The following is a 72,089-nucleotide window of genomic DNA, read 5'->3' on the forward strand; positions in this document are numbered from 1 at the left end:
ATTGGTGTGTAGGCTAGAAGCATCTAAAGATAAAATCGCACACACTGTAGATCACTGGTTGGATCATATAATAGGAAGGTTTATCACTAAGTTCGCGATAGACACAACTGTGAGTTATAGTGAAGTATAAAGGTGCTTTCTCCAAGGACCATGTGGTAAGTACATCAAATCATTAAATACTTAGATTAAAATGTTGTTATGTGAAAAATGGATTATGCACATTTATTGATGTCTGGTGTAGCGAGGAGTAGAAGAAGCTATCAAGGGACCAAAGGGTTAGAAAATAGTCCTCTGATTTCACTTTCGCGAGAAAGCGAGGAGGAGTTCACAGGGTTCTCTCCGAGAAGTGCAGTCCTGTTGATTAAGTAGCACATTCCACTAATACCACCACCTACTTCACCTGCATCAAATCCATCTTCACCAACCCCTCCTCCGCCACCATCGAAGGTTGGGATGGTGAGTGCAGTCAAGTTGCCAGTATTTAGAGGCATAAGAAATGAGGAACCAGGTGAGTTCTGGTTTGTGGTAAAGGTTGTATGGGAAGCCGAAGGCATAACAGATGATAACATCGAAAAGGCTACTCTGGCTAGTGTGCGGCAGGACCGTGTGTTGACATGGTATATAAAGTACTCGAGCGATCACCTGAATGCGGGAATAGTAGCAATCTAGGATGCATTGAACAAAGAATTTAGTTGGCCAAAATCAAAGACACAGTCAATCATTGGGTTCAAGGAGATCATGATGTTGCCTGGTGAAACCCCGTGGGATCTAGATCAGAGATAGAAAAGTACAATCCGTGAGGCTAACATGCATTGATAGATGCATAGAACTGCGCATGGTTTGTGGCATCTTTGACACCACATATGAGGACGGCGCTATCATAGCAAAAGATCTCAACCCAAGCCGAAGCGTTAGAGACAACAATGAGGTTGCATGAAACTCTAATACAGGATCGGGGTTGGGAGTTCAGCAAATCCACACGCAACTACAAAACTTGTGCTTAGAAATGCAAGGTTTGAAACAATAAATAGCGCTGCGACTGGAGGCACATAAAGAGGTAGGGTGCATTAAATACAAAAGTCAAGGACATGACAAGGACCATTGTCCTGTCTATTAGAAAATTATATATTACAAAGCAATAGAACACATAAAATATTACAGAAATATAAACATAGAAAATGCATAAAACAAGAGAGACACAGATATACATGGTTCACCTAGTTTGGGCTACGTCCAGGGAGAAACAACTGGTCCTTCTTTTTATATTATCCAGCAAATTGAAGAGATACAACCTACACCAGATCCGTTGTAACACCCTCTTCGCTCTCAATCTCCTCTCTCTTCCTCACTCAAAATACAAAGATACATAGACGCAATACAATTCCCTCATATATAGTGAGGGGTTTCCTTCTAGGGAAACAAACGCTAAATTAAACATAACTTCCACCATTAGATCATCCGCCTAATGAACGGCCCGGATTCACTAGAAATTACTATACTTTTACAAGTCAAGTTTTCATCTATTTTTAGCTTTGGGGGTGCTGCCCCCGAACCCCCGCTGGTGCACCGGTGGCCCCCGGATCCCCATAGGGGGGAAAAATACCCCCCACGTGGAGGGGTGTACAATCTTCCTGGGGTATACATCTGGCTGAAACCTTTGAATACAGAAGATAATCAGGCTCGACACCCAACAATCTCCCACTTGGAGACTGATTATAGCAACTCCACCGCTGCTTCATTTGCTAGGCAATGACTCCACTTTGGACCTGGTTGTTTCTCATCTTCTTTATCATACTTGAAGACTTATTGAAACTAAACAGATTCTTAGTTTCTCCCTGGTTACAACTTTTGTTAACATATTTGCAGGATTCTGGCTAGTGTGCATCTTTTCCAGCTTCAACTATCCATCTTCCAATGTTGACCGTATGAAATGGTACTTGAGCTGTATATGTTCAGCCTTGGAATGAAATGCATAGTACTTTGCAAGATGTATGGCACTCTGGCTGTCACTGTATAACCTGCCCAACTCCTGCTTCTTACCCAATTAATTCAGAAACCTTTGTAAGCAAATCATTTCTTTACTAGCCTCTGTAGCAGCAACATACTCTGCTTCTGTTGTTGAAAGTGCAACAACATTTTGGATCTTTGAAACCCAATTGATAGCTGTTCTATCTACAGTAAATACATATCCTATAGTGCTCCTGTTGTTATCTCTGTCACCTACCATATCTGCATCAACATATCCCTGTAGAGCAATGTTTGAACCACCAAAGCATAATGCTTGATTTGTGGTACCTCTCAAATACCTGAGAATCCACTTCACCACCATCCAATGTTCTTTTCCTAGATTGTTCATGTACCTACTTACAACTCCCATTGCATGTGCAATATCAAGCCTTGTGCATACCATTTCATACATTAAGCTTCCAACTGCTGATGCATATGGAACTTTAGACATATGAGCCATTTCTTCCTGAGTCTTGGGACACGCCTCCTTACTTAATTTGAAATGGCCAGCCAAAGGTATACTAACTAGTTTTGCATTCTGCATATTAAACCTTTTCAACACCTTTTCTATCTACTCACTTTGAGACAATGTTAATTTGTGATTCTTCTTGTCTCTAGTTATTCTCATACCAATGATTTGTTTTGTAGCACCCAAATTGTTCATTGCAAATGAGTTTGCCACTTTCCTTTTGAGCGCATTTATTTCCTATATGTTAGAACCTGCAACAAGGATGTCATCTACATACAATAACAATATAATATAGCTGCCATCATTTTGCCTTTTGTGATAAACACAATGGTCACAGTGACATCTAGTATAACCTTTTTCAGACATAAACTTGTCAAATTTTAGATACCACTACCTTGGAGCCTGTTTTAAGCCATACAAGCTCTTCTTCAACCTGCACACTAGTTTATCCTTCCCTTTTACCTCATATCCTTGTGGCTGTTGCATATATATCTCGTCCTCCAAATCCCCATGGAGAAAGGTTGTCTTTACATTTAACTACTCAAGATGTAAATCTTCAGCATCTACTAGACTTAGAATAGTTCTGATTGAAGTCATTTTCACAACAGGAGAAAATATCTCATCAAAGTCTATACCCTTTTTCTGTGCAAACCCATTCAGCACAAGTCTAGCTTTATACCTTTTTCTACCTCCATCTTCTTCCTTCAACTTGTAAACCCATTTATTCTGCAATGTTGTTTTACCTACAGGCAACCTAGCTAAGTCACAAGTCTGGTTATGTGCTAAGGATTCCATCTCTTCTTTCATGGCTAGCTCCCACTTCTTCCTGGTTTCTACCTTCACTGCTTCTTCATAACATTCTGGTTAACCAGAATCATTCAAAAATACATAATATAATGAAGGAGAGTATCATTCAGGGGGTCTACTTATCTTGGTAGATCTTCTAAGACCACTTTCAGGTGTTTGAGGTGCTTGTTGTTGTTTTTCTAGCTGTTGATCATTATGATTTTCAGGCACCATCACTTTTCCTGTGATATCGTCAAGCACTGTGTATTCTCTGGTTTCTTTTTCCTGTTTCTTTTCCTGCAATTGATTCTTATACTAGACCTTTTCATTGAATATTACATCTCTGCTCCTAATGATTTTGTGATTTTCATAACTATATAAGTGATAACCAAAATCATTAACACCATATCCAATAAAGGTACATTTCTTTGATTTGGCCTCAAGCTTTGTTCTATTTTCTTTATTAATGTGGACAAAGGCTTCACAACCAAAAGTCTTTAAAAATGAGTAGTTTACCTTTTTACCTGTCCATGCCTCCTCTAGAATAAAACCATCCAAGGAACTTGAAGGCCCTGTATTTATTAGATAAACAACAGTGTCTACAACATCTACCCAAAATTTTAAAGGCAATCCTACATGCAATCTCATGCACCTTGCATGCTCCATGATTGTCCTGGTATCCTTTCTGACACACCATTTTCTTGTGGTGTTTATGGAATTGTCTTCTCTATGCAAATTCCATTCTCTGAAAAGTACCTATGAAACTCTTTGCTGCAAGATTCACCTCCATTTTCTGATCTGAGACACTTCAACCTTTTTCCTGTCTCATTTTCAACCAAATCTTTGCATTTATTGAAAGTATCAAATACATCAGATTTATTTTGAATACAATAAATCCAGGTTTTTCTGGTTGCATCATCAATAAAAGTAACATAATAACGAGAGCCACCAAGAGATGATACCTGAGTAGGTCCCAACTGGAATCTGACTCTCTTTTGTTTTCCAGAAACACAATTTTCACAGAATTTTAAGTTGACATGCTTCAAACCTAGCAACAAATTCCTTGAGTGAAGAATCTTCATCCCCTTATCACTCATGTGTCCAAGCCTATGATGCCATAATGCTGCATCTTCTCCTTTGGAAGTTAAAGCATTAACAGAGTTAGAAATACCATTTCTTAAACACAATGTACCAACCTTTACGCCTTTTGCTATTACCAAGGATCCTTAAGTGACCTTCCATGTTTTATCTGTGAAAGTAGTTACGCAACCTTCACCTCCCAACTGCCCTACTTAAATCAGATTTTTCTTCAGATCTGGAACATGCCTTACCTCCTTCAATAGCCATTGTTTTCCATTCTAATGTTTTATGAAAAATGTACCCATTCCAATGATTTTATAGGGTTTATCATCACCCAAACGAACCTGTCCAAAATCTCCTTGAACATAATCATGAAAATGTTTCCTATCAGGTGTGGCATGGAATGAGGCCCCTGAATCTACCACCCAGGCATCAATAATATTTTCTAATGAAAGAATCAAAGTATCTTGCAACACATCACCTGTTACATTCACTTCAGGATTGTTTTCTTGCTGCATGTCTCCTTCTTTTCCCTTCCGATACTTGCAATCTTTCTTCAGGTGTCCTTTCTTCCCACATTTCTAGCACACTATCCTCGATCTAGACCTAGATCTACCATTTCTTGACTTATTGCGATATCCTGGGCTCTTCCCTATTTCCATTTTCCTTCCCCTAGTCTCTACAATCAAAGCATTACCTGATGTCTCACCGAAGCTTTTCCGTTGCATTTCCTCACTAAGGATTGCACTGACAACATCATCAAAATTTAAAGTACTAGACCCAAAGAGAGAGTTACTTATGGCCATAACTAAGCCATTCCAACTTTCTTGCAATGAGCACACAAATAACAGAGCCCTAACTTCATCATAAAAATTTACCCCTACAGAACTTAACTGACTTGTAACTGTATTAAAATCATTTAAATGGTCTGCAACAGATCCACGTTCTGACATCTTCATATTAAATAAACGCTTCATAAGAAATACCTTATTTGAGGCCGAGGGATTTTCATATAGTTTGGCTAATGCCAACATTAAACCCTCTGTTTTCGTTTCCTTTGAAATATTAAATGCTACCGACGCCACTAGGCATAGCCGTATTGTTCCAAGTTCCTTTCTGTTGAGAATATTCCATTCTGTGTCTGTCATACTCATTGGCTTCTCTGTCTCTCTGCTCAATGGTAGGTATAGATCTCTCTGATACAGATAATCTTCCATCTGCATCTTCCACAGCTGGTAGTTTTGGCCGTTAAATTTTTCGACCCTAAACCTACCATCTTCCACCATTGCTCCCACTCGATCTAGGAACCCTTCTCTCCTACGAGTTTATCAGTGAAATAGACCATCGGCTCTAATACCAGTTGTTAGAAAATTATATATTACAGAGAAATGGAACACATAAAATATTGCAGAAATATAAACACAGAAAATGCATAAAACAAGAGAGAAAAATATATACATGGTTCACCTAGTTTGAGCTACGTCCACATAGAAACAACCAGTCCTTCTTTTTATATTATCTAGCAAATTGAAGAGATACAACCTACAACAGATCCACTGTAACACCATCTTCGCTCTCAATCTCCTCTCTCTTACTCACTCAGAATACAGAGATACATAGACACAATACAATTCCCTCATATATAGTGAGGGGTTGCCTTCTAGGGCAAAAAAACCCTAAATTAAGTATAACTTCCACCGTCAGATCATCCGCCTAATGAATGGCCCAGATTGACTGGAAATTACTATACTTTTACAAGGCAATTTCTCATCTATTTTTAGCTTCGGGGCCACTACCCTTGAATCCCCACTGGGGGACCGCTGGCCCTCAAACCCCCCAGCCAAGCGGGATTAGCCCCCCCAGACCCCCGCGGGGGGGATAAGTCCTCCCTAGCATGGAGGGGTGTATAGTCTTCCTAGGGTATACATTTGGCTGAAACCTTTGAATGCAAAAGATAATCAGGCTCCACACCCAACGCCATCTTCAAGAACTATCTGGCGGGAGCGGGCCCGATGCCAATAAGGGTGGAGGTACAAGTAGGGCTAGGTATGTTACCTACACTCTAGTGCGTGATTTCTCAAGTAGGGGAAAAGCACACAACAGACAACTGCCACTTGTTGCAGAAGTATATCCAGATCCCCCAATAGCTATATTGCAACTTTTGTAGATCAGTGGGTCATGACAAGTGGACATGTCAAAGTTACGATCTAATGATGGAAAGGACCCCAGCCTATCGAGTACAAACTAAAGTGCAAGGTTTCAACCCAGCTGTAGGGCCACGTGGGGGATTTCAAGAATGCGGACGAGGAAGAGGAATGGGGCTTAGGTGAGGCCTTGGACAACTCATCTGATATAACTGTGGAGGGCCAATGCACTACGCTCGTGATTGTACTAATCCAAGAAGGATAACTTGTCCATACTATGAACAGTTTGACCATGAAATGGTAGACTGTCCGACGCTTATTGCTTAGATACGTGAAAAAGGGGTATTGTAACCCAATCCGACTCAAAATGTCCAAATGATGAGGTTGGAACCACGTAAAGAGGACACCAATGTAAACATGGTACTAAGGAGAGGTGAAACCACTGGAGGAGATGCGAGGAGATAACCTAGAGATGATGGGAAGGGTCACAATGCTCCTACAAAGGAAATTGAATTAGAGATAGAACATGCAAAAGGGATGTCTAAAGAATCTCAGAAGAGCTTCACAGAAGTATTTAATCCAGGTAATAGGGATCCAATTGAGTCGAGAATGAATCCCTCCATGCTTACCACCTTTTTAGAGACATGTATGAAGTTTCTACGTGACAATAGAGTGGTTAAAGGACTGCAAGAGTTGATCACTAGGTGCGTGGGATCAAGGGAACCACGTGTAGTCTAGAAACTAGGAAACATGCCCTTTGCACTAGGTGGGAGAAGCGAATGATGACACAAATCGATGAATACGAGATGGACCAGCTCATTCTGGATCTAGGGTTGGATGCGAATTTGTTGCCTAAGAAAACATGGGAACGCATTGGTAGGCCCGCACTACAGTGGTCTCCTATTCGACTATGGATGGCCAACCAGAAAAAGATCTTATGAATGGGATGACTACAAGGGGTAACAATGGACATTGAAGTAGTAAGTACGGAGACCGAATTTGAGGTAATAGAAATTGTTGATGATAGTAATCCATACCCCACATTGCTAGGAATATATTAGGCCATGGACATGAATGGGGTCATCAACTTAAAAAGATGGAAAATGACGTTCAAGAAAAATTCACTCAGTGTCATAGTTCCACTGGACCTAGTTGAAGGAGTGCACTACATCGAGCCGATGCACGACGAGGACAATGACGATGAACTAGATTGCATCTACAAGATAACTGCACGAGACCAGGATTGGGTGAATCCCTCAGCGGACGGAAGACTCTCATGGGAGAGTGATAGTTCCTACACATCAAATTCAGATGAGGAGATTTAACGATGGCAGAACTGATTGCATGAAGTTACAAAACTCAACTATAATATGATGACTAGATCATTGCGATGTGTGACCACTGAAGTAAGACAATGGCCAGCAGATAATGGTGCAACAAACGAGGAGCAGTTCATCAACCCTGGCACTTCAATCGTAGAGCAGGAGCAGCATAGTGCAACAGAAGATGCATCACACGCACCAGTATGGCGTGCACATAAGAAGATGAGGTGGAGTGAGTAGGGAGGTAGAAGGCAGTTACGGGTTGGAGGACTTCCGTGCCGAACAGGGTAGCCATCATATGGTAGTTTGAGTACCCATCTACAACGGAGGCCACAACCGTATGTGGTGCAACCATCGACGCAATGACATCTGCGCGTAACAAGGGTTCAATGGGCTAAGAAAACCATAAACCAAGCAGGGTGTGTGTAGAGAACTCTACCTTTGAATAAACACACTGAAAGTAGGGGACCGAGGAGAATTTCCCCAGCTGCAGCCCCTGTAGTTTGACCTGAACAAGAAGACTTGGACGAAGGGATCTGGCAATTGTGGGAAGCCATTTGGTGCGGCAACATGAGACTTCATGAGCTAGAGGAAGCGAGGGCTAGGCTAAGGAGGAAAAGTGTGAGGCTAGATGAAGAGATTGACAAAAAATAATTAGGAGTCACACAAACAGAAGAGCCACTGAGGGGACGAAACCTAGCCAGCCCTCCTACACTACTAGAAGAAGCAGTGACCTTGCTATCATGGTTGCGACTGCACCCTAGGGCATAAGGGAGCATAGAACACAATGCGCTATCAGGCTCAAAGGAACGCGAAGGGTGCCTATATCCCGGGCTAGCAGCGAGGAGGAAGGCTCGCACTAGGGGTGTGACCACTTGACTATCTGTAGGAGGCCCAGTCTTAGCGCTCCATGTAGTTGGAAGAGGGCACGAGGTAGTAAAGCAGTCTGCAGACAGGTTGCATGTTTTGGACATGATGTGCGGGACCAGTAAAAAGCATAGGACGTGTCTGCGTACCAGGGACTGTGTTGCCGTGTGGGCAGACTGGACAATGACCGTTGCAGCTATTGTTCATGACAATACGTCCCATTTAAGACACTGAGGAGCAGGCGGGGGGCCATTAAGACACAGGACTAATTTAAGTTGCCACCAAAATTTCATTAATAAGCCACGAACAAGGGGAATCGCCGAATTTGAAATCGAACAAATATATAAATCACTGGTGGCTGATTACCCCACACTATTTGGCCCCTTGCATAGTAAATTGGTCAAGGTTCCAAAAGAGAAACATAGGATGGATGAAGTAGCCTTGAAAGGTAGTTCATGGTTTAAAGACTTGCTGAAGGTAATACAGGTGTCTCTACTTAAGTCGCTATCTACACCGGTGGATGATACCGTTGAAATCCCTAAATACCCCAGGAAGTCGTGGACTAAGAAGAACCCCCAGGTAGTAGTACTGGTCTAGACCTCTCCATGAAATCTATGATTTTGTAAATTATCAATGGAGGAAAAAGGCAAAATTGTTACAATTTTAGAGCGATGAAGAGGTCGAGGCTTTTCTGACCTATATCGAAGAAATAGAACCAAGCGAAGAAAGGGAAGAAGACCTCCAACCAGTAAGACACCCTAAGTATGTGCCTCCCAGGAAAGGGAAGGCCAAGGTACTGAAAGATCTGGATGCTGTGAAAAACATACTCATCACCTGGTCTCTCGCAAAAGGTGTTCCGCTCGAAGGCACGATGACGGGCCGCATCTCGACGATGAAATTTGAGGACTGGGACCTTGCAGATACAGAGAAGTTTCCCCACTTGGCGACTAGTGAACTGATGGAGAAAAGCGTGAAAGGGATGGTTACGACATGTCAGCCAAAGGAATGGCTGCGAAAGGTGGAGGAAGTTGGGTTACTTTGTCTCCTGTCCATTCCTCACTTTCTCCAGCCCCCATTATAATATTGGTCATCAGACAGCTGCTCTGTCTGGTACATGATGGATATTTATGGATACAAACACCTGCCCTTATCACGACAGAACTCATTCATAGGATCTCATAGCTTCCCTGTGAAGGAAGAGACCCTATGGAAATCATTGATAAGAGTGGTGATGTGATGATGACAGAAACCCTGAAAAGGAAATGCAAGCTGGAGAATTGGTAGCGAGGTTATGCTACTGAAAGTATTCCGGACAAAATGGTCTATGTTGCTACCCATTTGCTGGTAGGGAAAGTGATGCGGAGATGTCGCGGCAACGAGGTTCCAGCAATAGTCTTTGCGCTAACTGAGCAATGCGCAGCAGGGGAATGATTCAATTGGGCGTAGTTCCTCTGTGACAAATTACTAACCAAACGTAGAGAGGTCTAAGAGGAGGGCAAGACCTTCCACTATGTGTGGTTGTTGTTGTCCATCATGCTTGTTACTAGCAAATTACCCGAAGACAACCAGTTTCCCTCCTTGGACCAGGGTTGTCTAGAAGCTACTAAATATGCATCACTCTAGGCAACTAAGGACATTGCCAGAATTTGGGAGATCAAGATTTTCTGGATACTAATGGAAGAAAATGTCTACCATGGATCAACCAATGACCCCATTTGTCCACCGAGGTATATGACAATGTAAAGAACATAGCCGAGTTTAAGGCTGATAGGCACTTTGTCTACATCCCAGCGCGCAAGGACCCCGAGTGGACATGTACCACACTTCCTCTCATTGTTATTGACGAAGCTATTTATGCGTATTGGATACCTGGCCACTGAAGTGGCACGAACTAGATCTAGTGGGGCACGATGAGGTTGATATACAAAAATAGAAGGCTAATGCTAAGCATGCAACATAGAAAAAGTGGAACAAACAACATGTTGTGGAAGTACAGGAAACCTAGGAGGCAATACAGACTTCGACAGGCAAGGCGCTAGTAGGAGGGGCTGCGACGATAAAGGACGGAAGCAGTCTGAAGGTGGCCATAGAGCCAGCCACAAATATAGAAATGAAAGGAACAGTGCCAACGACCACGGGGTCGGCCTTAAAATGACCACGACCGACAGAACCAACGAAGCCGTAGAAGAAAGCCAAGGCATCTAAATGAGATGGGGAACTTATTACATTGACCAAGGGCGATCTCAATGACATAGGGGATACAGTTCGTGAAGTCACCCGAGAGGCGCTCGATGAAGCCATGTCGGAGCAACAGACTGTGTTGGGGGTGCTCCGCGCGCAATTGCAAGAACATGGGATACGGGCCTCGCAACCAGGAACCATTGCTACCTGTGGAGCTCTAGGTTTTTCAACCACTAAGAAATTGCTACATGCCAAATTGGCTAATACTACCTCACTCTCGGTAGGAGTAGTGACAATAGAAAATGCGGCAGACAGAGCTGTGGTGTGCTGGCTTGAGGGACTTGGATTAAATTTGATTGCCCTCCCTAGTGAAATCTTGTACCAGCTCCAGGATAGCGCAACGATGGAGCTCCATGCTAGGAAACGACGTGTGGTACATGTACTCAGCGAGTAGCAAATTAATATAGAAAAATTGAGCCTCTAACGAGACGAAGCCGTAGCACAAAATCGACAGTTGGCTATTGGGTTCTGCAGAGGAAAGGAAGTAGTCGCGTGGGTTCAGATGGCCCTCAACTTACAGATTGTAGAGCTGAAACTGCAAGTACAGCCTTCGACACCACCGAAGGTCATCGAGCAGTGCAGAGGTATCATTCAATCAAGGCGGGAAACGATCACACATGCCACAAAGGAGTGCACTGACTTGTTGGATCAGTCTCTTATTATGCTCACTTCACTGTAGGAAGATCAAACCTTACAGCGATTGGAAACAGAGGCAAGGGAGCTCCAACAAGCCTATGATAATGTCAAAGGGATCGTGCAGCCGGTTGCTATTACACAGTGCTTAGCCAAGATGAGGGACGCCCAAGCCCTGAAGATACAAGATGATGCTACCTGACAAAACGAAACAGTGATTAAAGAACGTCTCTAGCCATGGCTTGATGAGGCATTCGCAGTTCCACCACCATTGTGCACAAGATGGCCCACATGTAGGCAAAATATGTAACCGTCGAAGCAGCTAAAACATATACTAATGTGTCAGTGGCCCGCGTATTACAGGTACAGTGGATGGTGGAAGCGTTTGCTGCAAGTAAAAGCGAAGCATAGAACTTGCTAACCGACCTCCACACAAATATTGTCGCACTAGCCGAGTGACTTGGGATGAGTCACGACGATTGTGATGGGGGCTTGTTGGGAACGGAGGCCTTGCGTAATAGTCTTGAGGCTCAAAGCCCGCAATTTTGGGTAAAATTATGGTAAAGACTCTGCGAGATGCACGGAGCGTAAATTGTAATGAGTCAAGTCAAAGGGTTATCTGCCCAAAAATAATGTAAAATGAGTTGGCCTACCCATGGTCTACGGACCATGGAAGTGTATAAATAGAGCAAGGCTCTATGGTTAGAAGTTAGTTTTTGAGTATGTATTTTTGATCTCGAATGTAATGGGTTTATGAAGAATGAAGTCCTTGAGTGTCTGTAAGTTCGAGGCAAGGGTGTTGGTAGGTAGATATAGGCTTTGTAGCTGTGTGTGTAGAGGCTTGGTAGAGTCCACAGCTGTGTGCGTGGACCCTTGTAGCTGAGTGCGTAGGGCATATCTTGTTGTATTGAAGAGAAGATCAATAAAGATAAGAATTTTTGAATCATTGTGTGTTTTCTTCTCGATCTGTCTATTTCTTATGTTCTAAATTTATGCATTATCTATTATAATTGCAAGCACATGATTTTAAAGTTAAATGTTTGCTTAAATATTGTAACACAAAGATTAGATATGTAATACTTTTATTAATAAGAAAGTGCATCTGCGGATCTACGCGGAAGCCTGATAACAATACAGAGTGGTGCGACGCCGTATACGGTTCACAACCCCTCCATACCACATCCAAACATCTCAAGGGTGTGGAAACATAGTTCCAGCACCCTCCCATACTACCTCGAGTGAGACTTCAGTCTGCGCTCCGTAGGCTGTTGCCAAAAGGGCTGGTAGTGCGAGATTTGTTCAACTAATACACTTCTAAAACCTGGGTCAGGCCCCAACAAGCCAACAGGGTTATGTGAATAAATTGATGTTTGGGGCTACACAGAGTGGGAGGATGTACAAAAATGAAGGTAGCGCAAAACTAGAAACTAGCCCCTTGATTTCGCCTCCACGAGAAAGCGAGGAAGAGCTCGTGAAGGTTTCACCAAGAAGTATGATGAGTTTGATAAAGCAGCAAATTCTGCACATACCACTCCCACCTACACCACCACCAGTTTCACCATCTTCATCCCCTCTCCACCCACACCACCTTTGCCACCACCACAGTTCAATATGGCAAGTGTGATAAAGTTGTCGGTGTTCAAGGGAGTAGGGAATGAATATCCGGACCAATTTTGGTTCATGGTAAGGGCTCCATGGGAGGCATAGGGGGTCACAGATGACAACATAAACAAAGCAACGCTGGTCAGCGCTCTACAGGATCGCACACTGACATGGTACATTAAGCATTCCAATAGAAATCTGAACATAGGGATCACAATATTCAAGCTGTGCTGAACAAATAATTTAGCAGGCCAAAATCAAAGACACAGTCGATCATTGGGTTTAAGGAAATGGCGATGCTTCCAGGCAAGACCACCCAGGAGCTAGATCAAAGACTGAAGTGTACAATTCGTGAAGCCAATATGACCATGATGGATGGGCAACACTGTGCATGGTTTGTAGCATCTCTAACACCGCATCTAAGGAACGCGTTGTCACAAAAAAAGATAACCACTCATACCAAGGCCTTGAAGATCGCGATGAGACTGCACAAGACCCTGATACAAGATCCAAACCTTGGAGTTCAAATCCATGCACAGTTGAAAAACTTGTGCCTTGAAATGCAGAGTGTGAAACAAGACAAGATGGCTCGCCCAGAAGCGTGCAAGGGGGTATGGTGCGTAAAGTGCAAAGGCCAGGGACATGACAAGGACCATTGTCCAGTATTCACAAACTACATGGCGGGAGGAGGACAAATGCCATTGAGACCAAAGGCCCAAGCAAGACTGAGCATGACTCCTGCATTATGGTGCACGATTTGTCAGATAAGAGGGAAGCATGCTACAGATAACTGCCATCTATTACAGAAGTATATGCAGAATTCCCACCAGCTATTCTGTAATTTCCACAGATCAGTCAGCCATGATGAGTGCACCGGTAGAAGTTATGAACTGATGATAGATCAGAATCCTACCTACAAAGTTCAGACTAAAACATGGTCCCTCAATCAAAATGCAGGGATGGTGGACATTGGATTTCAAGGGCACGAATAAGGTCGAGGTGGAATGGGACTAGGAAGAGGTCGTGGACAATTGATATGTTATAATTGCGAAGGGACATGGCATTATGCCCATGATTGTACAAATCCAATGAGACCAAAATGCTTATATTGTACCCATTTTGATCATGAGAAGGAGGGAATATCCCACACTGATAGCGAGGTTGCGTGATAAAGGAGCACCCCGGCCTCCCCCGAATCAGAGCCTGCAAATGATGAGAACTAAACTACGCGAGGACGACCCAGATGTAAATATCATGCTCCAAAGTTGTATCACGACAGGAGATGACAAAGGCAAGTAGCCCAAAGAGAGTGCCTGGGTTTCTAAGGCTCCAACAAAGGAACTAGAATTTGATTTAGAGGATGCTAAGGAGACATTCATGGAAGCTAAGAAGAGCTTTGCAGATGCCTCCACTTCAGGAAGTAAAGACAAACTGGAACCTGAAATGGACCTATCAATGCTCACTACATTCTTGGAGACATGCATGAAGCTGTTACGCAATAGCAAGACCGTGAAAGGGCTACAAGAACTCATCACTAGATGTGCTGGTACCACACCAGGAGAACTACGTGTAGTTCGGAAGCTCGGGAAACACACAATGCGAACCGAAAGATAGATGAGATTGACCATGCAGATTGGGGAATATGAGATGGATCAAGTGATTTTGGACCTAGGATCAGACACGAACATCCTGCCAAAGCAGAGATGGGAGCGCATGGGCAGGCCTGCACTACAATGGTCTCCTATTCAATTGCAAATGGTGAACAAGAAAAAGATCCTACCTATGGGAAGATTTCATGGAATAATGGTAGATATCGAAGGTGCAAGCATGCTAGTAGATTTCGAAGTGATAGAGATTGTTGACTACAACAATCCCTATCCCACGCTACTAGGAATAGGTTGGTAACCTGACACAAATGGAGTGATAAATCTAAAGAAGCACAAGATGATTATTGAGAAAAAGTCACTGCGTGTAGTGGTACCTTTACACCCTGCAAAAGGATCATGCTACACAGAGCCAGTACGCGATTATGATAGTAATGACAATCTAGACTATATCTACAAGATAACCTCGTGGGAGTAGGATTGGGTAAATCCAACAACGGATGGCAAAATCTCGTGGGAGCGCGAAAGCTCCTACACCTCAGATTTGGACAAGGAAATATGACGATGGAAGAACCGATTACATGAGGTAACCATGCTTAATTGTAACATGATGACAAGGTCGCTACACTGCGTAGTAACATAGGTAAGAGATCTGCCTATGTATGACAGGTTGAGCGAGGTGGATGATTTCCTGAACAAATTTGAAAAAAAAAAGCCAAAACAGCAACGTTTTGACGCTCTGAAATGGGTACTGCACGCTACACCTGCAAGATTGTGGGGTATGCACCAAAGAAGTTTTGAGGACTGGCGCGAATGTGGAAGGATGATCTGCATGTAGTTTGGGACACCTCAGATGCAACTAATAGACAAGCATGACGAACTAGATGATCCACGTGCACACCTCCCAAAATGGATCAAGGTCTACGGGGAAGAGCCACAACCTGAGTGGGTGCACTTGTTCTGTCATACCCTGGATACCATACCCATGAATTGGTATACCGAGACAGAGCTCTGCCATGACACAAGCGAATGGGATATCTTGCGTGAAGGATTCTTGTTAACCTTCACGTTTGAGGATCGTTGGTGGGATATTGTTGATGATGAGCTATAAGCAATAAAAGCAGCTATCTTCAAAATACCCTAGGAGCCAATGAAAGTGCTTTAGCCAAAATGGGTGACCCAACTGAGCTGCGCGCTGGAATGTTACAACGTAAAGATCGAGGAGGACAATGAAGATACATGAAAAATTAATATTCCAAAAACTGAAGGCTATCGCGAGGTTTAAGGATCATTGATTGAAGATCTTGACATCACCATGCTAATGAAAATGAAGTAGGTAAACATTAGGACAGAGGCCAAACTGAAGTATGCAACACTCGGTGACTGTTGGGATGATGCCATGGTGGATAAGGTCACTGAGTTACTCCGTGAGTACCAAGACTTATTCCTGATCAGGATTACAGACTTAAAGGGGATCGTTGGCGATTTAGGGATGATGAATCTCACCCTAAAACCCGACGCGAAGTTGGTTAATCAGAGGCCTTATCGCTTAAATCTGAAGGACAAGGAAAAGGTTTGCATAGAACTAGACAAAATTCTCACAGCCTGAATTATTGAGTTGGTGGAAGAATCTGACTAGGTAAGCCCTATGGTAGTGTAAGAGAAAAAGAAGAATATGTGTGGACCTTAGGAAGTTGAAGGATGCCTACGTACACAACCCATTCCCAATCCCGTTCATGGATGAAGTATTAGAAAATGTTGGCGAGCAAGAAACATGTTCTTTCACCATTGGGTTCCTAGGGTACCTGTTATCACTGAAAATGCTGTGGAGCCAAAAAAAATTTAGCCTAGCTTAAAGACAGGGTGTTTTCGCAGCGCTACATGTTTAGGCGGTTTCGTAGCGCGCTACGAAATTGGGGATTGGCTTGAGCTTTCAGCAGAAGGTTCATATACCTAAATTGTGATGATAAGGTTCCTGCCCGAATGGTGCTTACTACTATTGACACTGCAGTGTTTAGAGCCACACCAGAGCCTTTTTGGTCCATCACAAACAGTTGTTCAGTTGGCAGCTCGTTGGGAGCAAAATATTAGCCTGCTCTAACTCTGCATTTGCTTTACAGATGACTGATATAGGTGAAAATGTCGTGAATCTTATTAAGCACGTTGGTTCATTATTAATGCACATATTGAAGACATGAAAGTGAATTGTAAGGGAATATCTGCGCTAGTATGAAGGGAATTTTAATTGGTGTTAGTTAGTAACATGGATTTTGGAACCAGAGAGTAGATGTCAGAGTGGTATGTGATGATCTATCATTGCAAAACCTGTGTACTAGTGTTTTCTGGTTCGATATCTGTGGCCTGGCGCAGTTATCATTTTCAGTGATTGCGGGAAAATGAGCTAGTTACAGGATGAGATCATGTATGATCCTCGGGAGCGAATTGAAATTGCCCAGAGTCATGTTTTCTACAGGCTTTCACTCCTAAGACAATTTCTGCAATGACAAAGGCATTGGATCCTGAATCTAAGGAAGTGCATACGTCATCTTCAGGTGTACATGATTGTGGGATCGCGTACGTGTCAGTCATGAGTTTTGACAAACGAAACGTTGAAGATGTGGCAAACGATATTAGTTGTTCGTTTATTAGCTCTGCCACTGACAAAAGACAGAGACACATGGTCGAAATTAGCTTATCATTGCCAGAAAGGTGTTCATATTATTTAAGGTAATTCCGCCTTGATCAGATTGTCGCAGCATGATCCAGAATTACTACTCCAAATACAAACTGGTAACTGTTAGTGTGTTTGAGACCTATTGTGCATATCTGGAACGAGAAGTTGCTTTGGGAGGAGGTTATAAAATTGAGAAAATGCAGATATCAGCAATGATAATGGCGATTCGTGGAGTGATCCCGTCAAAACTCAAGCATTCAGTGTTTGCATGTGTAGTGCTCTTGACATTATGCCATCTATGTCTGGCGGCACCGTCATCAGAATTGGTGCTCCTAAAGGTGGAACGCCGGATTGACTTGACATCACCCATTATACGGGTTGTTACATTCTTGAAGGTTGAAAATACTGGTTTGGGCAAACTTCAGAAGTTTTCTTGCCTTTCCTCCTGACCAGGTTGAAAATCTGGCGTATCTGAAAGCAGCTGCCCGTAAAGGAAAGGGTAAAAATAAGGTTTCTGTTTCACTTATAGTGAGCCCTTCTCAATCAGAGGACGCACCTGGTGGTATAGTTTTATTTTCAAGCTCTTTGGTGACGACATTAAAAAGGGTGACACTGTAACTATAGAAGTGCTTTCAGTCTTTACACATTCAGTGAAGAAGATCCCTTAGGCACAAATTCAGCTTGTTCTTTATCGTGACAGTGCCTACTTTCTTTCTCCTTATCTAGTTAAAGTGCAAACTACAGCCATCAAGACCAAATGCTAGAGGCGCATCATCTTTTAAGAGTCTAGTGGCAAGATTGCCACCTCAAGCACATTCGGTTTATTACCGAGATGAAATTGGGAATATTTCTACTTCACATCTGAACACCGACTTTAGAAAAAACAGAACTGGAAATTGAACCTCTACATCTTATCGTTGGAGGCTGTTGCAAGCATGATTGAAAAGGCTATAATGGCAAATCCTGCATATACAGAAGCTTATAATAATCTAGGGATTTTGCACCGGGAGTAGCAGAGATAGTTGTGAATATGTCGGGGTTTCTCATTCCCAGTTTACTGCATTTGGGTATCCATAGATTCATTTGGGTAATGTGGGTGTTGTTCATACCCGGTTTTCTGCATTTGGGTGCTCCTAGGTTCAGCGAGATAATAAGTGGGTATATGTACCTTGGCACAGCGTTCACAAGTAAGCCATTCTCTTAACGTTCTAGGATGGGTCCCTTGTGAATGAATTCAAAGAGGATATGGCACGGAGACTGGAATTTCTGTTGATTAGCAAACACTGGTTAATATGCTGAATGTCAGAAACAGAGGAGATACATTACAGATTGAATGTGTTGTTTTGCTAGCTAACACTAGTAATCATATGAAAAACAGTACTGCAGAGACAGTCATCTCCCATTTGAATGGACATCAAATTTATCTTCGTGATGCCTTTGGAACTTATCATCTGTTGAGCTGGAAGATTTTGCCATCTTCGAATAGGTCATGGTTCCAGCAAGCAACATGGTTTAGTGCTCTTTGGTGTTGCTGCAGGTGCAACAGTAATCGCCTCAGTTTTGTTAATATGTTGGTATTGTTAGAGATAAAAGCAAGAAGTACTTGGAAAATACACAGGGTGCAATGTTAGAAGGTTCTGTTTCTACTAATGAACTTCCTGTTGGTCCACTAGATTCTGGTAAAATTTTCACTACCTGCGGTAATGGTAAACTAACCAGTTCACAAGCAAAGGTTACAGCAAGGAATGCAGAGCTATTTGTTATTACAGCAGAAACTGAAGGATGGCAATGAACTTTGTTTTAACCTCTTATGTCAGGCAACTATTGAAACTAATCTCTCAAAGCAGTGAACACTTTAGTGGACCTTACGAGGAGGGTTTTGTTTTCATGGCCAATGATTGGCATACATTTCTTCTTTCAGATTTTGAAGTGGAACTGAAGAATAGCAAACAGTAGCTATTCAATTTTGTGAAGAGTTTAGAGGTAGACTGTGTTCTTTTTTAAATCACACAGCAGTTTCGTAGCGCGCTACGAAACTGCTGTAGGTGGTGATTTTAAACGCAGAGCAGCTATTGTGATACTGTGAGCGGGATTAGTGGAAAAGAGACACCTGTCTATCAATATCACCTACAGCACATCAGAAACATGGCAGCATTCCATACCTGGGGTTATTAAAAAAGCTGGGACAAGTTGCTGAACTTTCGAAGGATGGTAGGAGACAGGGACCTTAAAAATAGGTGTTTTGATCCTGATGATAAATGATCCATCAGCGCTAACAGGTATCCTAAGTCAGCGTTCCTTGCATCTTTAGCTCAGCCATCTCAGCCTAACGGAAGGAGGACAGCTGTCAAAGATCCAAGAAGAATCAAGCATACGCGGAGAATGGAATTAGTGTTTTAGTTTGATTAGGATTTTGTGTAATTACAGCTCAGCATGTTTGTAATTAATGAATTAGTTAAATAGCATGTAGGAGTAGTTAATAGGGCCTTCGAGCTCGCTCTAGAGAGGGAAGAAGGTATTCCTATAAAGGGATCAAATTAGGATGTAATAGGGGTTGGAGACTTATGAAAAACAGAGTTTTATTTTGGCTGATGTAAAAGACTTATTACAGTAATAGAAAAACAGCTGTTGTTTCTTCTCAAGATTCTCAATAGATCATATTGTTCAAATGTAATGGTGGTTTATTCTCTTAGTGTTCTTTTACAGCCTTGTTACAGCATAATCACTCAGAATTCATGTTTAATGCTCTGACTTCCTGTATGCTTGGCAAGCTGTGGTTTATTGTAAAGTATGTTTGAACATCTGATGTAAAGAGCCTTGACTTCCATGAAATGACTGTGCTTTTGTTTACTGAATGTGTGAGACTCCATAGCCCAATGAAGACTAATTTGATATTTGTCCAACCAGCTTGTTTTCATAAACTGTTTGAAGAGTTAGCCATCTTTTCTTGTTAATATTTCCTATCAAAAATCAGTGAGAGAGCCCTCTCTGACTAAGGAGGCTAATCCTTAGTCTAAAGTCTGGTTGAAATAGTTACATGAGATCTTGCTAGGTAGCAGCCCTTAGTACACGATTTTGTGATAACATTTTGGTGCGTCTGCCGGGAGCCTAAAGTCTATTCATTCCCGAAATCAATGGTTGAACTTCTGAAGGTAGCAGGAGCTCAAACATCTTTGAGGCTGCAAAACTACCTTGGCGACTCCACACATCAAATAAGAAATTAGAAGGTGACTCCACTGCTAGAAGATCAGTAGCTTGATGAAGTTTCAAGATGGATTCTACTGCAAGAAAGAATGCCAGGTATGCTCCTATGGATCGGTCTCATATCCCTGGTTTTCCAAATCCTATGCTAGAGGTTGATTGGTTAGATGATCTTCCAATATTCAAAGATGAAAAGAAGGATAATGCTGCTCTCCATTTGGTTAAATTCCATATGCATGTACGCAGTCTTAAGGTTCACTTTCCTGAGGATTGTCTCATGAGGATGTTGATGGCCACTTTAGAAGGAAAAGCATGGTCTTGGTATAAAAGTTTGGAAAATGGTTCATTATCTTCTCTTGCTGATTTTCATGATGTGTTCTGTGAAATGTATAAAGAATGTTATCCTTCTTTGTTGCTGCTCAAAGATTGCTGTAGGCATTCTTTAAATCTTATTCAGTACTTGGAGGATTGTTATGGTGATGATGAATTTATGGATGAAGAAATTTTAGAGGCTCTTCATAACAATGTTTTTCAGCACCAAGGAGAAGGTATAACATTCCATGAAGCACAGCATGAAGAGCAGCAAGGGTTTACCTGTGAAAACCATGTTTTATCCTTAGATATTGATGTAGAGATGCAGCAGATTTGTCAGGTTTCAGATCATGATGGAGATGAAATTGATTGCACTCAGCAAGAAGAAATATTGGAGGAAATTTTCTATGACCCTCAGGCAGAGGAAAAGCTTGCTCAATTTTGTAATTCCTTGCAGCAGCTTACTCCAAATAATAATCATAATAGTGAGGAAAATTCCATTGTTTGTTGGAATGATTCAGAAAAGCAGCTGGATAGCTTGTCAAATAGAAAAGTGGATAGCACATCAGAGGGGTCTTGTGTGGTTGAGAATCAGTGGCCTGAAAATGAAGAGTGTTATCATGATCATTATTTTCAGCAGCTTTCTATGACAGAACACAAGGAGAGAGTGCCACTTCCTTTCTCTTTCACGTTTAAGGAGCTATACATGGTTGTTGAAGATCAGTTTGCACAACCTGAAGGTTACAAGAAGAATCAAGCTGTTCATGTGTTCTGGGATCCTATAGCTGATTACATGGAAGAGTTTTACTCTCCAGTGTTTCAGTTTACTTATAAAGATCAGAGACAATTTCAGTGGCAGCGGTCATCACACTATCACATTGGCTCTGAACTCCGATGCAGTCAAAGAAATCAAATATCAGATAAGACAAATGATTGGCTACATTGGAAATTTCATATTGATTGAGCAGAAAAGAAGTTGAAATGGTTAGGGTAGGTAGGTAGAGGTAATTGCAAATAAGCTCAAGGTTAACTGAGCATTTCTTTTTTCAGTAGATGTAGCTTTCTTTCTCCTACAGGGATGATTGTCGAGCAAATTTCAGTTTGTCAAAATGGATAAGGCACTGGAACTGCAGGTTCTTAGTGTACCACAAGGGCACACTATCCCAAGTGGAGCCACTGTTATCACTGAAAATGCTGTGGAGCCAAAAAAAATTTAGCCTAGCTTAAAGACAGGGTGTTTTCGCAGCGCTACATGTTTAGGCGGTTTCGTAGCGCGCTACGAAATTGGGGATTGGCTTGAGCTTTCAGCAGAAGGTTCATATACCTAAATTGTGATGATAAGGTTCCTGCCCGAATGGTGCTTACTACTATTGACACTGCAGTGTTTAGAGCCACACCAGAGCCTTTTTGGTCCATCACAAATAGTTGTTCAGTTGGCAGCTCATTGGGAGCAAAATATTAGCCTGCTCTAACTCTGCATTTGCTTTACAGATGACTGATATAGGTGAAAATGTCGTGAATCTTATTAAGCACGTTGGTTCATTATTAATGCACATATTGAAGACATGAAAGTGAATTGTAAGGGAATATCTGCGCTAGTATGAAGGGAATTTTAATTGGTGTTAGTTAGTAACATGGATTTTGGAACCAGAGAGTAGATGTCAGAGTGGTATGTGATGATCTATCATTGCAAAACCTGTGTACTAGTGTTTTCTGGTTCGATATCTGTGGCCTGGCGCAGTTATCATTTTCAGTGATTGCGGGAAAATGAGCTAGTTACAGGATGCGATCATGTATGATCCTCGGGAGCAAATTGAAATTGCCCAGAGTCATGTTTTCTACAGGCTTTCACTCCTAAGACAATTTCTGCAACGACAAAGGCATTGGATCCTGAATCTAAGGAAGTGCATATGTCATCTTCAGGTGTACATGATTGTGGGATCGCGTACGTGTCAGTCATGAGTTTTGACAAACGAAACGTTGAAGATGTGGCAAACGATATTAGCTGTTCGTTTATTAGCTCTACCACCGACAAAAGACAGAGACACATGGTCGAAATTAGCTTATCGTTGCCAGAAAGGTGTTCATATTATTTAAGGTAATTCCGCCTTGATCAGATTGTCGCAGCATGATCCAGAATTACTACTCCAAATACAAACTGGTAACTATTAGTGTGTTTGAGACCTATTGTGCATATCTGGAACGAGAAGTTGCTTTGGGAGGAGGTTATAAAATTGAGAAAATGTAGATATCAGCAATGGTAATGGCGATTCGTGGAGTGATCCCGTCAAAACTCAAGCATTCAGTGTTTGCATGTGTAGTGCTCTTGACATTATGCCATCTATGTCTGGCGGCACCGTCATCAGAATTGGTGCACCTAAAGGTGGAACGTCGGATTGACTTGACATCACCCATTATACGGGTTGTTACATTCTTGAAGGTTGAAAATACTGGTTTGGGCACGACTTCAGAAGTTTTCTTGCCTTTCCTCCTGACCAGGTTGAAAATCTGGCGTATCTGAAAGCAGCTGCCCGTAAAGGAAAGGGTAAAAATAAGGTTTCTGTTTCACTTATAGTGAGCCCTTCTCAATCAGAGGACGCACCTGGTGGTATAGTTTTATTTTCAAGCTCTTTGGTGACGGCATTAAAAAGGGTGACACTGTAACTATAGAAGTGCTTTCAGTCTTTACACATTCAGTGAAGAAGATCCCTTAGGCACAAATTCAACTTGTTCTTTATCGTGACAATGCCTACTTTCTTTCTCCTTATCTAGTTAAAGTGCAAACTACAGCCATCAAGACCAAATGCTAGAGGCGCATCATCTTTTAAGAGTCTAGTGGCAAGACTGCCACCTCAAGCACATTCGGGTTATTACCGAGATGAAATTGGGAATATTTCTACTTCACATCTGAACACCGACTTTAGAAAAAACAGAACTGGAAATTGAACCTCTACATCTTATGGTTGGAGGCTGTTGCAAGCATGATTGAAAAGGCTATAATGGAAAATCCTGCATATACAGAAGCTTATAATAATCTAGGGATTTTGCACCGGGAGTAGCAGAGATAGTTGTGAATATGTCGGGGTTTCTCATTCCCGGTTTACTGCATTTGGGTATCCATAGATTCATTTGGGTAATGTGGGTGTTGTTCATACCCGGTTTTCTGCATTTGGGTGCTCCCAGGTTCAGCGAGATAATAAGTGGGTATATGTACCTTGGCACAGCGTTCACAAGTAAGCCATTGTCTTAACGTTCTAGGATGGGTCCCTTGTGAATGAATTCAAAGAGGATATGGCACGGAGACTGGAATTGCTGTTGATTAGCAAACACTGGTTAATATGCTGAATGTCAGAAACAGAGGAGATACATTACAGATTGAATGCGCTTTTTTGCTAGCTAACACTAGTAATCATATGACAAACAGTACTGCAGAGACAGTCATCTCCCATTTGAATGGACATCAAATTTATCTTCGTGATGCCTTTGGAACTTATCATCTGTTGAGCTGGAAGATTTTGCCATCTTCGAATAGGTCATGGTTCCAGCAAGCAACATGGTTTAGTGCTCTTTGGTGTTGCTGCAGGTGCAACAGTAATCGCCTCAGTTTTGTTAATATGTTGGTATTGTTAGAGATAAAAGCAACAAGTACTTGGAAAATACACAGGGTGCAATGTTAGAAGGTTCTGTTTCTACTAATGAACTTCCTGTTGGTCCACTAGATTCTGGTAAAATTGTCACTACCTGCGGTAATGGTAAACCAACCAGTACACAAGCAAAGGTTACAGCAAGGAATGCAGAGCTATTTGTTATTACAGCAGAAACTGAAGGATGGCAATGAACTTTGTTTTAACCTCTTATGTCAGGCAACTATTGAAACTAATCTCTCAAAGCAGTGAACACTTTAGTGGACCTTACGAGGAGGGTTTTGTTTTCATGGCCAATGATTGGCATACATTTCTTCTTTCAGATTTTGAAGTGGAACTGAAGAATAGCAAACAGTAGCTATTCAATTTTTTGAAGAGTTTAGAGGTAGACTGTGTTTTTTTTTAAATCACACAGCAGTTTCGTAGCGCGCTACGAAACTGCTGTAGGTGGTGATTTTAAACGCAGAGCAGCTATTGTGATACTGTGAGCGGGATTAGTGGAAAAGAGACACCTGTCTATCAATATCACCTACAGCACATCAGAAACATGGCAGCATTCCATACCTGGGGTTATTAAAAGAGCTGGGACAAGTTGCTGAACTTTCGAAGGATGGTAGGAGACAGGGACCTTAAAAATAGGTGTTTTGATCCTGATGATAAATGATCCATCAGCGCTAACAGGTATCCTAAGTCAGCGTTCCTTGCATCTTTAGCTCAGCCATCTCAGCCTAACGGAAGGAGGATAGCTGTCAAAGATCCAAGAAGAATCAAGCATACGAGGAGAATGGAATTAGTGTTTTAGTTTGATTAGGATTTTGTGTAATTACAGCTCAGCATGTTTGTAATTAATGAATTAGTTAAATAGCATGTAGGAGTAGTTAATAGGGCCTTCGAGCTCGCTTTAGAGAGGGAAGAAGGTATTCCTATAAAGGGATCAAATTAGGATGTAATAGGGGTTGGAGACTTATGAAAAACAGAGTTTTATTTTGGCTGATGTAAAAGACTTATTACAGTAATAGAAAAACAGTTGTTGTTTCTTCTCAAGATTCTCAATAGATCATATTGTTCAAATGTAATGGTGGTTTATTATCTTAGTGTTCTTTTACAGCCTTGTTACAGCATAATCACTCAGAATTCATGTTTAATGCTCTGACTTCCTGTATGCTTGGCAAGCTGTGGTTTATTGTAAAGTATGTTTGAACATCTGATGTAAAGAGCCTTGACTTCCATGAAATGACTGTGCTTTTGTTTACTGAATGTGTGAGACTCCATAGCCCAATGAAGACTAATTTGATATTTGTCCAACTAGCTTGTTTTCATAAACTGTTTGAAGAGTTAGCCATCTTTTCTTGTTAATATTTCCTATCAAAAATCAGTGAGAGAGCCCTCTCTGACTAAGGAGGCTAATCCTTAGTCTAAAGTCTGGTTGAAATAGTTACATGAGATCTTGCTAGGTAGCAGCCCTTAGTACACGATTTTGTGATAACAGTACCACCAGATCAAAATCGTGCCAAAAGACAAAAGCAAGACCACCTTCGCCACTAAGTGGGGTTGCTTTCAATACACCATCATGCCGTTTGGGTTAAAAAATGTGCCAGCCATCTTTTCGCGCATAGTTTTTGCTGCCTTCAAAGAATATATTAACAAATTCATGGAGGTCTATCTAGATGATTGGACTGTATTTGGATTGGTTAAGCACCACGTAGCAAGCTTACGGTTGATGTTGGATACTTTTCGACAAACCAAATTGCGCTGAACCTTAAGAAGTGTACATTCCTTGTTCCCTTTTGGAACCTACTAGGACATGTGGTCTACAAACAGGGATTATTGGTAGACCTTGCGAAGATCGCAATAATTTTGAATTTCGAAGCACCATGAAGTGTTAAATAGTTGCGCGCTACCTTGGGACACACAGGGTACTACATGAAGTTCATCAAAAGCTATGCCTAGATCACAACGCTGAAGGAAAAACTATTGAAAAAGGATGTCATGTTCTACTGAAATGATGATTGCATGAGGAGCCTGGATGTCCTAAAGGAGAAATTGGCCTCCGCCCCAATCCTGGTGTTCACAAAATTGGATGTGGAGTTTCATCTCCATGTTGATGTGTCATGTATAGCGCTAGGAGCAATGCTCACACAAGAGGTCGGAGAGGGCTTAGATCACCCTATCACGTTTGCAAGTCGTAGATTGTCCAAAGTTGAAAAGATCTATTCCACCACCGAGCGCAAGGGATTGGCTATGGTGTACGTGCTCCAAAACTAGCACTACTTACTAGGAGGACATTTCAAGATGTATACAGACCATTCTGCGCTAAAGTACTTTGTCAATAAGCCTGTGTTGGGGGGGCACATATGTAGGTGGCTCTTATTGCTCCAAGAATATGACTTTGAGGTCATGGTAAAACCTAGACACCTGAATGCAAGACCACATCACTTGTCGCGTATTGAGACGGGCGAGGAACCTACTAGTTTGGAGGAAGGATTACCTAATGCACAACTCTTTCCTGTGCATGTTGCGGATGCACACTTCAAAGATATAATCCACCTTCTGACAATAGGGATTGTGCCGAAGGAATATTCCGTCCAACAGAGGAAGGAATTGGTGGTGCACATCGTGAATTTTTTTGTCATCATAGGGCACCTATACAAAATGGGAAACGATGAGATACTACGAAGGTACATACCTGAATTTGAATGAAGTCATATCCTAATGGAAGCACATGGGGGTGTTGCAGGAGGACACTATGCAGGGTTGTGGTGGCCAACCCTTCATCAGGATTCAAAAGCACACTGTAAGGCCTGCGATATATGTCAAAGGACTGGTAAACCATCACGAAGGAAGGAGATGCCTTTGAATCCAAAAATGACATTGTAGCCCTTCGAAAAGTGGGAAATCGACGTTGTGGGACCTATCAAACCTCAGGGAAAAATAGGTGCACAATACATGATCATCGCGACTGAGTACCAGACTCGCTAGGTAGAAGTGCAGCCGGTCAAAGACTGCACGACCGCTACAACTGTGAAGTTTTTGTTTGAACATGTGTTGACCTGATTTGACTATCCAAAAATCTTATAGAGCGATCGTGGTACACATTTCCTGAATGAAACCATCAATGCGATCACAAAAGAATCCCCCCAATGCATGTTTTAGGACTCAAAGCCCAAGTTTTAACTGAATCTTGTTGTAAAAACTGCGAATTGCGGGCGTGGGGTGTGAAAGTATGATAGAGTCACAGGGTTGTCTGCCCTAGTTTTGTAATGTCATGTTGGCTGGATAGACGTACCCATGGTCCGTGGACCATGGGATTGTATAAATAGAGTGAGGCTCTAAGTGTAAAAGAGATAGTGAAGAAGTAGGAAAGAGTCTAAACGATTGAGTGACAATTTGAAGTGTGTCTTTGGGTCATAGAGTAGGAGAAGACTCTTCAGCTAAGTGCACAATGGCCTAATAGCCCGCAACTGAGTGTGCAGACCCCTGCAACTGAGTGTGTAGGGCAGAGTTGAGTTTGTAACCGAGGAATGAATTAATAAAGAGAAGTTTTGTTATAACTCTATGTGTCTATTCTCGGGCTAATGAATGATTGATATAATTTGCAAATATACTATTTATTTACTGCACCCACATGTATGAATGGTTTATTTTGTTATGTATCACTTAAAGCACTCAAGAAAGAAAAACAAATTAATTAAAATTGCATACCATTAAGGTCTTGGGTAATAACGCAGAGTGCGATGTTCAGCCCGAGAGTAGGGATGCACGAAGGGAGTATATCAAGTTGCGAAGTGTGGGAAAGTGCATGAAGCAACCTGCATGCAAGGTTAAACCGCGAACTAGTTGAACTCATTAGACATTTCCATGGTGCAGAAACCTTGTTCTAGCACCCTCCTATACTACTTCGGGTGAGGCCTCTATCTGCGCTCCGTGGAATGTTGCCGAAAGGGCTAGTAGTACCAGGATTTGTTTGGCTAAATTAACTCTGAACTTGGGTCAGGCCCCAACCAACCAACAATGATAAAGCACACACACATTTGATATAAACTCCATATATATATATATATATATATATATATATATATATATATATATATGATATATATATATATATATATATATATATATATATATATATATATATATATATATATATATATATATATATATATATATATATATATATATATATATATATATATATGGAGTTGATATGGAATGTGTGCACCATTTCTATATGGTGTAGTCTAACTTATAGATGGCGTATTCTTTTTCACCAGAATCTAGCGATACAATTTCAAGTAAGATTCTGGTTTTTTGTTTTTTAAAATACGTTTTTGAATGCATAGATAGATTCAACACCATGGAAAACCTCTGAGGCACTAAAATTGTATATATTAAACAACTTAGACTGATGTTTTTATAAATATCACCTAGATTTGGGTTAAAATTAACCAGAAAAAAATGCTCTCAAAAGGAAGTTTCATCAATAGGTTAGACTATGAATTTGTACCTTCTAACTTATTTAGATAGATAACTCATTATGGTAGTTAAATATTCAAATGAATTTAGGTGAAAGGACACCTTATGTGACATATCCACTTTTATCCTATATCTACTAGCACTCATTAAATGTGGTCCTATCCAAAATTCTTTTAAGTGGGGATGCTTGTCACTATTTTTTCATGAGAGATTATGAGAAATGAACAAGTAGTTAAAGTAATAAAGTTATAATGTTGCCTAATGTTGTCTTCCATGCAGGATTGGAACATTAACATTGTTATGTTGTTTGAGTAATACAAAGGTTACTTTGTCCTAAATTTATTTTTCCCTACATTATTTATGTCTAGGTTCATATATGATTGTAACTCTTTCACTAGATGACATAAAATATATGATCCTAGACTCCATTTTGATCCTAAATATCCATTATGGGGATTGATTGTATGATACTACAACCCATTGTGAACGTTATATTAAATTCTAGTTGTGTATGTGGTACTTGTCAAATCTCCTTCAAAGTCTAAAATCTGACCACTCCTTCTCCTTACATCCATGTTTGATAGTTCATGAAGCTTGCTTAAAATTTGTGAGTCAATGCAACTTTATTCTTAGAACTAATTGATTAGACCTTTTTTATTATCAAGGGAAAAAAGGTTGTAGTGTACCTAATTATCCATTTCACTATATAAGGAAGACAAAGTTGCTAGATAAACAATTGTTGAATTTATCTCCTTCTAAAGAGACTAATGAAATTCAAAGGTTTTTCATTGAATTTATCTAAGTATTCATTGTGATTCCTACAAAGATCCTTGGTACAACCCATGCAAAGGGGATCAATCTATATAAAACTTTATCCATCTTGCAAGGTTATATGAATCTTGATTTTGTCACTTGTTGATAGTATCTAGAATAAAAAAATGTTTGTGCTACATATTGTAGTTTATATATTTCATTATTAGAACCAAATCAATTATTCTAAATTTAAATGATGCAATTCTTACATGTAGTAGAATGATGTAAAGGATCTCTTCAATAGTAATGTGAAGAGTATATTTTTTAGCACTAAAACCTTGATATAACTAAGTAACTTATTTTGGGTATGTAATTATGAAGGCCAAAGAAATTTTAATAACTAAAATATCAAAGGCAATGGAAGAAAGAAGGAACATTTACTAGTAGTCCATCCTGATATGTTGGCACAATTCCTTGAAAAAGAGCTGCACACAAAAAATTACTTTGTTTCCCATTACAAATGGTAAATTTTATGCATTTTTCAACACAATCTTGCTTTGTGTGATTAGTGCCCTCCTCAATATTTTACATTCCATATATATATGTCTTGTTTGTTATGGTTTTGGTTATTTCATGCATTTTCTAAAATGTTTCAAGTTGTTTTAGGATTCACACACTATTTCTGTATCATGTCATGCCTTATTATAACAAGCTAAAACTTGGTGTTGCCTGAGTTTTTTTGTATATGTTATAGGTTAAGTAGCATAGTAATTTCCCACAGAAGAAAGCAATATTTCGAGAGTAGAGATATTATTAGGAAAATATTGATGTGAAAGACGATGATTTTTCATTCTATATTTCAAATTTATCATTTATACATAGAGAGGAAGAAAATCATTTTCCCAAAGTAATGAAAATTGAAGTAGATAGGTTCATTCTAGCCCACAAATGTCTATTATGTGAGCTAGGAGGTGACATCAACTTCACATGGTAGACCTATATGGAAACAACGTAAACATCGCATATATGGTAAACACAAGTATTCATTTATGTTCATGACAATGTATCATCACTAACTATTTATTCTTAATCCAATAACCCATTGCTCTATCTCCTTGAACTACTAAAATGTAGAATAATTAAATGGACTTGGTGAAGGCCATTTTTTTTTAATTCATCCTACATTGTCAAGTAATCCAATGGCAATAATGGAACAATTATTCTCTTAGAATTTTTCTTTTCATAAAATGATCAAGATTGTAATATTCTTTATGGTCATACGTGCATTTAAAATACCCACACTAAGTTCTTAACCATATTCTCAAACAAAAACAACAAGGCTATTATAAATATTTAACATTTAGTTAATTTTACTTGCAAATGAAAACATGGTTTTTCCTAGTGTACATTCAACTATGACAACCCAACAACCATCGAACACACTCTTCTCATCTTTAGAAATTCACTTATGGGTCCCCTACTTGAAATATATGATAGTTATTATTAATTTTCCGTGAAAATGGTAAGTAAAACGGTAAAACACATTTTATTTGATTTAACACAACAAAAATAAATTTACTCAAATCTTTACCATTTTCAAGTCGCACATATATTGAATCGGATGTCAAACAACTACCCAATTAAGTTTTGGTGGGAGCAGATGTCAAACATATATTAAATTAAATTTTTTACACCCCTTATTAATATGTATTTTTCCAGTGAAACCCATGAGCCAGACTGAAAATGGTGATGGGCGGGAGAATTTTCATGTTTCAGATTACCGTCAGATTTCTGAAATTGGCGTCAAAATCACTGTATCTTCTTACAGTCAGTACTTTAAAACATAGATCGTTGAGAATTAATTTTAAACTGGATCTTAGCTAGTTATCCTTTCAATTTGTAGTAAAATTCTCCTAGATCTTGCCGAGCTCCACGTCCAGGAGTAGTTGTACCTTTTTTCTTTGGGAATTTTCTGTTATTGCACTAGCAAAAGGATGCTTATTTTTCCAAGTATCAAATCTCCGGACTTCGAAATAAAATTTCTACAATGGGTTCTTCAGGGGTTTAATTTTCTCCTATATTCAATTATAACATCGTAGTGTGCTGAATTAAATCTCGACAATAGCCTATAGAAAAATACACAGTGCTATAGTTTAGTGAAATTGAGCATGAGATGAATATCTTTGGTAGTTTTGTTATTAGGTTATCCTAGTTTTGTTTTGGCTCTTGTTATAGACATTTTTGTGCCTTACAACATTAAGCATGAAATGTCCATAATCTAAGGGATCCAAAGTCCCTAAACATTTTGTTCCTACCCCTAGAGGAACAAGGCTAACAAACCACAGCAATTCACAAAAGTTCTCCACCAGAAACTGCTCAAAAACAAGTCAATTCAGGATCATTTCAGTGGCTACACTAGTTGTTTACGCTGAATGTCAAAGCCAACACTGGCTACCTGCGCTGAATGTCAAAGGCAACACTGGCTACCTACGCTGAGCGAGAGTGGACATGTGGCAAGTTCATTTCTCAAGGTGTCAGAACCCAGGAAGCTTCCAAAATGACACTTGCCTCAGGGAATTCGACTGGTGATGAGTAAGAGGTTCCAAATCTCCAAGTGGAAGCAAGAACCTCCAAGTGGGATCAAGAACTGATAGAGGGAGAGGACACTAGTCATATCTCAAGCTGACTCATCCTCTCTCCAAACATCTATATATGGATCTCTCCTCCATGAGATCTGGAGGCTGGAATTTTGTTATTGCAAAGAATTGCTGTTGGTTTGAGATTGGGATCATTGGGTGCTTAATGCTTTGAAGGGGGTGAAGATAGGAATTCCATTTGCTGGGAAGGAGATGCTGGATTGGAGCCCTCTGGGTTGTATCTCTTCCTGAACCTTGTTATTCATCAATAAAGCTATCTTGGTTTCTCCTATATACTGATGTATCTTTGATGTATGATTGCATTGGTATGTTTAGTTTATTTCTAATCCTGAACTAGTTATGGACATGAATCTATGTCTTGTGTAGTGTTCTCTTCTTGTGATCTTGCAGAAACCTCTTGAAGCTGGGCGAGCGAGAAGGCAAGTAGCTGGGAACACTCAAAGAGAAGAGAGACCGGATCGAGGGACAAACGGAAGACACCAGTTAGTCCATCTATCTCTCTTCATTCTTAATTCATAAAGGAAGAATACTAGAATAGCTGTCTCTGTTTGTTGCTAAGGCATTGTCACACCTTAGGTGGATAGGATCGTCCCGCATAGGCATTTTTCCCCACAACAAATTGGTGACTCCGATGGGGAGATCTGTTTAGTCATTTTATTTGTGTTTCTGTCATTGTTTGTTTCATAGACTTGACAACAACAATCGAACTGCATCTGCTATTCCCGGATGCAAAGTAGACAGTTGCTACTTTGATCCAATCACTGGACTTGTCTATGATCTAAACAATGGACTCACAAATGATTTGATGATCCTTTTTGATAGATCTTAGTACTCCCTCAAAGCATCCCTTTGATTGCACCTTGCTTGTTGCTTTTATTTGGCCTAAAACAGTGGATTAAATAGCAATCTGTGACCCAGAACCAGTGAGAAACGAGAGTTTCTCCTTCAGCGCAGACCCAGTGAAGGGATTTTGCATTTCAACGCAGGTCCCGTGAAGGCTACCTGCGCTGAATGTCAAAACCCCTGTGTTGAGGTTGTGCTGAACCAGTTTGCCCTTGTGCAGCTGGGGTTCTCTGCTCTGTTTTGCCCTGTTTTGATCTCTGATTTTTGCAGCCTGTAACTAGCATAGGTACCAGTCTAATAACTCCTTTTCTCTGCTTAAATTCCGCCTCCTTTTGTACAAAAAGACTGTGAGTGTTTTTATGTGTTTGTGGCATCATTTGCAGTTTTCCTTTGCATGAGTGAAATAATCATCCTGTAGCCCTTGATTCAGATCTGTTGATTGTGATCTTAGGAGAGAGTTCATTGGTTGTTTGCAGTTGATTATACATTTACTCTTGCTTATTGGTTTGAATTGGTCTCTTTTAAGTGTCAAAACAAGTATTCATTTCGAAAATCGTTAAGTGTTGTAATCTCTTCTACCCTCTCTGATTTCGGAAAAGTAAACTTGTTTGTATTTGTCATTTGAAAGCAAATTCAAAGTTGTACAAAAAGCTTTCTTTGTAGGCATCAATACTAAGAAAGTGGAAAACAAACACTTGCATTGTGCATTTGCATCTTGATAGTTTGCATGTTGGATTTAGGAAAAGTGCATTAGAGTGTGCTGATTGCTCTTTGAGAAAAGATGGTGTCTTTCTTTTCCCTTAGTAGCTAGGATTTTCAAAGTTGAAAAGATATAAAGCTTTCTTATCATCTTTAGACTGCATTTAGGAATTGTATCATACATCTCGTGGTGAAACTTGAAAGGCAAACTTCTAAAAAGATCAACCTAAAATAAATTGAATGAACTTAACAACGCTTTGCAACATAACGCACAACATAGAGGTCTAGGCTAGAGACGTGTTCCGGCGTCGTAAAGCCTGGTGACTGTCGATCTCGTGGATGGTGGGTGATTCCTCCTGAGGGACGATAGCGCCAGTACGGATTGTGCTCCCACGTACCATCGCGTATATATTGGGAGACCCCTATAGGCATAAAACCTTTATCCTTAGGAAGCCGTGTCGGCCGCCCTACTGATCGCAATGCACTGAACACAACATTCAGGAAGATCGACCGCCCATACCCTAAAAAGTATTCTGCGGTTTTGCGAAAGGTTTGGCACACCCTCTGCCTAGAACTCCAGAGCAGTTTCTTTTGGCCTTTTTCAGACTCTATAACATAAAAAGTCCATCCGAGCATTTGTCACTTCGGGCTCGTTAAAACATCGAAGGAGACTAGAGTCATCTTTAGCTTTTTCTTGACTCTTCAAAAGTGAAAAAGCAGGTTGTGTCTAAAAGTGTCTAAAAAATTCATTTAATTTGGAAACACACTTTCCCCTTTTTGTATTTTGGTTGATCAAGTAATCCGCAATCGTGGAAGAAAGTCAATTGAAACCCCGTCATTTGCGGAGGCTTACGAGTCAACCGTCTTTGTCTCCGGAATCGAAAACAGTACGGACAAAGCGAACTCGTTTAACCGGTTCAAAATCTCCTATCAAAGTTAGAACAAGTGTTCCAACGACATCTGAGATTCCGGTTACTCCAAACATTTCTGGAAACCCTGCCTCTATAGAATAAGTTCAACAGCCACATAGGGACAGTAACATTGATCCTAGTCTTGGAGCAAATACTTGCGTTACTGAACCAGTTCCATCTGTAACCGGTTCGGAGAGTCTTGCTCCTCAAACAACTGTTGCTGTCGATTCAACCCCTTATTCGGCACCAGAAATATTTTATGGACCTGACAGTCTTCCTCTTCCACCTGGTTTGATTGCGATAGAGGAAATTGTAGAGGATCGGCAAGCAGGTACTCCAACACATTTTGGAGTAGGGGTCACTCTATTTCCTTCTACGTCAGTAGTTAGTCTACCACAAGTGGAAGTTCCTGTAGAATCGCTAGGTAATCTCTTGGATAGACTCAAAATGTCTGAACAACCGTCAACATCTAGGACTGTGTCGAACGACACGACGACAACAGAACCCCCTGCCGTCACTCCGACAATGTTTGCCGGCATACCATCTGTCCCAACTAGCTCACAACTGCTAGAAGGAGTCCACCCAGGGACTATTTCGACAGTGTGGTCTGTTCTAGTCTGTTCTTCCGGAATAATATCTGGCAACTCTTATGTTGAAACTCGCCAGATTGATCCATTTGGGGGTCAATTTGGGCAGTCCAGTCCCCAAGGACAAACAATCCCCTTGAGTTCCGGATTGCTACCGTATGGGGGGCAGTATGCCCTTTCATTACCCCCTCCGGGAGGGTATCCATACGGGAGTTCACAACAGTATTCAGGTTATACTGGAGTTACATCAAGTGGTTAGGTACCTATGCTACCTCAACAACCAAGGGTTGTATATTCTATGCAACAGTGTGTACCTATGTCGAACATCCCGACCACACCAGCTATTGTGACAGTGTCGCGAGTTCAAACGTTGCCTGTGGTATGTCAACCTCAGATTTCTCAGGTAGTAATGCAACAGCCCCTTGACCCTGTGACACAACCACAATCACCAACTGGTGGGGCGACACAGGTCCAAACGGGTACAATAACCCCACACCTTGGTCCAACGGTTAGTATAGCGCAACAGAACATGGCTTCACAACTGTGGCTGGTGCAATATCAACAACCACAATTCCAGCAAGTGTACCAAGGTTCTGAGCAGCAGATCTTTGCAAACAATGGACAACCGTATATTCAAAACGGTCAAAACCAACCGCTTTACAGTGGTCAAGTCCACCAACCGTATCAGTCATACCAACATCAGTTGCATTATGCTGGTATGTAAAGACCCACTGCTCAGGCGATTCCATCGTACCCTGGGTATGCTTCACCTAACCTGAATCAACAGTTATCCTTCGTGGCAACTTTAGAGCTACCCGATTTACACCGGTTAACAAACGATCCGATTGCTTACGCCCCTTGGTGGCCAGCGATTCCTCACAAGCTTCCTTCGGACATTCCTAAATTTAATGGAAATCCAGGTGAAGACCCATCGAATCATGTGATGACTTTTCATCTATGGTGTTCTTCAAACACCCTAAACGATGATTCGATAAGACTTCACCTTTTCCAGAGGACGTTAACGGGTCCAGCGGAAAAATGGTATATTGAATTACCTAGAGCCTCGTTCGACAATTTCAGCTCCCTAGCCACGACTTTCTTAACCCATTTTCAATTACCGATAAGGTATGAAACGGGAACAGAAATCTTAACCAACTTCAAACAGACAACAGCCACTCATATATCCGATCATATACATGAGTGGCGTTGTCGTCGTAGGATGGTGAAAACGTACATTCCCGATCAGCTATTAGCTGAATGGTTTATCAAGTCGTTACTTCCTTCCACAACGGAAGATGTGGCCAAGGGGGGGGTCGTAACGGAGGAGCAAGTTATTGCTCGTGCACAATATCTAGACTTAGTCTATACTCAGTCTGGCACGCTCTATGACAAAATACCTGACGCCCCTAGACCGGAATTCTCAATTCCTCCTCCTCCTAAATCAAATAGTGACTCTCATGCCGGTGATGGTGTGATTGGCACGAAAAACGCGAAATCGACAAGGGCTTCGTCTAAGAAAGCCCGTAAGAATTCAGATCAAAATGCACAAGAAGAAATTCTTGCTTCGGAAGTAAATGCCGTATCAGCAGATGAGGGCAAAGAAACGAAACAACCAGGGAGCAAGAAGAAGCAAAACAAAGGGAAGAAGAAGAAACAGAGTGATTCATCTCCTGGAAAAACTTCTTCAAACCCTCCTGGAAATAGGAAATATCCATGTCAGATATGCGATGAGGATCACTGGACAAAGGATTGTCCATACAAAGCTGAGCTGAAAAGGTTCTTCAAAAGTTCGCAAACCTCAGCTGTGTTAACTGATCCATTTCCCAATCCAGGACAAAATCTGGTTGATAATGGAAATGCTTCCCCGTCGCAAGTGCTCATGTTGTCGGTTTCAAAACAGCAGAATGATGCTTTGATTTTGACAAGGAACAAAGATTCTGGGAATCCGCAGCTGTCGAACGACAAAGGTAAAGATCAACCAAGTAGTTCGACAACAACTTCAACAGAAGTTGTACCGCCCATCATTCCTGAATTAACAATAAAACCGCCAAAAGGAGTAGTACACAAGTCGACATTTAATCCTCGCGCCAGAGCGGTGCAGCATTATAACATAGTGGAAGATTTGGCCCAATCACCATCCGCTATGTCGACTCTTGAAGTACTACAGAATTGCCCATCCCAAAGGCAGGCTTTGTTATCGGCTATTGGTGGGGTTGATCCTAAGGATTCCCATCTTGTATCCTTCGACCACAAAGGATACGATCCTCAGTTACCAGCTCAACTAGCTTTCCTTATTCAAGTGAAAGCCCTCAACAAAACTGTTCACCGAACAATTATTGATGAGGGGGCATCTACATGTATTATGTCGATGAGTTGCTGGAAAACTTTAGGGTCTCCGACCTTGTCGCGATCTTCGACGACACTGAAAGCATTCGAGGGAAGGACCTATACCCCGTGCGGTATCCTTAATAACTTGAAGGTTGAACTGGGGGGAAAAACAGTAGAAATAGATGTTGAAGTCATCGATGGGAATCTTGACTACAACATCCTACTAGGAAGACCTTGGATCTATGCCATGGCAGCTGTTGTGTCGACTTATTTTAGGAAGATCGCATTCCCTTTTCAAGGAGGGATTACGATCGTCGACCAACAAGAATTCCTCCCTAATGGTTCACAAGTTACAGGAAGCATTCCCATGATCCATGGAAGCAAACATTCGCTTCAAGATATTGGAGTAGGCCTACTGAAAGACCCCACATTAATGGGAACTTTCGCACTTCCACCTCCAATCTATATAGGAGAAGTAGCATTGGTAGGAGCCTGCAACATGATATCTTCCACGAAGATCTCAGAAGATGATATCAACATGGATCATGAAATGGTTTTGCCCCTAAGCCCTATAGAAATATTGTAGCAATCAATGTTTCGGGCATGGGAGGCGAACCCAAGTCAACGCTCATCAAGCGTTTGGGTAGATAGGTATAGAGAATATGGTACCCCATTAGATCCTTGGTCGAAAGTACATGGGACTGATGAAGGAATCCTACAATCAATGTTGATTGAGGGGGCACCATGGAATGATTGCCACCATCGTTCCCTTCTTCCAGAATATGAAGAAGATACTCAACATGACCTTTATCACCCTTCAGTTTTTGAATTCCTATCAAATACTGTAAATACGGTGGATTCCGAGCGAAACTTATCCAATATTGAAGAGACTGTAGCCATAAATATCTCGACTAAAACAAATGTTGTAGAGAATATTTATGTCGGCAAGGGATGTTCTCCTTCAGAACTGGAAATATATAACGCTCTTTTTCGCGAATTCAGAGATGTCTTTGCTTGGTCATATGATGAAATGCCAGGCATTGACTCCAGTATCGTTGAACATGAAATTAAGATGTATCCTGATGTCAAACCAGTAAGACAACGGCTTCGGTAGGTGCACCCCAAGAAAGCCGCTGCCATTAAAGCAGAAGTTGAAAAGCTCCTCCATGCTGGTTTCATCTACCCAGTTCCTCTAACCGATTGGGTATCGAATATTGTCCCTGTTATGAAGAAACAAGGGACAATTAGAGTGTGTGTCGATTATAGGGATGTAAACCAAGCTTGTCTGAAGGACAACTACCCTACACCCTTCATCGACCAGATAATTGATGAATGCGCCAGATGTGAAATCTTTTCATTCATGGATGGATTTTCCGGGTATAATCAAATAAATATCCGCCCACAGGACCAGTCAAAGACTGCATTCATTTGTTCGTGGGGCACATTCGCTTATCGAAAATTACCCTTTGGTTTAAAGAACGCAGGGGCGACGTTCCAGAGGGCAATGAATTATGCCTTCCATGACATCAAGAACATCGTTCAACCTTATCTCGACGACCTTCCGGCTCATTCTCAAAAGTGGACTGATCATCCGCAGCATTTAAGAGCGATACTTCTACGTTGTCGACACTACAAGATAAGACTCAGTCCGCAAAAATGTGTATTTTGCGTCGGTTCTAGTCGTTTACTTGGCTTTGTAGTCTCTAAGGATGGGATTCGTCTCGACCCTTGCAAGGTTTAGGAAATCATTAATTTTCCTCCACCTTCCAATTTGCTTCAGATTCAGAAACTCTAAGGGAAAGCAAACTTTCTGAGGAGGTTCATTCCAAATTACGCAGAACTTGCTAAAGGTTATACTCGTCTTTTGAAAAAGGATGTACCTTTTGTCTGGGATCAGGTGGCGCAAGCTTCTTTTGATGCTCTGAAAGATTCTCTAGTAAAAGCATCATTAATGTATGCCCCGGACTATCAAAGAGATTTTAACCTGTATCTGGCTGCAGCAGATACGACCATTGCAATGGTTTTAGTTCAAGAAGTCCATGGAATTGAACATCCAATATATTATTTAAGTAAAAACTTGAATGATACAAAAAGAAAATATTCTTACGTTGAAAAGCTAGCACTCGCTGCTGTTCAAGCGATACAAAGATTTCGACATTACGTCCTCTTTCGGAAAACTACCATTCTATCAGATTGCAACCCCATGACTTATATATTGTCGCGACAGTTGCTGGGGGGAAAATATTCAAAATGGATAGCGATCCTTCAAGAGTTTGATCTGGAATTTGTAAAATCCAAATCAAAGAAAGCTTTAGTCTTCGCAGAATTATTGTGCGATCTCCCATCGTCATCCAACGATGAAACATCCGAAGAATCAATCGTGGACGAAAGTTTGTTTCTGATATCTGCAAGCAATGAGTGGTATGGAGATATAATAATTTATCTCCAAACCCAAAAATTCAGGCCTGACACCTCTCACTCAGAACAGAAACGTATACGATACCAAGCAAAAGACTACATGATCGTCGGTGATACGCTTTACCGTCGTGGTATCAATACAGTTCTGAGGAGGTGCCTAACCCATGAAGAGGCCAAAAAAGCCCTAAATGAGTGTCATTCAGGCGCGTGGGCGGGGCATCAATCTAGATATGCTACAGCACAGAAAATCTTACGAGCAGGATACTTCTAGCCAACCATGTTCAAAGATTGCATAACCGCAGTCAGAAGTTGCCATGCTTGTCAAATTTTTGATAGCAAAACTAGAAGACCACCCGCACCTTTACAGCCAATAGTTGTTGTTGGGCCTTTCGCCAAATGGGGCATCGATTTCATGACATGTAACCCGACCTCGATCGGGGGGCATGGGTATATTATAGTCGTCCTTGACTATTTTACCAAATGGGCCGAGGCGATGCCTACATTAGATAACACTGGTGAAACAACTGCCCTTTTCTTTTTCAATCATGTAGTCGCCAGGTTCGGCGTACCACAGGCTATAGTTACAGATCATGGATTGCATTTTCGCAATCACATGATGGTTGAATTAGCTGCCAAGCTAGGGCTATCTCACGAAATCTCTACCCCGTATTATCCGCAAGCCAATGGTCAAGTTGAAGCAATCAACAAGGTCCTGAAGCATATGTTGCAAAGGATGATCGGAGTTCACAAAAGAAGGTGGCACCTAATCCTGTACTCAGCCTTGTGGGCTTACCGAACATCGGTAAGGAATGCGACCGGGTTCACACCTTTCCAACTGGTGTATGGCCTAGAAGTAGTCTTGCCAATCCAGTGTGAAATCTCGTATCTTAAACTCGCAATTGATCTCCTCCCCGGAACTTCGGAAGAAGAGGCTCGTTTCTTGGAATTAATCCAATTGGATGAAACCCGTCGTGATGCCGCTTTGGCTAACGAAGCCCATAAGAAATGAGTCAAGGCGCAGTTCGACAAAAATGTCAAACCCCGTGTCTTCTCAGAAGGTGACTTGGTCTTACTTTATGACCAAGAATCCGATAAATTGGGAGCAGGTAAATTTAATTCTTTATGGATGGGCCCCTATATTGTTAAACGAGTGTTAGCAAAAGGAGCCTACGAGTTAATGGATTATGACGGAATTCCACTGGCGCAACCCCGTAATGGGTTGTACCTCAAGCGTTACTATGCTTAAATAGTAACCTGTATGCTTTTGTTGTATTTTGTTTTCGCTAAAGTGTTTGTTTTGGTCGAGTAATCCACCTTTTTACATTTATTGCAGATGTCAAACCTTCCGGAGACATGTGTTGGATATGCCGACGGAGCGAGTCGTAGTTTGCGGCACCTGTCCTCCGCAGCCTGGGCCATTTTTGATCCAAGCGGCGAGTTAGTAAGTTTCAGAGGTGTGTGTATTGGGCAATCAACGAATAACATCGCTGAGTATAGCGCGTTAATAGAACTACTCTCTGATGCCATCACCCATGGTATACGCCGACTAATCGTCACGCTAGACTCACAACTCGTAATACTACAACTCAATGGTATATATTCCGTCTGCAACCCAGCTATTTATCGCATGTTCCTAAGGGTTAAGATTTTGGAAAGACAATTTGATTTAATTCAATACCAGCATATTTCCAGGAACTTAAACACATTAACCGACTCATTAGCAAACTATGTGTTAGATAGACATTTGCGACATTTATAAAAAGAGACACATCATCAATGTTGTACATATGGATCATATAACTCAACCAAAATAAACCCCGAAAATCAAAATATATATATATATATATATATATATATATATATATATATATATATATATATATATATATAAGTTGTTTATCGTTTATACATAATGTTCTATAACCAAGACAAAAATCGGTCGTATGACCCAAAAACTCAAAAATGCTAGGGGGCACCCTAGCCTAGTGATGCTCATGATAGCACGTCACGGCCTGTGCAATCATGCGCAAGAGACGAGTCCATCGTCTAGGCACACCAGTAGTATGCCGCTGCAACTGTAAAGGTAACTCATCAATCCTCACATCAGGAATGCCAAGAGTAAGGCTCTCAACCTGCTCCTGCACAGCCGTAAGGGTCTCGGCCACGTCAAGGTCGCGGAGAATAACGCTCCCAGCAGTCTCCCCTGCTGGGGCAGAGACTGGCGCTCTCGGGCGAACTGCCGGACGAACAGGACCAACATCTGCATGCACACATGAGTTTTATTAAAGTCTTGATAGAATAAAGCACAAGGACATTATAAATAAGAACAGTAAACAGTAATATGGTCAAAGAGTTTACCAATAGCAGCCCACTGTTCACCATCCGGCAGTACCAAGTCCGGATCGCCTCGGAAATCCATACCAACATATGGATACTCGGAATAGACCATCTCCTGAAACTCGAACCACCTGAAGAAGGTATCAGTGAAAGAAATCTGACATTGACCAGCATGCCTAGACATGTGATCAACCCATCTCTGCATGCGTGGCTCGGTAGGAGAAGGCAAGTGGAGTGCGATATACTGAGGCTGCATCAGTGGTATATTCTCCAAGGCAAAGGCAGTCAGAATAGAACCAAATCCAAAGTTCTTCAGCTTCCCGTCCTTTACCTTGTTCAACTGACTTTTCATCTGAAGAAGTACTGCATCACACCAGTTGAATATTTTCGGTTGGAGGCACTCCAAGGCGTGCTGCACATAAGATCTGTTGGCAACATGAAGAGATGCGCTACCGGCCATCCTACCGATAGTATACAGAATGGACCTGAGAGACCTGTCAGTAATCTCACGGATAACAACCTTGCCGTCTCTACTCGGCTGGGATCCTTCCCTGCAATACTGGAGGACATAATCTCTCACAGAGTCATTCCCTCGGGCCAAACCTGACAAAGAAATGGGGGCACCCTACCTCGACAAACCAGTTAAGAAGTAAATGTCTACCACGGTCAAAGGGATGGATTTGCTCCTGATCTGAAATACTTGGTTAATACGATCCCAAGCATCAAGCATATACTGCAGTAAGTAGATCTGTGCTCTCATACTAAAGATACAGAAGAACTTCAGCAAGCCACAGTTCCGCAGCGCGTTCACCGTGACAGGGTCATGGAGGGCAATCATGTCCTCTTCTTCATGTTCTCGTTCTCACCATGCAAGGGTCATTTTGCTCAAAAGTCCCTGCAAAACAAACAAGAGAAAGAGTAAGATCCTGGATTTGATGAGAAACTGGCAAAAGTTTCATCAAAAACTGTGCAACAGAACTGTTTTTCTATGCCCAACGCAGCTGGCTAGTGTTCCACCTGCGTTGAAGGTCAAACTGCCTTCATGCAGCTTGACATTCAACGCAGGTTTCGAGTGAACTACCTGTGTTGATGGCAGAGCGCCCTAACAAAACCCCAGGGGCTCAGGGGAACAGGAAAACAGGCACAGAATGGAAAAAGGAAACCATGAAAAGAAAGAGCTAGGGTTTAGCTCCTACCTGGTCCAGACGGCGCCGAAAATCGTCCGCAGAATCTCCCGGAATCAGCTGATGAAAATCAAGGGGGAAGAGGCACCTCCAAAGCTCCAACAAACCAAGTTCAAATGAAATGGTAAAATGAGAGGTAAAAACACCTTTTAATTTCTTTTTACATAGTTCAAAGTGAAATATTAGGGTTCTAATCTCATTTTCAAGCAAATGTTATTCATTTCTAACTAGTTTGATGCAGCAATTGAGGATACAGTACTATCTTTGAAAAGGGCAAAGCTAGTTATGGTAAAAATCAAAATTTGACCATATAATATCGAGCAGTTTTAGCACACAGTTCATGCTCGTTAAAAAATAAATGCAAGATTCGAGCAGTTTTAGCACACAGTTCATGCTCGTTAAAAAATAAACGCAAGATCTGAGCAGTTTTAACGCGGACTTCATGCTCGTTAAAAAATAAACATAAGCAATCAGAAAGTGTTTCCACCAGCGTTTAAGCTCATTTTAAAATAAAAAATGAACCTATCCGGTAAATAACCACTGTGAATGTAACCTTATCAGCCATTAAAGCCTTGGTCGTGTTTGCACCGTCACCTCCACTTTTCATTTGGTCGATCGTTCACCTCCATATGATTGTTTACCCATTTTGAGGAGCAGCTGCGAAGAGTGATTTCACCTAGCCATCCTTGTAACACTGCCGTGATTGGAAAATTCCAACATGTATTTGGAATCAGCTGCTAACCCTGTTTATCACTCGTTCCTCAAAAGACGAGTCTTCTTTAAGCTCTTTTCAACTGACTCGTAAAATATGAAAAGATTGTTGAGTCCTTGGCCTTCCTGCTCGTTAAAGGGACAGGAAGTGCTATCCCTCCTCTAGATTTTAATCTTTTTGGACCTGAGGGATTATTGCACAAAACGATCGAGTGCTTGTTTTATTCGGCTCGTTAAAACTATCGAAAACTCATCCCTTCTGTATTGTTTTATACTTTTTCAGACTTAAGGGATTAGATGACGAAAAAGGATTTTTGGAGTTAACTTTATGTACCTTTTCAGACTCTCTAAAAATGAAAAGGACCGAGTTATCCTTGTCGTTAGACTCGTTAAAATCATTAAATAGTGACAAACTTGTCTTTAGACGAGAACGAGTTTCACTATCACTAGGCTCGTTAAAACATAGCGATGGGCTTTCCCGAAGGGCAGGTTATAGAACAAGCATATGTTATCCTCCTCAAGCTTGACAAAAATAAAGAGGTACTGGTCAGCAATGACCGGGGAAAAATTGGGAGAAACTCAAGAAAACTTTGATGGTAGCAAGTCGCTCTTGAACATGACACTTTTCCTCCGTACCACAATTGGGTTGGGTTGTTTCATTCACCGGTCACATCCATGGTCTCGCCATACCATCCATATTTGGGGTAATGCTACCGATCCATCGCATCAGTGTCGCCATATGTTCAAGAGAAGTCGTTTAGAAAAGTCAACCGTGTCCCATCCACTGCCATACATTATCCTTCATCCTTTCATGACTGCCACCCTGAATCATATGTCTCAGATCGTTTTCACCTCCATCAAAATCATTAGCTCCGTTCCATGTCACTGATGTGGGATTCATTAAGGCCCTCCTTTGACGGATCGCTTCTTGTCGACATCAGCTCATTATCCAAGAAGTTGATCTAGGAACAACCCCTTCAGTACTTTGAAGCTTGCATGTCTCAATGGCAAGTTTCTCACTTCCGGTGGCAGGTATACATCAATGACCTTCGACCGAAAGATTTTGCGTGGTGTTCGACGCCAAGTCCTTTATTCACACCACGTGAATTGTACTGCAGTACCTTGAGGGTCATTATCATTATCGGTGATTCCTCTCGCGCTTGTTAACGGTTTACCTCATTGACCGGTAATCAAGCGATGTCTTTCCATGTTCGACTTCAGAACATTTCTCACATGGATCGACTTGTACTTAGAGTGAAGATCGAATGAGTTTGAAGACCCCGGATCTAGTTTCATCCATCTGGGCTGCGATATATATTTAGGAAAGATAAAGACATTGACATGTACATCATTGCAGCAGATAATCATCCTACTCAAAGGATGATAATTTCATCAAAATTATTAGTCTACCATCAGACGATTGTCTATTCTATGTACAGAGAAATGAATTTATAAAGCTGAGCATGGGAATGCCCGCCTCAGCTAGATCATGAAAGCAATATGAAAAATAATGTATTGTATTGTATCTTATTACAGGTCTCCTCCCAGCATTGGATGAACTTCGGATCCCCCTGATAAAGCATTTCACCTGATAAACAGCCTCATACTTTAGGTGGCAACTGTTATAGACATTTTTGTGCCTTACAGCATTAAGCATGAAATGTCCATAATCTAAGGGATCCAAAGTCCCTAAACATGTTGTTCCTACCCCTAGAGGAACAAGGCTAACAAACCACAGCAATTCACAAAAGTTCTCCACCAGAAACTGCTCAAAAACAAGTCAATTCAGGATCATTTCAGTGGCTACACTAGCTGTTTGCGCTGAATGTCAAAGCCAACACTGGCTACCTGTGCTGAATGTCAAAGGCAACACTGGCTACCTGCGCTGAGCGAGAGTGGACATGTGGCAAGTTCATTTCTCAAGGTGTCAGAACCCAGGAAGCTTCCAAAATGACAATTGCCTCAGGGAATTCGACTGGTGATGAGTAAGAGGTTCCAAATCTCCAAGTGGAAGCAAGAACCTCCAAGTGGGATCAAGAACTGATAGATGGAGAGGACACTAGTCAGATCTCAAGCTGACTCATCCTCTCTCCAAACATCTATATATGGATCTCTCCTCCATGAGATCTGGAGGCTGGAATTTTGTTATTGCAAAGAATTGTTGTTGGTTTGAGATTGGGATCATTGGGTGCTTAATGCTTTGAAGGGGGTGAAGATAGGAATTCCATTTGCTGGGAAGGAGATGCTGGATTGGAGCCCTCTGGGTTGTATCTCTTCCTGAACCTTGTTATTCATCAATAAAGCTATCTTGGTTTCTCCTATATACTGATGTATCTTTGATGTATGATTGCATTGGTATGTTTAGTTTATTTCTAATCCTGAACTAGTTATGAACACGAATCTATGTCTTGTGTAGTGTTCTCTTCTTGTGATCTTGCAGAAACCTCTTGAAGCTGGGCGAGTGAGAAGGCAAGTAGCTGGGAACACTCAAAGAGAAGAGAGACCGGATCGGGGGACAAACGGAAGACACCGGTTAGTCCATCTATCTCTCTTCATTCTTAATTCATAAAGGAAGAATTCTAGAATAACTGTCTCTATTTGTTGCTAAGGCACTGTCACACCTTAGGTGGATAGGATCGTCCTGCATAGGCATTTTTCCCCACAACAGCTCTTGCATTTTTTCTAAAACTTGTGAGTAAAGAATGGACCATCTTTTTGTCAATGACCTTTTTACTAGATCCGTTTGGATTTATGTTTTGCATATCTCCAATGGAATGAATATATATGATCAACAATATTTGGTTTGTTGCTTATATTGAACAATAAGAGATAGATCTGAAAAAAACTAGAAGGATTTGCCGAACTTTTTATATATGGGATTTAGCTCTCAACAAACCAAATGATCTTCCAAAAAATGTGAGGCAGGAGCGACGCTTTTCCTTGAGACATCACATTACTTGTTATTAAAATAAGCTACAAGAGAAGATTCCAATAAACATGCATTTTTCAATTTGCATTTTTCTAGGTTTATTCTAGCTGATTTTTCTTACACAGTAAATAAATGAGACTATCGATATTAACATGCAGATATCGCATTGGTTGTGGTGAATGAATTTTTACAATAAGGAATTTCGGTAGAGTGGATCATTTTAAGCTGACCCTAGCAGGACTTCCACCAACATAATTCCCCTCCACAAGCTCTCAATCACCAGGCCCTCATTTGGATGGTTGGATAACAGGTAATTGATACCTGAAAGTAACCCAACTGAAGGCAAAATTGAGGAGCCTCATCTTATCAGATCGAGCATTCCTTCAACCTCAATTGGGAAAGAGAGATAGGTAAATCTTCTGAAATCGGTACCTCCTCTACCATCCATTCCTGGGAATAAATCCTCCATTTTCTATCTCATCCCTCGATTGGAAGTTAGCCCAACTAAAGCTAGTATTCCCATTTCAATAGAAATTTATCTTCATATCTATTTCTCCTATCCTATGCCTATCTTCGTGGGTGAGAAATATGAATCTATCACTTATACTGTCAATCACAGGAATTGAATGAAAGTGGAGAAGTGGGGAGTTTCGATCTGGTAGAAGAATCAATAAATATGAATCGATCACTTATACTGTCAATCAAAGGAATTGAATGAAAGTGGAGAAGTGGGGAGTCTCGATCTGGTAGAAGAATCAATAGCTATAGCTATAGGGAGTGATATCTGAATGTTCGTAAGCATGATTTTGACCTTAGTGCATGGGTGCCCTGTAACACCCCTTGATAGCGTACCTCCTTCGACATCTTCTTTACATGGAACTTAGACCTGGCGACCTTCATCTCAACAGCCTAATTATCCAGAAAACTATGCAACTATGCAAATGTAAGTACATGTAACATAGGAACCTTTTTGAGAAAATTTGAAGAGAACAAAATGTTGGAGTAGAGGACTTGTTCTTAGTATTATAAATCATGTAATCTTTTAAACTCAACTTAAACTCGACTAACTTAAACTGAACTGGACACTTGGAGGGACCGTTTTGACACCTAATAGTTGGTTGGGATTAGATTCTTCAACACTCCCCCCTAATTACAACCACATAAAAAATTAATTAAGATACATGCTAGTCTATGTCTCAGCTAGGCTTTACAATTTAAAAACAAATTTATTTTCTTCTTCTCTTCTTTCCTATTCTTTAGCCTCTAAATTGTTTCAACTTTTTCTTCTTGTGGTAGGCTTCAAATTTCAGATTCTTCATTTGTTGGTGTAGGTCTTCCATTCTTCCAAGTTGTGTAAGCATATCTTGGACTTCTTCAAAAAATGACTTGTATGTGGGCTACTCCCACATAGTATCTTTTGTAGTGCACTTTTCATCTTCAATCTGCTGCAACATAAGACCATAATATAATTTCATCTCTTTGGGACTCCAATCCCTAAAAATTACATTGATGTTCTCATCATCCAAGATGTCTTCAACATGCATTTATGCATCTTCTATGCAGAGTTTATGAAGAGATGGTGTTGCAAGCCATGCTTCAAGAAAATTTAATTGTTCTTCAAAATCATTCTATGTACCTGCACATTGGAAATCAATGGTATGTTTAAAAACATTTACAGAACCACATTGGTTCTATTCTTTTTGCTCTACAATGAGAGATTTTTCTTGTTGTACTTCCAACTATTGCAGTTCCATCTCTAATTCTGCATTTGTCTCTATTTTCTCTTTCTGAGCTTCCTTATTTTCCTCTTCCTTTGTTTCTGTCTCTCTCTCTTCAATTTCTTTACTAACCTGTACAGCTGCAAACATGTTGTCTTGCACTCACTCAATTAGAATTTTCTCACTAAATAATATCACGTCTACATGATGTTTTTGCTGCATCACCTGAAACCATTCATCATTAGCCAATAATTCTTCATCAAATATTACATCAACAGTATTATTTGTTGGATTCACCATAGTACCAACTGCTCCAATGCCATTGTCATTGTCATCAACGAGCTTTGTTTCTTGATTCACCAAACTTTCATCAGCAAGCTCTCTCATTGGTTTTACCAAATCATCGTTAGTAAGCTTTGTTGCTAGAATCTTCAAATTTTTTTCCGCTTGTGCTTGTGCACAATGGGGTTCACGAGAATCTATGTGCTCCTTCTCTCTTGATTTTGCAACTTCTTCACAGACATTATCCACTGAAGGATTTGTGAAATCCTTTGAGAAAGTATTGCATTTGTAAGCAATTTGTAGACCCATCTATTTTGTTGAAGTTAAGAAGAAAATAAGTCACCGTAGAGGCATAATCGCTATGTTTAAAGTTTGATTTTTTTTGTTGAAAATAGTGGGATTCAACAAATTTTTCATCTCGTTGTAGATCTGTTGCTATAGATCCACTTTCATCTTCAACTTCAGTAATCCCCCTTACACCAAAACTCCTCTCAAGGGTGTCCCTGGCCTCCTTGGCTGTCTTGGATCCTAAAAAGAGGCGAAGAATGTTGTCATGAGTAGATTATATTATACATTTCAATGCAAAGACATCCTTTTGCCTCTTCACTTCCAGATCTAAAAATATCTCATACATCTCTTGTTGTCGCTTTGACCTTTTTAGCCTCTTGGCTTTTCCCATTTGTTAAGCGCCGACAAAATGTGGTTCAAAAAACAAATTGACCTGCAGACTTAGTGGTTGCATGCAACAAAAATATATTTGTGACTACAACTTCTCTATTCATCTTTTAAAATTCCAAAGAGAAATACTTTTTTTACTATTAAGAAAGATTTTTTTTGGAAAAAAAAAAAAAACAAAAAAATACAAAATCATTTAGAAAAACTCTCTTTAAAGAAATTGAATGTAAGACCTTTTTAAATTACATGAGCATTCTTAAAGTAATGATCTCGAAGTCCTCCTTAAAAAATATAACACTAATGAAGCCTTTATAAATACACACATGCCCCTTTTTTAATACAACATATATTTTGGATTTATACGAATGGTATAAAAGAGGTGATATGAATAAACGACTACCTTTGTCAAACTCGTTTGAATTTTCGAAAAAACTAGGCTCGTGCTTTTTTATTTTGCTAACGCGGCGAGAAAGATGTGAGATTGTGTGCTAACTCTTCTCTTGACCATTAAGGCTAGTGTTAGTTCTCTAATGCACAGTGCATCGCTACGATGGAGCGTTAAACTGGAATATGTGTAACACATTGCATGTCTTGTTGTACAATGTTAGTATGCTCTAGTTTGACTCCTGGACAATGTTAGTTTTGCAAAGAAAAATACATGTTTTCTTTCCCCAGCAACCTTTCAATGACGGTTTCACTTCGCTACGATCTCAGCTCTTTTTTGTGAATACACACATATGAAATGCTGCTCTCAACGAGTCTTATGCAACCTTACTCTAACTTTGCTACTCACTCAAAGAGTTTTACGCTCTTCAAACTTCCGCTGCTATACTTGCCTTCGTGCAGTTTGATTAGCCCTCTGTTCCACCTTTGAGTACCTTCACTAAAGGGTACAATTGGATTTCGTGAAGCCCTAACCAAGGGATGATATACTTTCGTGCTGCTAGGGCAACGAGTTGTGATATTTCCCAAACTACGTTAAGTATCTTACTTGTCTTATTAACAAATATTAGATAGGTTGCATTCCTTTAACCAACACAATTACATATATTCACGCATCATATAAGAATTATAAGTGAAATTCATACCCAACATATTCAAATGCATAAACTAGAAATAAAGATGCAAAAATTGTAGAATATTTCTCTTTATTGATAATTCCAAACAATTATAGACTCGACCCACCCTGCGCACTGAGCTGTAGAGCCTCTACCTATGTTACGCCTCAAGACTTAGACTTCTACTTCAGAGCTATCTCTCATACATGTTCGATCTTGATTATTCATTTATTCTTCGAACTACTTAGAGCTTAGATCTATTTATACAATCCCATGGTCCATGGACCATGGGTAGATCTTCTACAGCTGAAATTACATTTCCAAAATAAGGGTAGACAACTCTATGACTCTTTAACATCTACGTACTCCACTACCACAAATTGTGGAGTCTTTACACTTGGATTACAAAATGATGACAAAAATATGGGCTTTTAGCCCCAAAACTGCCCTTGGGGGATCCCGCGCCGAACAGGTCCCCAACATAAACATCGCGACTCACCCTCGAGTCACTCTGTAAATGCAGAGATCTTAGTGCGAAGACCTCCCAACTCCATTTGGATCACCGCAACTTTGGCAACGTAGTGAGCAGCTCCCTACTGGACTTCTTCCATGCACTGCATTGTAACATTTTTTGGTTTTAATAATTTAAAGTAAATTAGACAAAAATGAAAATATATTTACAAAATGTTAAGATAGGATGTGTACAAAAAGAATATTGAATAAAAGATGTTAGGAAAATATTTTGATAAATATGTCCATATCAAAGAAAATGTTAGGGTAGATGCCCTTAAAAAATGAAGGCAAAAATAAAATGTTAGGTTAGAAAGAAAAGAAGAAGAAATCAACTCTGAAGGTGTTGCAAATCTAAATGTCACTACTTTGTTCTAAATTCAGTTTGAAAAATAATAGTTGTGTGCAATTTCTTTAGATGCTAGACTAGGTTATTTTATCCAATTATACAGTTACATCATAATTGGATTTGTTTTAAATTGATTGATTCTCATAGGTAGAAATAAATTGGCTCAATAGTTTAATCTGAGCCAAAGGAGGGAATAAGGTATACAGATAGATTGTTCATAAAAAAGAAAATATTGGGTTACTAGTTTAAATGCACTCTGAAAGGATAACTAAAAATGTTGGGAGTAGAAGGTTAGGTAGAAATGTGAAAGTTTGAGATGTTGAAGTGGTTATTTCCTAAAGATCGAAATATTAGGAAACATATCGATGATGGGAGTTTGAATAACCAAAGTTTTTACCTTGTGTTATTTCATTCATATGCTATCACTCCATTCATTAAATCACCTGGACCCAGAGCTGTTGCGTTCGCCTATCATATCGCGACCCCATCGTTCATTCCTCACTCACATGTTAAACTTCCTCCACCTCACCTCTCATCCCGCACACTCCTCCTCAATCATATGGCCCACACTCCCTTTCGGCCCTCATTTTCCTTTCGAAGTTTATCTGAGGGGGCCCAAAATGGGTAGTCTTTAATACCACCTACATAAACCACAAAAGCTACCATTTAGTCTTTCAGGACTAGAGATCCCAAAACCACAAACCACTTCGTCTTACCCCAAAACCCAATATCCTTAATAGCCATTTACTGCCGCCCCACATCACCTCCACGTCACGTTTCACTTCATATCTCCCATCCAATCATCTACTGCCTATCCGTTGTCCATTCATTTCCGCTCCTGCTCATTTATAACCAAATGTCCGTTAGTTAACCCGTTGGATAATTAATGAATTTTGAAACGTTTGGCACCACCCTCCCACTCCATTTTTCTCTTTATAAACATTGTGTCATGCATTTCAAAGGTTACACAGTTAACTTGTGCAACCAAGATTATTCTTCAAGCCCACCTGCTTAACAGCTCAACCATTGTCCGACATTCTAGAAGCCAAGTGTCATGTTCGCAAGCACATCTTCTAGGTCCACTTGTCAGTTGCCTGTCTCTACTTCGGTAACTCCTTTTATCATTTTGTCATTTACATTCCACAGTTTCGTTTGACAAAATTCCTCCCAAGGGAAAAAAATGTAGAAGTTTCAAATCCTCTAATTCACCCACAGTTTGATTTCCTCCATACTCCATTAGTTGAGAAGGATTGAAAAATCAATGAGAATTATTATTAATTTGATTTATTTCAAATTTATTGCTGATGGGAAGATCAACGAATTGACCAGAGTGATGAAATTGGGCTTTGGGAATCCCAATTACCCCACTATATTTTTCCACAAATACACGAAGCTCCAGATTTTGTGAGAAAATGCTATGAATCCTATGATCCCATTCAGAGAGAAATTATCTCACCTAACGGAGAAATCCTCTGTCCCATTCATGCTGATTCAATTAAGAAAATGTTGCAGGCCCCTGCCACTATACCAACTCTTCCTTTTTCCCATGAAATCCTGATAGAAGCTTATAACAAACTGGACTTTACCAAGAGATCCCAGACCCTGGAACTATTTTTAGCAATTGGTAGTCCTCTACCAAAGAGAAATGCCCCTTATGATTCATCTATGTTTCCTGATAGAACTAGGCATATTACCACTATCCTATCCCATTTTCTTGGTTATCACTTTGATTAGTCTGTCAATGATGCCATCCTTGGTTTCCTATCCATGTTTTCTTCTGATTCTAAGCCTACTGTTATTTATGATTTTAGTCATTTCATAGCTGAAACCATACATGAGTAGTTTGTCAAATTTAACACTGAAGAAGTATTCAAGTATGCTTCAGTACTTGTGTATCTTTTTATATATTTTCAAGGAGACAAATTTGCATTTCCTTTGCAAAAAATTGATGAAAAAGGACAACAATAGTCAATTATTTTCTGGACTTCAATGGGGATGAAGGAGAAAGAAGAGTTCACATATAAGTAGTTCATAGAACTATTTATTCATCTAGCCCTTAGCCTTATGAACAACACTCCATTACCAAGGATTAGTGAGGAGATTGTTAAAGAAATTCAGTTCATAGATCAAGCTGCAACAAGAGATTGGTATTGATACCAAAACTACATAGAAATCATGGTTTTTGGCTGTCTGCTTCCACCCTACAAACTGTCAAAATACCTCCCTATTAGAATCTTTGCACTGGAGTACTTGAGGCAAAGATTGAATGCAGATGAAGTACATTTTGTAGCTGCCAAAAATAAATCACAATTTAAGCTCAAAGCTCAAGTTAGTCCCTTCATTTGTAATACCAGCGCAGTAGGGGAGGAAGTAGATAAGTTGTTAAAATAAATGAAATTTTCTCTGAGTTTCTCTTGGTCATATGACCCATTGGGAGTCATCTCCAGACTCAAGGTGGAAAATAAGTTCACACCATATCATCATACAACTAGGTCTGAGATAGAACAGTTCAAGAATCAGTTGGAATGGATAGAGAATACCCTCCAAGAGGATGAGGAGTAGGCAGTCTCTACATCAAATATGCAAACTCCAATTGCATAGGAAAAGACAGCCAAGAGGAGGAGAAAAGAAAAATCTTCACCTGCAACAGAGGCAACAAGTCAAGGCCTCAAGGTTTTTCACATGAAAAAGAAACAAAGGGTCTCTATGAATATTGATTCACAATCTAGTGGATAGTCTATACAATCTCCAACTCATTCTACCACTTATCATGAAAAACAGATAGTTCAAACTGTTGGAGGCCTTCCAAAGAATAAAGAAGAGGACATTTTCCATGTCTTTAGTGAAATAAAAAGAAAGAATGAAAAATTGAAGTTGAACACTTACACCCAGTTCTGGAAGCATTCTTCCAGCTCTCAAGCTAGGCTTCTTTCAGTCTTTGACTCTGAGAAGGGAAAGATGCAAATGGATTTCTTGCAGGCCCAAGTTCCTTAGCCCAGGACTGCAGCACAATACCAGAAACACACTTCTTTTTATTTTAATGTCAAGGATGTGCATCCAATTGATCAAATTGAGATGCACAAACAAACTAGACAGATGATTGCTTCAACCTTGACAAATACTGCTATGAGTTTGTCAAAAATGCAGGTTACATTAGCCAACATTCAGTCACAACTAAATTTGGAGAAGGTCTCCTCATTAGCAAAGGATACCAATATTCAATCCTTGGAAAATCTAGTGCTAAGGATGGGATATGATCCCTCAAACATAAATGCTACAGAGGAGCTCATTAAGAAAAAGAACACTGAGGTTGCAGCATTAAAGAAATGGCTGAAACTACCAACATCTGAGGATCCATTGGCCAAAAAAATTGAAGAGACAGAGACTCAAAAGTCAGATATGATGAAGCTCATCATAGAACAGAATATGCAAATAAAACAAATGGAGGAGCAGATGGAGAAATTGGTTAAGGAGAAGGAGAAAGCTGTAAAGAACATTCAAACTTCAATAGATGTGGTCTCTCTTGCAACAGTTTCCATCACCAGAGTTTCTACTTCAACCACTACATCAACAACAAGTACAATAGAAGGAGATGAACAACTTACTAAAGTTGTTCAGAACCTATCTATCCAGACATGATAAATTAATAAACTAAAGGATGAACTCAAATAATTACTGCTTATGAAGTCTATATCAAACAATTCACATACAACTGAAAAAAACAGACTCAAAGGACAAGTGGAAATGTTGCAGAGAGAACTCATAGATTCCTTCATAGGAAATGAATTGGGCTTAGCAAAATAAATTCTATAGGAAGAAATCACAGAAGCAATCAAGGATATTTGGCCCTCCGTTAAGATAATATTCAATCAAAAACATCTCTTGGAAAAAGCTCATGAAGAAGTGCAAACCATAACTAAGCAGCTGGAGGATATGCCAGAGATTGCCTCTGATATAATCAAATTTCTAAATTCCAAGGATGACTATGAGCTTGAGGAATTAAGAATAAACGATAGAACTGCAATGATATTAGAGGTAAAGAAGATTATCAGTGAGAAAAATCTCACCCTTCAGCTACAAGAAAAGTGAAACAATGTTAACACCAAGTTCAGAGATTTTTCAATGGGATTGAACCTTTGGTCAGCAAGGGTTTGCCTTCTATGATGGTTATTAATGGTAAATTGATGCCAATTGAGGATTATGTCAAGAAGTTAATAGAGGTAGGAACCCATGCAGCTTTAGTTTCCAATATCAAAGGATCAACAACACCGATGCTCATAGTAAAAACACTAAGGGATTCTTTCTTCATCCTGGATGAATTCAAACATATATTTTTGGTAAAAGCCACTTTTACTAAATATACCGAGATGGATGAAATCTATAGGAGGGTAACAAAGATTTATGTCCCAGATAAGAAATGTTGGGAAGAATTAACAAATTTACTTGATTAAGTATAATTGAACAACATTCAGTTTTTGAGGGAACAGTGAGCTAGCTTCAACCATTTTTCAACTTTTTCAGTAATAGTCATCAAACAACGCAACACCAAAATAGTGCCAGATCATCAGGCAATTTTATTTCTGATTGTGTAATAATCTATTTTTGTAAAATTAGTTCAGGATATTTTTTTTCCTACTATTGTATAAATAAATCTCTTCACGAGTTATTAAAGGGTTTCACCCTTGAAGAAGAATTTCGAGACATTTTATGTAATTAAACTTTCTAGATCATTAATATGAGGCAAAGGATTCTGAATTACATTTTACATAGTTTGTGTTTCCTGTAAGTTTTTCCAGTGTTATTCATTATGTTTTTATTCATATACTTGTGCCTTGTAAAGATAAATAGGTAGGAATAATTGTATTCAATCTCTTCTTATAAGCTTCTCAAGTGATAATCTATAAAGAGAATTAATTAATAGACTATTTGTAAGCTCATGTGTTTTTTCTCATAGTTTAAAGGTTTTCATACTTTTGATTATTTATTTTCAATTTGAGAATTGTGGTAATCATATTACTTTTCTGTTTCTGCTTATCATCATAAAAGCTATTTCACTGTGTAAATATTTATAGCAACCCTCTGTTGAGATATTGATATTATTCAAGAGGTTAGGCATATCAGTTCTATATCTGTTTCATCCATTGGTCTCCCAAATTAAAATAGAACCCCCAAAACAATTATCTTAGATGCTCTGGCATAATAGCTGACCATTATTATCTCAGAGATACAACACGCTTCTCGGTGACTGCGGTTGAACTGCTGCCTTGAATCGTCTACTGAGCTGCCTATAGCTGCGCAAGCTTTCCTTCAATGGAGGTTGTGATCGCATAAGCTTTGTCTATCCATGGCTATAGGCGTGCTTTTAAGAATACTTCTTTATGACGAGTGACATCGACCTATTCCTTTAGCGCCTTTACCTCCTGCATCAATGCAAGCCTCTATGTAAGGACAACAGTCTGTGTGGTCCCTTTGACCTCATCATATTTTTGTCATAGCTCACGTACCTCTGTCTCTAGGCGTTTTACATTCACATCCTCCTATAAGGTGGTGAGGACCTCGAATGACTGCACAAAAAGCTACATGCAGTCTGTTACTGAACTGGCGACTGCCACTATTGCTGTTGTAATAGCGGTGCTACGTTGTTCCTTGATTTCCAGTGGAGTTGAAGGTTGAGCCCGTAACTGCAATTATGCGATCTGGAGGTTCAGCTTCAACTAAACCAAAGCCATCTCTGCACAAGCATTGCGCACCCCTTTGGCCAACTTGCGGACACGCGCCGCTGCCAGTTCTTCTGCTTGAATGGCCAACTCCGGGACCATTCAACAGGCTTACTCCACTACTTGCATTATTTTCTTGTTCTACTCCACTGCCACATTGCACTGCAAGCCCAACTGCTCGATGTTGATGCGCTTCTCGCTAATCACCTGTAGAGCGTGACTCTCCCTAGCCTTGAGTTCCATGGTGACTCCATCTTGAAAGAGGTAGAGTGCCTCCTGAGGGAGCGAGGTGATATTCACTCCTACCCTCTTCAAACTACTAACCATGGGCCTGTCAGCCTCATTTTCTATAGTGAGTGCCCCATTTGGTAGCACTATCATGTTGGTCACCCTTCTATGCAACATCTCCTTGGCAGCTGAAGTGCGGATCACGAGGCTGTTAGACACAGTGCCAGCTTGTGGAGTGTGAACTAGCATCTCTTGTAGCTCTATCTAGAGAGCCCCCAATACCAACTGTTGTTGCTCTTCAAATTGTTGGAGGGCCTCCAAGATGTCATCCCTCACCATTTCTCCAAGGTCGTGCAAATCCCCCTCAGTGAGGGTGATTGGGTCCAAGGATGTCTTTGAAGCCATGGTTTTCTTCTGCGAGGCTGCCTTCTCTTGTGGACGTGGACACTTTAGTTGGGTGGATGTTCACCTTTTTCTATCTCTTTTTCGGCCTCAACTCCGGGTGAAGGTGACTTCTATTCTTTGTGGTCTTCTCCTCCTCTTTGTTGTTGTTCCACCAATTTCGTGGCATTGCATGATTCCTGGGCCTTAGCCTCTACTTCTTCCTTTCTATGCTTCTCTGCTAGCTACGCTATTTGGAGTTTGGTTTCTTCCTTTTTACGTTACATGACAAACTTGTCCATTTCCACTGTAGAGCCTATTGGAACGCAGCACTAAGGTAGCCAAGACTCGAGGACTGTGAAAATTACATCATCAGTTGCCAAATATGGTTGATTATGCCATGTCTTTGTAGGGTCCTTCCGCGCCTTCATAAAGACATGGTGGAAATCGGCTTCGAACTCTGCAAATATCTGCAAACTAGCGTACACTATGGGCGACAGGGACAACTGTGGCTTGTGATTGATCCCCATCCAGATATTCATCTCCATCAAGATCCAAAAGATCTTTCTCTATTTTATACACTGCACATCCTTGGTCACCCATAGCGAAGCATATTTCGCTACCTCTGGAAGGTCCAGAGCGACCAAAGGGAATTGGCTATCTTCGGGCAGTTCCCACGCCACCAGTACGATCGACAGCAGGAGCCATGTGTAGTGAAATGTCTTGTCTTGGTCCTATACCTCGTGACAGTTTGCAAGGAATTCGTCGCATAGATAATTCACCCAGTTGAATTGGACTCATTCAGTACATTGGGCCGCTAGTGCAATCACAATCACAGGCACCTCATTTGCGCGACACGTTTGCATCACTTTCCCTACTAAAATTTGTGTTACAACTTTGATAGCAAAGTTGTTAATGTTGGACATGGCATATCCTCACTTCTTCTTCTCCAACTTGAAATTCTTCTTCATCACTTCTGTGAGGGCCATCTGACCACCTTTTCCCTCTAATATATTGGCTAGATCCTCCCTTGAGTAAGGTAGCTGTTTGATCCAATGAATCGAGCAATCTGTGATGGGAATGGGCTCCTCCAGCCACAAACACCCATCATGCACCAATAAGAGCAGTTTCCTGATGACGAAGACGATCACTGGGGCATGGTGGTAATGCGACACCTAGAACAGCTTAAGCACCCCGACTTTTGCTACACTCTTGAGTCATGTGCGCGGCTCCAATTCAATTGTTCTAGCTGTCGTGTCAATCCTTTGGCACATTAGTTGCTCAGTCACTAAATGTGGGAATTTCTCATGATCTGTGGGGTCCTAATCTTCAAACTTTAGGATAGGAACCCGCCCTAAGCGCAGTCCCTCAAAACCATTATCATCTGGGAGAAATGGAGTTTGCAGGGAGATCTTACTCTCATCTATGTCCTTTGGCACCTTGGCTTTACCCTTGTGAGGAGGAACATATTCAGGTAACCGGGTAATAGGGTCCATACCCTGGGTTTCAACTTCCATTTCCACGTCCTCCTCATCCACCAAGATTTCTTCTGATTCCTCCTCATTGGCCTCCAAATTAATGGCCTTCCCAATTTCCTGGAAGGTGAGCTTCATCCTCTGTGGATTTCATGGTGAGACACGCACCGAGATCATAGCCTGCTTACCCTTCTTAGGTCTCAGTGTTCTAGGTAATTTAGGGACTTCAACTATTGCTCCAACACTCTTTGGGGCTTCTACTACCACAATTTCCTCCATGGCTATCTCGGGTTTCAACATCATTATAGTCAGGAGGTCCTGCGTCTCCGTTGGTAATGTTGCAAACACTGAACTTGCTCTCAAAGCCTCAAAATTCGTAAGATCCATACACACTTGATAGTGCAACAAATAAATTTTCAAAATGCCAAGCATTTTTCGTTGGGCAGCCACTTGTAATTTATAGGTCCTTATGAATTCAAGTTCGACCATTCCCCCCACATTCGGCCAATTGATGCTAGATTGGCGGCAGATTTTCAAGAATCTAAGCCATAAAGTTCGCCTTAAATTTCTACAACCCTCTCCATTTGGCCTCAAATCGACCATCAAATCATGAATAGTGACTTTAATGATCACTTTCCAATGGACTTGTGTGCTAGCGCAACTGTCTTCGTGGTATTGCAGACCTTGTGACACTTCGCGCAGTCCTGAAATCATGCAGCTTCCCAACACGGGCAATGTTGTTTATAGTCCCATGCCTCCTTTCAACTACCTAGATTGCTAAAATTGTGCTTCTATCACTTAGTCAGATGGACGAGCCACCTGTGTATGGCTTCAATCAACTGTCATTCACCTTTCTTAGGAAGGGATCTCCATTCAACTTAACCAGTTGGATCGCGCCACCATTGGTAATTTCCTTAATAACATAGGGCCCCAACCAATGCATTATGAATTTCCATGGAAATTTATCAAACTTACTGTCATACAACAACACCAAGTCATTCACCTTAAAAGTTCATAGCTTAACATGTCAGTCATGCCATTCTTTTTGGCACTGCTTTTGGACCTGCTCGTGAAATCCAGCCAAAAAATATCTCTTCTTCAAGCTCATCCAATTGCACGAGCCTCTGTTTAGGGCTCTGTGATCCATCATACCTATGAGCACTGCTATGCGTAGACTATGCATGATGTATTCCATATGCATTACCACGTCAACCCTATATACCAACCTAAAGGGTTTCTGTCTCATTGAATTGCATGTCATCTGATAAGCCCATAATACTACAAGTATGGATAGGTTCAAATCACTTCATTGAGCACTACAAACCTTGGTCAACACGGTTTCAAGCACTTTTTTGAATGCCTCCACTTTCCTATTAGCTTGTGGATGATAAGGTGTGCTCTTTTGGTGATACACCTGAAATTCTTCTGTTAGCATGCTAATCGTTTCATTTAGTAAATGCATACCCTGATCACTCATCAAAATCTTTAGATATCCAAATCACATCAGTACAATAGAAACTTTGCGGTAGTCACACCCGTGCAATCCTTCACCGGCTGTGCTTCTGCCTAGCAAGTCAAGAACTTCGTCAGAGTGATAACTTACCTCGCGCCTGTCTTTCCTAGGGGGTGAATATCTCCTACAAAATATATTTCCCACTTTTTGAAAGGTTGGAATGTCATTTGTGGATTCAAAGGAATTTCATCCCTCTGCAATGGCCTTTCTGTTCTTTGACATACGTTGCACACCTTGTAATATGCTTTTGAATCTTGATGAAGGGTTGGCCACCACAACCATGCACGTAAAATCTTTTGCGCAGTTTCTCTCCATGCATAATTTCCTCTCGTGGTGCCCCCATGAGTGTCCACAAGGATGTTGCTTCTTTCAAACTCAGGTACATACCTTCGCAATATCTCATCAGTCCCCATCTTGTATAAATGCCTAGCAATGATAGAGAAATCTGCCATGCGCACCACTAATTCTTTATTTTGTTGGACAGAGTATCCTTCCATCGCAGTTCCTATTGTTAGGAAGTGTATTATATCCTCAAAATGTCCATCTGCAATGCACACAAAAAATACCTGCACGTCAGGTAATCCTTCATCCAAATTAGTGGGTTCCTCCATTGTCTCGATGCGCAATAGGTGATCTTATCCCACATAATCGTCCAGACTTCACAATAACTTCAAAAACATATTCTTGGAACAATAAGAGCCATCTACAAATTCACCCCCCCAACATAGGCTCTTTGACTAGGTACTTTAGTGCAGAGTGATCTATATACATCTTAAAGTGACCTCCTATAAAGTAGTGTTAATACTTCTGGAGCCCATACACCATAGCTAGCCCCTTGTTCTCAGTGGTGGAATAGTTCTTCTGTGCTTTGGATAATCTGCAACTTGCAAACACGATAGGGTGGTCCAATCTTTCTCTGCCATCCTGTGTTAGTACTACCCCCAGTGTTATACATGATGTGCCAACATGTACATGAAACTCTTTCTTCCAATTCAGAAAGACTAGAATCGGTGCGGCAACCATATTTTCTTTCATATATCCAAGATTTTCTTACATTCATCGTTCCAGCAGAACGAGACATCCTTCTTCAACAATTTTTCCATTAGTGTGGTGATATGGGCATAGCCTTTGATAAACTTCCTGTAATATCTCACATGCCCCAGAGTAGTGCGTAGCTATTTCACACTTCCAAGTTCAAAATAACCATGATCTTCGCGGGGTCTACCATCAACTCTTGTCTGCAAACCACATGCCCAAATAGGTTGCCAAAAGGAACACAAAAAAGACACTTCTTTAGGTTGAGCACGATCTGGTATCTTCGACATGTATACAACATCAAGAACAATTTTGCTGCATGGCACTTAACCAACCCAAATATAGTCCAATCATCAAAATATACCTCCAGGAACTTATGAATGAATTCCTTGAATGGCACGATGACCACGCGTGAAAAGATAACTAGCGCATTTTTCAACCCAAATGGCATTACAGTGTATTGAAGAAAACCCCACTCCATCACAAAGGTTGTCTTGCTCCTATCCTCTGACGCAGTTTTTATTTGGTGGTACCCAGAGAACCCCTCAGTGTGAGTATGCTTCCTTTCCACCTACATTGTCTAACACTTCATCCGTGAACGGAGTTAGGAAAGGATCATGCACACAAGCATCATTAAGTTTTCTGAGATTCACGCATATCCTTATCTCATCCTTTTTCTTCTTCTCTTGAACCACCATTGGGATTACCCAATTGAATTCCTCCATAGCCTCAATGCTGCCTACTGCTATCATTTTGTCTAGCTCCAAGTGGACCTCTTCCTTGTATTTCAGATTCAGGTGGTAAGGACTCTGCTTAACTAACTTCACGTCGGGTTTTAATCTGATCTTCATCACTCCTAGATCTCTTACTATTCCTTTCAAATCCGTAAGCTTGGTAGGGAATAAGTCCCAATATTCACAGAGGAATTCAGTGAACTTATCGACTATCGTGTCGTCACAGTAGTCTCCAATCTTCATGAATTTGGGTTCCGCCTCCATACCAATGTTTACCTCTTTAGTTCGCACTGGCACGGTTATATCAGGGTTCTCAATCTGCGGTCCTTGGACCTCGCAGTGGCCCTCTATTTCTAGAATGTTAATCTTCCGTGGATCCTCATCCTCCTCTTCAGTAGTTACATCATAACATTCTAGTGGACGACTCAGCTGAGTAACCCATTTAGGCTGCATCACGTGTAAAGGATCTTGCTGTATCCTAAAGATGGCTACTTTCACCTCTTGTAGCACTTCATCAATACCATCGAACCTATCCTCAAAACTAAATGTCATCATGAATCCTTCAGACAAGATATCCCATTCACCTATCCCATGGCAAAGCTCTATTTCTGTATACCAATTCATTGGGATAACATCCAGGGTATGATAGAATAGTTGCACCCATTTAGGTTGTGGATTTTCTCCATAGGCATGCATCCATTTGGCCAGATGCGCACAGGGATCATTCCACCCATTGTACTTGTCCGTCAGTCGCATCTTAGGCTTCCCAAATCATGCTCTCATCATCCTCCTACATTCGCGCCAATCATCAAAATGTCCCTTGTGTGTACCCCACCATTTTGTGGGCATAGCGCGTAGTGCCTAGCCCAAGGCCTGGAAGCATCGATTTTCTATAACATCCCTTTCAAATGCATCCAAAAAGATATATACATCATCCAGTTCATCATAAGCAAGAAAATTTCTTTCCTTTGATGACACACAGTGCAACGACCGGGTCATCATTTTGAAATTCAGTGTAGTTACTTCATGTAACTAATTCTACCAGCATTCTATTTCTTCGTCGGAGTTTTAAGTGCAGGAGCTCTCGCAATCCCATGTAATCTATCCATCCATGTTGGGATTCACCCGGTCTTGGTCTTGCGCTGTTATCTTATAGATGCAGTCTAGATCGTCATCACTCTCATAATCGCAGACTAGTTCCATATAGCGTGATCCTTTAGCAGGATCCAGGGGTATTATTATATGTAGTGATTTCTTCTCAAAGATCATCTTTCACTTTTTCATATTGATTACCCCATTCATATCAGAAGCCCAGTCAATTCCTAGTAGCGCAGGGTAGGGATTGCTTTCATCTAAAATCTCTATTAGTTCAAAGTCTTCCAATGTGCTCATTCCCTCAATATCCACAGTCACTCCCTATAGCCTCCCCATGGCTATGAATTTCTATTGATTCACCATCCTTAGCTGAGTCGGAGACCATTACAGTACAAGTCTCCCCTTTCACTCCCATGTTTTCTTCGGTAGAACATTCACATCTGACCCCAAATCTAGAATGACTTGATCCATTTCGTATTCTCTAATATGGGCAGTGAGTTTCATTTCACACCCTGTCCTTGTCTTATGCTTACTAATATTTCAAACCACGCATGTTTCACCTAGCGTGGTCCCAGCACATCTATTGATGAGTTATTGTAACCCTTTCATAGCCTTACTGTCGTGCAGTAAATTCATACAAGTTTCCATGAATGTTGTGAGCATGAAGGGATCCATCTTCAGCCCCGGTTTATCCTTGCTTCCCGAAGTGGAGGCCTCAGTGAAGCTATTCTTAGCTTCCATGAATGCTTCATGAGCACGCTCCAAATCAAACTCAACCTTCTTTTTCGAGGCTTTGCGAACCGAAGTACTATCTTCTGGCTATTTCCCCTTGTCATCTCCTGTCGCGATTCCACTCTAGAGCATTGCATTTGTGTTCAAATATTCCTCGCATGGCTCAAACCTCATCATCCGTAGGTTATGAGCCGGGGGAGGTGGTAGCGCCCCTTTGTCACATATCCTAGCTATCAACATAGTACAATATTCTTTTTCATGATCAAACAATGTACAATACTTGCATGACGGGCGTGTTGGATTAGTGCAATCGTGGGCATATTGTCCTGGCCCTCTACAATTTAGACAAATCAATTGTCCTCGACCTCTACCAGGTCCTCCTCCACCTTAGCCTCGTCTGCGCCCTTAAAATCCTGTCCGCACCATCCTTGCATTCTGGTCAAGGGTTGTGTTTTGGCCTGAATCCTGTAGGTGGGAGTTCTATCCATCATCAATTCATAGCTACTACAAGTACGCTCATCATGTCCTACTGACCTACTGTAAGTTTCAGAACAACTGTTGTGGCGTTTGGACATACTTCTATAGCTAGTGATAGTAATCTGTAGCATGCTTTCCGGCTACCTAAGAGATATCACACCAAAAAGTACGTGCTGCTCTAGGTCCTGCTTGAGCTTCCGTCCTTAAAGGCATCGATCCTCCTCCTATAAGGTAACTTGTAAATACCGTGCAGTGGTCCTTGTCATGACCTTGACTCTTGCATTTCGACAACCATACCTCCTCGCATACATCTGGTCGAACCATCCTATCCTGCTTTAGACTTTGCATCTAAACTCACAAATTCTACAACTACGCGTGGATCAGATAAACTCATAGATTAGTATCTTGCATCGGAGTCTCATGTAGTCTCATGGAAATCTCCAAGGCCTCTGCCTGAGTTGTTAACTTTTGTTGCGACAATGTGCTCATTAAGTGGCGTAGTAGCGAAGCCACAAACCACTTGCGATGTTGTCCATCTGTCAAACCCATATTGGCTTCGCAGACTTGACATTTCAATCTTTGATCCAACTCCCACAACATCTCACCTAGTCGCATTGCGATCTCTTTGAATCCCACAATCGGCTGCAACTTGGACTTAGGCCTACTAAATTCTCTATTTAGTGTTGTTTGGATGCTTGCTACTCTAGCATTCAGATTATCGTTAGAGTACTTAATGTACCAGGTTAGCACATGATATTGCAGAGCACTAACTAGTGTTACCTTCTTTATGTGATCATCTGTAACACCTTGAGCTTCCCATACAGCCCTCACAACGAACTAGAATTGGTCCGGGTCCTCATTTCCCAAGCCTTTGAACAAAGGAAACTTCACTGTATTCACCATACTGAATCACAGTGGAGGTGGAGGTGGTATGGGTGAAGTTGGAGGTGATGGTGGTGAAGACAGAGGTGCTCTGGGCGGAGGTGGTATTTGAGAGAATCCTTGTCTTATCAACTGAATAACACTTCGCATAGAGACCTTCTCTATCCCTTCTTCATCCCCTCACATAGGTGAAATCAAGGGGCTATACTCTAGACCCTTATTTCCTTTGTTTCTATAGCTTTTTCCACTTTGCTTAGTCCCAAACATCAAGGTAGCTGCATAACCCATTTTTCACACAAAAACATTTTAATCCAAGTATTCAGAGACTTTACGTACTTACCTCGCGGCCCCTTGAAAAAGCATCGCTCTGCCTCACTATAGCTGACTGAGGTGTCGACCGCGGACTCAGTAACAAATCCTCCTATGACGTGATTGAGCCAATGATCGATAGTGCGGGTGGTCTTATCCTCTGATGCTTCCAACCTTTTCACTAGTTCTGGGGTCCACAAAATAGGTCCGTCAAGTTTCCACTTTCCTTGGCTATTTGCTAGCTTCATGACCCACTCGTATAGCTAATTAGGAAAGGAGGTGAAAAGTATTCGGTGGACCTTCGTATATAGGTATGAATCCAACCACTGTTCGTTTGACAGTTGTAGGTTTTTGTTTTCTTATGCCGTGAACTCGTGAATCCTTCTGTCCAACTAGCCTTTGATTTCATTCTTAGTTGGATTCTAGTGATATGACATCACACATCTCTTATGCAGATTCTAGTCCTAGCAACAGAACCATTTGTTTTCTTTTGGGGGCCTGATGTAGGTTTAGCGTTAGTTAGCCAAACAAATCCCTACACTTTTGGCCCTTTCAGCATTAGCCTGCGTAGCATGAACTGAAGTCTAACCCAAAGTAGTATGGGGGATGCTGGAACCAAGTTTCTACACCTTTGAGATGGATGTGATGTAGGTTTATTTACGTTATACCTTCCTTCACACAATTTTCTTAGCCCTCTGTTCCACCCTTTAGTACCTTCGCGAAAGGGTACAATTGGCTTTCGTGCAGCCCTAACCAGGGGTTGATATACTTTCGCGCCACTAGGGCAACGAGCTGCGATATTTCCCAAACTATGCTAAGTATCTTACTTGTCTTATTAATAGATTTTAGTTAGTTTGTGTTCCTTTAACCAACAAAATTGCATATATTCACACATCGTATAAGTATTATAAGTGAAATTCATACCCAACATAACTAGAGGCATAAACAGGAAATCAAGATGCAAAAATTGTAGAATACTTATCCTTATTGATAATTCCAAACAATTACAGACTCGACCCACCCTGCACCCTCAGTTGCAGCGGTCCGCGCACTCAGCTGTGGACTTCTAGGCCTCTACGCACTAAGTTGCAGAGCCTCTACCTATGCTATGGCCCAAGACTTAGACTTCTACTTTAGAGCTATCTCTCATACATGTTCGATCTTTCTTATTTGTTGATTCTTCTAACTAATTAGAGCTTAGATCTATTTATACAATCCCATGGTCCGTGGACCATGGGTAGATCTTCTACAGCCGACATTACATTTCAAAAATAAGGTTAGACAACAATGACTCTTTAGCATCTATGCGCTCTGCGGCCACAAATTGCGGAGTCTTTACACTTGGATTACAAAATTATGACCAAAACATGGGCTTTTAGCCCAAAAACTACCCTTGGGGGATCCTATGCCTAACATTCCGACTACCACCTCCACCAAAGTTCAGCATGGCGAATTCAATCAATCTTCTGTTGTTTAAGGGCTTGGGAAATGAGGACCCGGACTAGTTATGGTTCATCGTAAAAGTTGTATGGGAATCTTAGGGTGTCACAAGTGATCACATGAAGAAGGAAATGTTGGTTAGTGCTTTGGAGGGTCACGCACTAACTTGGTACATTAGGTACTCTAATGATAACCCAAATGGTACGTTGGAAGAGATCCAAACCATGCTAAATAAAGAGCTCAATAGGCCTAAATCCGAGGCACAGTTGATTGTGGGGTTCAAGGAAATCGCGATGAAACCAGGTGAGACACCTTGGGAGTTGGATAACAGTTTAAATTGTATAATCCGTGATGCTAACATGAATTTAATGGATGGGAAGCACCGTGAATGGTTTGTGGCTTTGTTTCTGCCTCACGTAAGGGTTGCACTATCACAACAGAAGATTACGAGTCAAGCAGAGGCCTTGGAGATTGAAATAACATTGCAAGAAATATTGATGCAAGATAGGAGTCTGGGGGTTCAGCAAATCCATGCGTAGTTGCAAAATATATGCCTCCAAATATAAAGTTTGAAGTAGGATCTAACAGTTCGGCCAGAGGCGTGCGAAGAGATATGGTCCCTGAAATGTAAAGGTTAGGGGCATGCCAAATACCACTACCCAGTCTTTGCGAACTATATTGTAGGAGGAGGACCAATGCATTTAAGGCTGGAAGCCCAAGCAGGGCGAGCGCAGGGTTGCATTGTGGTGTGCTATATGTTAGGTAGTAAGGAAACATACGACTGATAATTGTCATTTGCTGCAGAAGTTTGTACAAACACTGCAACAACTGTTTTGCAACTTTTGTGAGTCAGTAGGGCATGATGAGCGCAATTTCTGAAGTTATGAATTGCTGATGGATATAACACCCACCTATAGAGTCTAGGAAGAAATGCGGCCTCCTGCCCAGGGCGTTGGGATGGCACGGACAGGATTTCAGCGGCGTGGACGAGGCCGAGGTGGGGGAGGACCTAGTAGAGGTCGGGGATAGCTAATCTGTTATAATTGTGGAGGACCAGGAAGCTATGCCCGTGAATGCACCAACCTAAAGCGTTCGTCGTGCAAATATTGTACTCATTTCGATCATGACACTGAGGATTGTCCTACACTTATAGAAAGGATACATGAAAAAGGGGTGCTACCTCTGCAGTGGACTCAGGACCTGTAGATGATGAGGGATGAGCCTTGCGAAGAAGAACCGAATGTGAATATAGTGCTGCAAAGTGGAATTACAATGGGCGACGATAAGGGGAAACAACCTAAAGACAATGTATGGGTTTACAAAGCTCCAGAGAAGGAGGCTGAACTTGATTTGGAGTGTGCATGTGAAACATTCATGGAAGCAAAGAAGAGCTTCACTGAGGCCTCTACCTCAAGGAGCTGGGATAAACCTATTTAGAAAATGGACCCTTCTACGCTTACGACCTTTCTAGAAATTTTCATGAAGTTGTTGCGTGATAGCAAGGCTATGAAGGGGTTACATGAAATTATAAATAGATGCACCAGAAACACTTTGAGTGAACCACACGTGGTACATAAGATTGGTAAGCATAAGACAATGATAGGATGTGATATGAGACTCATCATGTAGATAGGAGAATATGAAATTGATCAAGTTATTTTGGATCTGGGGTCAGATGCAAATGTTTTTCCAAAGCAGACTTGGGAGAGGATGGGGAGACCTATGCTGCAGTGGTATTTGATTGAGTTAATGATGGAAAATAAACAGAAGATCATCCCCATAGGATGGTTGCAAGGAGTAACTGTAGATATTGAAGGCGTGAGAGCATTGGTTAATTTTGAAGTAATAGAAATTATGGATGACAACAACCCCTACCCTGTGCTCCTTGGCATTGATTGGGCTACTGACATGAACAGGGTAATCAACCTAAAGAAGCAAAATATGATATTTGAAAAGAAATCACTTCGTGTAATAGTACCCCTAGATCTTGCAGAAGGATCGCGCTATACTAAACTAGTTTGTGATTACGAAAGTGATGACAATTTGGATTGCATATATAAGATAATAGCACAAGACCAAGATTGGGTGAATCTGGTGGCGGATGGATGAATTACATGGATTCGCGAGAGTTCCGTCACATCAGATTTGGACAAAGAATTAGAGCCCTGGTAGAATTGGCTACATGGAGTAACTACGCTAAGTTGTAAAATGATGACTCGGTCGCTGCGTTGTGTGTCATAAGAGGTAAGAAATATTCCCACTTATGATCGCTTGAATTATGTGGATGTGTTTTTAGATGCATTTGATAGGGAACTTCCAGAGAAGCAGCACTTCCAGGATTTGGACTAGGCACTGTGTGCTACAATCATGAGATGGTGGGGTATGGACAAGGGTAGTTTTGTTGATTGGCACATCTATAGGAGGATGATGAGAACACGCTTTCGGAGGCTGAAGGTATGAGTGACGGATAAGTATGATGGGAAGGATGATCTGCACGAACACTTGGCCAAATGGGCTAAGGCCTATGGAGCAGAGCCCCAACATGAATGGGTGCACTTGTTCTGTCACACCCTGGATGTCATCCCGATGAACTGGTGCTTGGAGACAAAGCTCCACCATGGCACAGAAGAATGGGATATTTTATGCGAAGGGTTCATAATGACATTCAGCTTCGAATATAGGTTTGACTGTATTGACGAAGTGCTACAAGAAGTTAAAGCAATGATATTTAGGATACTGCAGGATCCTTTGGATCTCATTCAACTTGATTGGACTACTCAGCTGAGCCACGCGGTAGAATGCTATAACGTGACTGTTGAAGAAGAAGACGAGGACCCCCAAAAGATTAATATCCCTAAAACTGAGGGTCACCAAGAGGTCGACGGACTGCAAATCGACAATCCTGATATAACCATGCCACTGAAAACTAAACAGATAAATATTGGCATGAAGGTAGAGCCCAAATTCGCAAATATTGGAGATTACTAAGATGACGCAACTATAGATAAGGCCCCTGAATTGCTCCACAAATATCAGGATATGTTCCCTTCCAAGTTTAAAGAGTTAAATTGGATAATAGGAGACCTGGGTGTTATGAAGATCATGTTAAAACCTGACGTGAATCTGGTCAAGAAAAGACCTTATTGTCTCAATCCGAAGTATAAGGAGAAGGTCTACCTAGTGTTAGATAAGATGCTTATGGCAGGCATCATTGAACCCATAGAGGAATCTAATTGGGTAATCCCAATGGTGGTACTGGAAAAGAAGCAGAAGGATGAAATAAGGATATGCGTAGATCTCAGGTAGTCGAATGATGCTTGCGTGCATGATCCTTTCCCGACTCCATTCACTGATGAGGTATGTGATAATGTAGGTGGCCAAGAAGTGTACTCCTTCATTGATGGGTTCTTTAGGTTCCATCAGATCAAAATCACACCTAAATATAGAAGCAAGATGACCTTCGCGACTGAATGGGGATGTTTTCAGTACACCGTAATGCCTTTTGGATTAAAGAATGCGTCTGCGATTTTTTCACGCGTAGTCATCGCTGCATTCAAAGACTTCATTCATAAGTTTTTTGAGGTGTACTTTGATGACTAGACTCTGTTTGGGTTGGTAAAATGCCATGTGGCAAGTTTGTTCTTAATGCTAGGTACTTTTCGAAGGTACCAGATTGCGCTCAATCTGATGAAATCTTTGTTTTGTGTCCCTTTTGGGATTTTGCTGAGCCATGTTGTATGCAGACAGGGATTGATGGTAGACCCCGTGAAGATTGTAGTGATAATTAACTTGGAGGTGCCAACGAGTGTGAAACAGCTACATGCAACATTGGGACATACTAGGTACTATAGGAAGTTTATCAAGGGCTACGCCCAGATCACCGTGCCTACGGAGAAGTTGTTGAAAACGGATGTCACATTCTATTGGAACGAGGACATCGTTGAAAAGGGATGTCACCACATTGATTTTAGTCTTCCTAGATTGGGAGAAGGAGTTTCATGTACATGTAGACGTGTCATGTATAGCACTGGGAGCGGTACTGACACCGGCTAACAAAGGC

The sequence above is a fragment of the Pinus tabuliformis genome, chromosome X, assembly GCF_031772625.1.
Source record: "Pinus tabuliformis cultivar Carrire ecotype Pingquan chromosome X, CPIR1, whole genome shotgun sequence".
Taxonomy (NCBI): Eukaryota; Viridiplantae; Streptophyta; class Pinopsida; order Pinales; family Pinaceae; genus Pinus; species Pinus tabuliformis.